Source organism: Mirounga leonina, unplaced genomic scaffold (genome assembly GCF_011800145.1).
Source record: "Mirounga leonina isolate KUSES-001 unplaced genomic scaffold, KU_Mleo_1.0 Mir_418, whole genome shotgun sequence".
Classification (NCBI taxonomy): domain Eukaryota; kingdom Metazoa; phylum Chordata; class Mammalia; order Carnivora; family Phocidae; genus Mirounga; species Mirounga leonina.
In genome coordinates, this window is record NW_023270739.1 from 2,826,648 (window position 1) to 2,884,552 (window position 57,905).

At 53.5% G+C, this 57,905-nt stretch overlaps 2 protein-coding genes across 6 annotated transcripts; one reads left to right on the forward strand and one right to left on the reverse strand.

Annotated features, from left to right (window-relative positions):
- Positions 1-4,282: 4,282 nt before the first annotated feature.
- MCAT (malonyl-CoA-acyl carrier protein transacylase) lies at positions 4,283-19,807 on the forward strand. 4 transcript variants are annotated; one of them, XM_034987348.1, is made up of 5 exons: positions 4,283-4,714; positions 6,091-6,178; positions 9,112-9,377; positions 16,004-16,059; positions 18,600-19,807. In XM_034987348.1, exons 1-5 carry the CDS (start codon positions 4,295-4,297, stop codon positions 18,640-18,642), a joined length of 873 nt encoding a protein of 290 aa, XP_034843239.1. In that variant the 5' UTR covers positions 4,283-4,294; the 3' UTR covers positions 18,643-19,807. The 4 variants fall into 4 exon arrangements, with proteins under 4 accessions (XP_034843239.1, XP_034843241.1, XP_034843240.1 ...); XM_034987350.1 differs by lacking the exon at positions 16,004-16,059 and adding an exon at positions 9,806-9,843 and having other exon boundaries at positions 9,112-9,329; positions 18,600-18,626; XM_034987349.1 differs by lacking the exon at positions 16,004-16,059 and having other exon boundaries at positions 9,112-9,329.
- BIK (BCL2 interacting killer) lies at positions 17,117-34,143 on the reverse strand. 2 transcript variants are annotated; one of them, XM_034987351.1, is made up of 5 exons: positions 34,107-34,143; positions 20,595-20,735; positions 19,042-19,149; positions 18,258-18,375; positions 17,117-17,609 (listed from the first exon to the last, which is right to left on the reverse strand). In XM_034987351.1, the coding sequence occupies exons 2-5, from the start codon at positions 20,726-20,728 to the stop codon at positions 17,523-17,525; spliced, it is 447 nt and encodes a 148-aa protein (XP_034843242.1). In that variant the 5' UTR covers positions 20,729-20,735; positions 34,107-34,143; the 3' UTR covers positions 17,117-17,522. The 2 variants fall into 2 exon arrangements, with proteins under 2 accessions (XP_034843242.1, XP_034843243.1); XM_034987352.1 differs by lacking the exon at positions 34,107-34,143 and adding an exon at positions 33,491-33,507.
- Between the last annotated feature and the right edge of the window lie 23,762 nt (positions 34,144-57,905).

The following is a 57,905-nucleotide window of genomic DNA, read 5'->3' on the forward strand; positions in this document are numbered from 1 at the left end:
TATTTGACAGAGAGAGAGAGAGAACACAAGCAGGGGGAGTGGGAGAGGGAGAAGCAGGCTTCCCACGGAGCAGGGAACCCGATGCGGGGCTCGATCCCAGGACCCTGGGATCATGACCTGAGCCGAAGGCAGATGCCCAATGACTGAGCCACCCAGCGCCCCTCGACAGCTTTGATATAAAGACAAGTGTAATCCAGGATGAATTGTTTCTTCTTCTTCTGATTTTAAAAGAAATTAAAATATTTCCCTGGGTCCCTCCAAGTATTGTGGCCCCAGGCACTGGGCCTGCCCGTCTTGATGAAATCGGTCTGGCCACACCTCCCAGCAAGCAGCCTGCCCTCACCTTCTTCCTGCAAGGAGGTGCCTGTGTCTTGGCCAAGTGGCACACTCACCTCCCCCGGAAGATCCGTGGGGAGGAGACAAGGCAGCTTCCCTCCAGTCTCACCCCTACTACACATGGCGCTCAAGTAAATTTCTGCCCCCAAATATCTGCTGCATGCCAGGGCCAAAGGGAGGGGCTGAGAACAAACACAGGAGGCCCCCTGCCCTCCTGAAGCTCACACAACCCTACAGTTGAGAGGGGATTCACACGGGAGGTCTGCATGCAGATGCAGACATGGAGCTGCTGTGCCTGCTGGGCCTGGAAGCCTCCTGTTACTTCTGCCTCCCTCCTGTCCAACACCACAGACCCCTCCAGAGCCTGGGCAACAATCACGGTCCCTCCTCTGAGCAGCAGCTGCAGCCCCTAGTTGGCCCCCAGCTCCTCTCTTGTTCTTTCCATTCCACTCCTCTGCTGAGGATCCTCCAAGGCTCCCACTGCTTAGGATCCAGTCCAAACCTTTTCCCTGGCACTGGAGGCCCTGCCAAACTGGGGTCAAGCTAACTACCCCACCCTTTCCCACCTCTGTGCCCCTGTCTAGGGCACCGCCCACCCCACCCCCACCCTGGGCATCTCCACATGTCCAAGTCTGACTGCTCTCCAGTGTCATGCCAGCAAGCTCTTCCAGAACCCCAAGTCTGTGCCACCCCCATTCTAAGTGGGCAGTGACTTCTGAACTCCACAGCACTGAGCACGGAGCTTCTCTTGAGCATTTGGCATGTATATTGAGCCCCTCAGGGTGGCCAGCTCTGGGCTGAACCCTAGAGGATTCAACACAAGCAAAGCCTATCTGTAGGCTCAGTTGATCCAGGAAGGAGGCATGGAAACACCCTCCCAAGCCCCAGAGGATTAACCCCACCTCACAAGCTCAGAGAGGTGAAGGAACATCCTGAGGTCACACAGCGGGTCAGCGATGGAGTCAGGATTCCCATCCAGGCACCCCCAGGATCTGCACTCTTAACCGGTGTGTCATTCAGCTTCCCAATTCCAGGTGTGATTCAAGTACAGTATATCCTTCTATTCTATTTATGTGTTTACTTTATTACACAAGTAATCCACATTTATTGCAAAGGAATTGGAAAACACAGAGGAAAAAAATAAAGCGACCTACTCTCCCATCGCCTAGAGCAAAGCACAGTCCGCATTTCGGTGAGTGTTTGTATGACTTTTTCTAAGCATATCACACCTTCCTTTACAAGAGTGCCTTCATGCTACAAATGGTTTTATAATTTTCCTCCCCTTACAATAAATCAGACGCCTCTTTCTACAGTAACAAACATTTGTCTACCTTGGTTTTCTTAATTGTGAAATGTTCCATACAAACAGAAATGTATATAAAACACTGTGTACACTTCAAAATAATAATGAAAAAACACCTGGGTGTCCACCCCCAGGTTAAGAAACAGGAGATTGCCAGGGCGCCTGGGTGGCTCAGTTGGTTAAGCGACTGCCTTCGGCTCAGGTCATGATCCTGGAGTCCCGGGATCGAGTCCCGCATCGGGCTCCCTGCTCGGCAGGGAGTCTGCTTCTCCCTCTGACCCTCCCCCCTCTCATGCTCTCTGTATCTCATTCTCTCTGTCTCAAATAAATAAATAAAATCTTAAAAAAAAAAAAAAAGAAACAGGAGATTGCCAATGGCCCAGGGGTCTCCTGTATTCTCTCTGAATCCTCCCTTCACCCAAGGTCACCTCTAACTTGACTTATGAGTTAAATATGACCTTGCTTTCCTTTAGAATTTTTTTAAAGATTTTTTTTATTTATTTGAGAGAGAGAGAGAGAGCACACAAGCAGGGGGAGGGGCAGAGGGAGAAGGAGAAGCAGACTCCCTGCTGAACAGGGAGCCAGATGTGGGGCTCAATTCCAAGACCTGGGAACGTGACCTGAGCCAAAGGCAGACGCTTAACCAACTGAGCCACCCAGGCGCCCCACTGCTTTAGTATTTTTAATTTCCAAGAGATTCTTATTTGCTTTCTAAATGTTCTTTTTAAATATAACTTTCTGTTCACTTTTCATGGATACAGCATCTTCTCTTACCTCTCAACTATCTGTGATAGTTTTCTTAAAACAATTATTTTCTGCTCTTCTAATAGTCTCTGAATCCTATGTGTTGTGGGTTTTTTGTTTTGTTTTTGTTTTTTTCTGTTTGTAAGAGGCTTTCCTCAGATGCTTGGGAATTTTGGCCTGGTTGCTCATGATTAGAAGGAGGGAGGAAAATAAGTCTATGGATGGTATTTGTTGGTTTAGCATCACTGTAAGTTGGAACTTGGGGGGCCATTTGTCTGGGAACTTCCTGGACTGTCAATGTCTTTCAGATTTCCTCTTGGACTGGTCAGATTCCCCAAGGTCCTTCAGTCCCTTGCATGGAGGCTAAGGGTCTAGTTCTGGGTTTCTGGGAGCTTAGTGGGGCAGAACACCAGAGGAGGTCTCCTCATTCAGCATTCAGCATCCACCTGTTTTGGCAAAGTACCCACATTCACCACTGTCCCTGGCATGTCCAGCCCTTTCCAGAGTTAAACCCCAGATGTTTGCCAGAATGAGGGAGGGGCACCACTCAGTGGCTAGAGAGAGGGGTCTAAAGATCTGTTCTTCAAAGATACCTTCAAATTGTCCTCTTTATTTTAACCTTCTTTCACCCTTAGATCTACAAGCAGCTAGTGCTGCCAGTCCCTAAGCTTTTGAGAAGGCTCTTGTATAAATGAGGGTTGGTCAGCTTTCCTCACTGTCCAGAGGAATTTGGCTGTCTGGAGTCAGCTAAGTCAAGTAATACTGGTCTTCCTGCTTTTCAGCTTCCAGGAGTTCTTTTCTTTCCTGTTCTCCCCGTCCTTGTGGATTTAGGTCTTTATAAGATTCCCTTCCTGTGGATTTATGGGCTTCTGGAGGCAGTGTGTGCTCTGTTCATGTCTTAACCTGAAAATCTCCGTATCTTTGATGACCTCAGCGTTGTATAGATTTGCCATAACCCATTTAACGAATCTCCTCTCGTCAAATACAGGGCTTTTCCCCACTTTTTCCTTGTCAAAAGCAAGGCTGCATCGGATGTTCTGAGAGTTAGGGCTTTGCTCATTTGAGTCTTAGGACAAACTCACTGAAGTAGATTTGCTGATGTAATTCCACGTAGATCTTTCTCATTATGAGGAGTGTGTGCGCGTGGGTGTGGGTGGGTGTCTGTCTGTGTGTCTGTCTGTCTGTCTGTCTCCCGGGCGCCGTAGAAGAGGCTGGCAGGAAATGAGAGAGGAGCAAGCGGGGGTGAGGTCAGAGTTAGACTCTCCCTGACCCTGCCTCACAGCGCTGCTCAGAAGCCTGTAACCCCCATTTCCGATCCCCCTTCTGTCTCTAACCACCTGTCACTCAAGTCTGAGCCTTAGACCGAGGATGGGGGATAATAGCCCCCACCCATCATAGCGTTGCTGTGCGGAATTAAAGAAGCTAATGTCTGGCAAATATCCAGGGCTTTGTTCAGTGGAGCAGGTATGAATCGGATGCTCCTGTGTGCCTGGTCGGTTTACAGGAAAGATTGTGAAAGAGGGCTGTTCTCTAACTGCACAGCGCTGCTGAGAAACCGAACAGGAGAAACGTGGACGCGTCTCAACCCCCCTTCACAGGCGAGGGACAGTGAGCATGACACTGCGCTCGCCGCTCATTCAGGAGCTCTTCCCGCGGGGGGACGGCTGTGCGGCGCGGGGCGGCGCTTTGCTCGCTCCCGCGCGGGTGGCCCTAAGCGCCTGGGTCGCTCCAGGCCCCCGGCGCGCAGCGCAGCCGCGCGGGCTCCAGGGCGGAACTCGTACGCGCGGAACCTTTCTTCCCTGCCCCCGGGTGCCGCGGCCCGGCCGGCGGGAAATGCGTCAGGGACCGCGCCGCGCCGCAGCCGCTCGGCCTCGGTCGCCCCGGTAACGCGCGGCGGGCGGCAGCCTCACCATGAGCGTGCGGGTGGCGCGGGCCGCGTGGGCCCGGGGTTGGGGCGCGGGCTGCCGCCGCGGCGCCGCGGACTTCCCGCTGCCGCCGCCGCGCGCCGTGGACGTGGCGGAGCTGCTGCGAGACGACACAGCCGCGGAGGAAGGCCCGCGGGAGGCGGCGGCGCGGCGGCCGCCGGGCCAGTGCTCGGTGCTGCTCTTCCCGGGCCAGGGCAGCCAGGTGGTGGGCATGGGCGGGGGGCTGCTCCGCTACCCGCGCGTGCGCGAGCTCTACGCCGCCGCCCGCAGCGTGCTGGGCTACGACCTGCTGGAGCTGAGCCTGCACGGGCCGCAGGAGGCCCTGGACCGCACCGCGCACTGCCAGCCCGCCGTCTTCGTGGCTTCGCTGGCCGCCGTGGAGAAGCTGCATCACCTGCAGCCCGCGGTGAGGCCCGCCGGGGAGGATGCGCTGTGCCGGGCCCCCCCCGCCAGGCCCGAGGCTCCCACGTTGACGCATTGGGCAGAGTCTTCCCGAGTTCCCACTGTTGTGGGCGCTGGGGCCGTGGCCCTAGGCAAGCCTGCATGTAGGGGAGAGGGATGATGAAGAAGAAATACGCTGTGTAAATGACACAGTATGATAAATACGGCGTTACAGAAAGGAGAACAGAGCAGGGAAGGGGCTGAGGAGTCGGCTGGACTGCGATTTTATTTTACTTATTTTTAAAAGGTTATTATTATTTTTACTATTCTTTACACCCAACATGGGGCTCAAACTCACGACCCCCAGATCAAGAGTCGCATGTTCCACCTACTGAGCCTGGGCTGCGATTTTTAAATTTTTATTTATTTTCTTGTGTGTGTGTGTGTGTTTCTTTTACTTTTTTTTAACTTAAATTCAATTAATTAACATAGTGTATTATTAGTTTCTGAGAGTTCAGTGATTCAACAGTTATATAGAACACCCTGTGCTCATCCCATCGCATGCTCTCCTTAATGCCCCTCAAGGATTTTAAATGATACTCAGTCATTTGTTAGTTACTGAATGATTTTAAAAGGATTGAACTTCGACCTTAAATGAGGGATCATTAAGAAGATGTGTGAGAATGTCACTTCACTTGAAGGTGTGAATTGATTCTTGTTAACATTTGATAATATCAAAAGAGTAAGTGTGAAGCTACTGTTTTGAACCCTGTACTCCATTCTCACAACAACCTCGTGAGGTAAATACAGTTACTTTGTGGATGAGGCAAGGAGACTCGGACACATAACGGAATTAGTGAAGTGGTAGTTGTAACACTCATGGAGCCCTTACCCTCGGCCAGGTCTGTGCTTAACCACTTCAGAGACATTATCTTGGTGTCGTCTCAGTAACCCTGTGAGGTAGGTCCTGCCCTTACCCCATCCCACAGATGGGACAACCAAGGCTCGGGAGAAGTTAGGGAACTCTCCTAGGCTAAGAATCCAATCCAGCCCTCTGTGACTGAGTCACTCTCTTCTCTGCGTAGCTCCCTCCGTCTCCCTCGGCCTAAGGCATCTCCAGGGCAGAGAAGCAGGAGGATCCAGAGCCCTGGGTTGGAGTCACGGCTTCACCAGAGTCAGCCAGCAGGCTTTAACTTGTCCTGCCAGGGAAGTTCCTCATCAGTAAAAGGGCTGGTTCAGGGCTTGTCAAGGCCACGTCTGTGTGTACTCTTCTAGCCAGAGCATCAGGCCAGTGGCTCCTGATTCCTTGAGCCTCTGAACACCCTGCCGGCTCTCAGTGCAGAGCCCTGGGCTGAACCCCTCCTGAGACCTCGGCCTCATGTCCCGCATCTGTCACCACAGGTTATTGAAAACTGTGTTGCTGCTGCCGGATTCAGTGTGGGAGAATTTGCAGCCCTAGTGTTTGCTGGAGCCATGGAATTTTCTGAAGGTACACAGGAAGGGGTTTGGTTTTGTGCCGGGGTGTTCTCTTGCTGGGCTCACTGGGGATCGAGGACACTGCCAAAAATAATTCTGGAGCGACTCGGGTGATAAGGAAGCACATGGATGAGAATGACATTGGGACCCAAGGACCAGATTTCACCTTGATTCCCTTTTAATCCTGAAGATTTTCTTTCTTTTTTGTAATCTCCTGAGCTCTGTTTGCTTGACTGTCCCCCGCGCTGTCCTGGGTGCTCTCAGTCCACTCCCACACCGCCAGTGCCTGTCACGTGATAGATGGCCAATAGGTAGTCGTGGAATGAAAAGGAGTAAGTGTTCGATCTTGAGCATATCAGTTTCACTTAAGATTTTTGCTCATAGTGAAGCCCATTAAACTGTTTTGTTTATAGTTAAATATGGGCAAAGGATGTGAACAGACCTTTCTCTAAAGAAGATAAATAGAAACGGCCAACAGGCAGGTGAAAAGATGTTCAACATCACTGATGATTAAGGACGTGCAAATCAAAACCACACTGAGATACCACCTTATACCTACTAGGATGATTTCAATTTAAAAATATATAATAAAATAATAAAATTTTGAAAATTAAAAATAATAAGTGTTGGCAAGAATGTGAACGAATAGGACCCTCAGACATGGCTGGTGAGAAATGTAAAATGGTGCAGCTGTGGAAAACAGTTTGACAGTTCCTCAAGACATTATGCATAGAATTACCGTATGGCCCAGTGGTTCTGCCTGTAGGTATATACCTAAGAAATGACAACCTATGTCCACGCAGAAAAACCTGTACACAAATGTTCATAATAGCATTATTCAGAATAGCCCAAAGATGGAAACAATCTAGATGTCTCTCATCAGATGAGTGGATAAACAAATTGCACTCTGTCCATGCAATGGAATATTCTTCAGCCATAACAAGGGAGAAAGTGCTGATACATGCTACAACATGGATGAGCCTCAAAAGCATGCTCATTGAAAGAAGCGATCCCTTTTATGTGAAATGTCCAGAATATGCAAATCTACAGAGACAACAGATTAGAGATTATGGGGGCAGAGGCCAGAGGAAAGGAGAAATGGGGAGTGATTACTTGGCAGATACGGGGTATTTTATGGAGGGATAGAAAGTTTTGAAACTAGAGCGAGCTGGTGGTTGCACAACATACCACTGAACTAAACACTTGAAACTCGTTATATTTTATGTGACTTTTACTTCAGTGTTTTAAGAAACAGCATTATAGCACAGTTAAGGAAACGATAAAAAATGTTGCATATTCACACCTTCTAATAAGACTTTTATTTTTTATTTTTATTTTTATTTTTTTTTAAGATTTTATTTATATGAGAGAGAAAGAACACATGAGAGGGGATAGGGTCAGAGGGCGAAGCAGACTCCCTGCCAAGCAGGGAGCCCGATGCGGGACTCGATCCAGGGACTCCAGGATCATGACCTGAGCCGAAGGCAGTCGCTTAACCAACTGAGCCACCCAGGCGCCCCAAGACTTTTATTTTTTTTTTTAAGATTTTATTTATTTATTTGTCAGAGAGAGACATGGTGAGAGAGGGAACACAAGCAGGGGGAGTGGGAGAGGGAAAAGCAGGCCTCCCACGGAGCAGGGAGCCCAATGCGGGGCTCTATCCCAGGACCCTGGGATCATGACCTGAACCAAAGGCAGACACCTAACAACTGAGCCACCCAGGCACCCCTAATAAAACTATTTTATACACGCATAGGTTTTCTGTGCACATAATTTGCAGAGTTATGGCCTATGTATATCCTGTGTTTTTTCACTTGACATTTTGCATAGTTCTTTAATACCTGCGTGGGAGGACTTCCACATGCCCTCTCCACTTTCCTGTGGGTTCTTTGCTACTTGCTACCTCAGGCTCTCATTGTATTTGCTCCACAGTCTGCTCCCTACCTGTGTAAGGGGCCAACAGTCCAGTACAGACGTATGTAGGTGCTGAGGGAAGGAAGATGTGCTAGGAAGGGTGCAGGGTGTGCTCCTCAGACCCTCTCTGTGGTCCCAGGAAACCCTGGACTAGTCCCTTAACCTCTCCTTGGTCCGGTCATCCCCTCCCCCAGGGAGCAGACCCAGGACCAGGGTGACGGATGTCCAGTCGTCACAGGCCGTTCTTACATCATGATCACGGGCTGCCTGCCTGTCCTCTCACCTTGAACTTGAGCCGCCCTCAACCAGGAGCTTCATTTGTCTTGGCAGTGTCAGCTTCTCCAGCTCCAAGTGAGGGCACTAAACTTGATTTATGAGAATCCTGTTATTGAAATTCTGATGCGCAGTTGTCGCAACAATCCAGGCAGATGAGATAGTATTATCCTCATTTTACTAACTGAAAATTTGAACCTGAAAGGTCATGACTTGCCCCAAACAGTGTATGTAGCTCCAAGTCTGCTCCTTTGCACTTGCTCCCTGCACCAGGGTTTCTCACCAGCAGCACTGTGGACGTTTTGGACCAGATAACAACTTGATTTGGGTGGGGCCGTGCATTGTAGGATGTGGAGCAGGATCCCTGACTTCTGCCCACCAGATGCCAGTAACATGCGCGCGTACGCCCCCCACATGCACACTCCACTGTTGTGACAATCACAAGTGTCCCCAGACCCTGCCCCAAGGCAAAACCACCCCTGGTTAAGAACTGCATCCTACAGCAAGCCAGCTTTAAGGCTGGGAGCTCCGTGGTTTCGTTTGTATGGTGCCAAGGACAGCACCCAGCTCTCTCATGATGGTGGTGCCATCTCTGTGTAGTAGATAGAGATACGAAGAACTGTGGCCTTGGGGACTGCTGCTAACTACCAGTATCAGCGTCTCCAACATGCTGGGTGAACTCGTGCTTTGTCTCACAGGTCTGGGCTTCCCCCTTCATCACGTGCCCTGATCGTTCCAAATGCGCTTCTCTTTGGATAGGTTTGTATGCGGTGAAAGTCCGAGCAGAGGCCATGCAGGAAGCCTCGGAAGCTGTCCCCAGCGGGATGTTGTCTGTCCTCGGCCAGCCTCAGTCCAAGTTCACCTTCGCCTGTTTAGAAGCCCGGGAACACTGCAAGACTTTGGGCATAGAGAACCCCGTGTGTGAGGTGGCCAACTACCTCTTTCCTGATTGCAGGGTGATCTCAGGACACCTGGAGGTTGGTACTGATGGGAACAGCCTTCCTAGACTCCAGCCCATACAGAAGGTTAGAATTGTCCCACCCACACTAGGGAGGCCCACGATGGTGTGATGGGTGCTCTGCCAAGCCATGGTCTCTGGGAAGTATTTGAGGGCAAGCGGGGGGGCAGGGTGACAGGGCAGCGGGCGGGAGGTGGCGTGAGCACTGCAGAGGGAGGCAAGAGGCTGGGATGCTGTCCCCACTCCACCATGCATAACGAGGACCTTGAGCAAATCACCTAGCCCACCTAGGTAAAGGGGTTGGACCAGATGATCCCCAGAGCCTTCCTGTAGTAAATTCTGGGGTTCTCACCTCTGATCTGGTTGCTTCCTTAGCGAGAGGAGAAGCCATTCCTGCTAGGTTACTCCGCCCCACTGTGCCTTTTAGGTATCTGTTTTTACCCCAAGTTCATTTTCTTTTCCTTCTGTCCTTCCTTCCATTCACTGCTTCCCTAGACATTTCTCAAGCAGCTCCTCTGTAACAAGGACTGAGGGTAGGTACCTGGACTGATAAGCCGGGAACGGGTGACTGCGGGTTCGGGGCACAGTAAGGGTCAGGCTGGCTCTCAGGAGGCCTGAGGAGGTGACACCAGGAGCGGTGCGTGGGGGGTACATTTGCCGGGAAGAGGGTGTCCCCAGCAGGGAGGCAGCGAGCAGCCGATGGCAAAGTGCAGCTGGGCACCGAGGGCCTGGCCCCGGGTTGCTGAGTCCACGCCGGATCCCACACAGGGGCTGCAGCTGCAGGGCCCGTGTCTACACAACTCGTGTCGTGTAGGCCTTGCAGCCAGCCTGTGTTCCCCAGAAGGGAGTCCTCCGCGTGCTTAACACACGAGGAAGCTGAGGCAGAGGGAGAGGCCAGTGCTTAGGGATGGTGGAGGCAGAACGGAGCGCCAGTCTGTCTCATTCTGGAACCTTCTTCCTCCACTCGACTGCGCTCAGTCAGCCGTCCCCCAAGAGGCCTTGACGGTATGCCAGGAGTCTGTGAATCTCCTCGGAACCAGCGAGAGTCTCTCCTGTGACAGTTCTAAGGGCATAGGATGGGTGACAGTGGCCCCACGTGGATCGTGGAACTGGTTGCTCGTTCCCATTAACAGCCTTGGAACGGCCCCGAAGTGGGTGGGGAGGGGCCCCAAACCAGGGCTGGCGTCTCCTTGCGCAGCTCCCAGACAGTTGGGTACGCGGGCTGACGACTCCTCAGATTCCCGGCGTTAGCCTTTTGGTGCCAAAGGAAAGAGCTTAGGTGAGGGCAGGGCTTTCCTGAGCAGGCGAGTCCGTTTGCAACCACTGATGGACAAAAACCCCTTGGCCTCTGCCTCCTGGGCCCTGAGGCTGTGGCCTTGACTCCTGTGGCCCCAGCCTGGGACGCGAGCTGGATGAGTCCAGAGGCCTTACGTGGAAAGCACTGTGAGATGCTGAAATGAGTAGCCATCCGTGCAGACGCCACTGACCAGACAGCCCAGGCTCGGCGGGAAGGGTCCAGAAGGCCGGTGTGCAGGGGGGCTCCTGGGTGCCCCTCAGTGAGATGGGGCTGGAGGACAGTGGCTCCAGGACAGACTGGACCCTGCTGCAGTGACAGGCAGCCGGGCCCCTCAGTGCTTCCCACAGCTGGGGTCCCACTTCCGTCACAGTTTGCTTCGCTGTGCTGAGCTCGGCTGCACTTGGCTCTCGCCAGCGCTCAGGCTGCTGCAGCAGCCTATGTGGGACGCCAGCAGACTCCCAGCCCAGGACAGATGGTGGCAGGATGGTGGCAGGCCAGAGATGGGGCCGGAGAGACTGGTGACAGTTTAGCACACAGGAAGCCCTTCGGCAGAGCCCAGGGGAGGACCATCAGGGTGGCAGGCCCCGGGCTGTGTCCTGAGGCCTAGGGTCTCTTAAGAATATCTACTGTTTTTATTTTTTATTTTATTTTTTAAAGATTTTATTTATTTATTTGACAGAGAGAGACACAGCGAGAGAGGGAACACAAGCAGGGGGAGTGGGAGAGGGAGAAGCAGGCCTCCCGCGGAGCAGGGAGCCCGACGCGGGGCTCGATCCCAGGACCCTGTGATCATGACCTGAGCGGAAGGCAGACGCTGAATGACTGAGCCACCCAGGCGCCCCTGTTTATTTATTTTTAAGATTTATTTATTTATTTGACAGACACAACAAGAGAGGGAACACAAGCAGGGGGAGTGGGAGAGGGAGAAGCAGGCTTCCCGCTGAGCAGGGAGCCCGATGCGGGACTCGATCCCAGGACCCTGGGACCATGACCTAAGCCGAAGGCAGACGCCCAACGACTGAGCCGCCCAGGCGCCCCCGGAATTTTTATCTTGAGGGTTATGGAGTAATAGGAAGACGGGCTTATTAAAAACTGTGAAGGGTAGCCGGCTTATACTTGCAAACTCGCACTAGGTAGTGCGTTCTCGTGTTGTCAGGCCCTTTCACACCTCCTGTCTGGTCGCCTCCCGGCAACCTTCTGAAGCAGCTGAAATTGTGCTCAGTTTGTGGATGACAGAAGTTGAGAGGTTGAGTGATCTGCCCGGCGCCCCCAGGCCAGTGAATGAGGCGCTGGGGTGGACCACGCTCCCCAGCCTCGATCTCTTTCAGCCCCACCGTGGCTGCCTGCCCAGCAGGGCTGTGTGAGTGGTCACAGCCCCAGAGGAGGACTTCGGGGTCACCGCGTGCACGACTGATCTGTACTGGCATGAAGAGGTGAAGTAAGCCTGTCCTCACAACTGTCTGCAGGATGAGGCATTCCTATGTACCAGTGCTGGCCGCCTCACTGTTTCTTCCCCTAAGATGTCCTTGGCTTAAATTCCTCCCTTTTTCGTCCAGGCGCTGCAGTTCCTCCAGAAGAATTCCTCCAAGTATCACTTCAGACGCACCAAGATGCTGCCCGTTAGCGGGGGGTTCCATACCCGCCTCATGGAGCCGGCCTTAGAGCCCCTGGCACAAGTTCTGAAGTCGATTGGCGTCAAGAAGCCTCTGGTTTCCGTCCACTCGAACGTCGATGGGAATAGATACATGCATCCCAAACACATCCAGAAACTGCTGGTGCGGCAGGTGGTCTCCCCGGTGAAGTGGGAGCAGACGATGCATGCCATATATGAGAGGAAGAAAGGCACGGAGTTCCCCCAGACTTTTGAAGTGGGCCCTGGGAATCAGCTCGGAACCATCCTGAAGAGCTGTAACCTGCAGGCTTGGAAGTCCTACAGGCACGTGGAGGTGCTGGAGGACGACGGGACTTAGACCAGGCCCCCCGGCGGATCTCCTGGTGCCCGGGGCGGCGGGGGCGCAGCTTGGGAGGCAGAAGGGGACCCAGGAGGGGCTGCAGCGGGCCTGGACCTGCCCTGCCTGTCCCTAGGCCTCCTCCTCCAAGTGATTGGGAGGCAGTGTTTGCAAAGTGGTTTGAAGGCCACATAAAAAGCACTAGACGTGAGTATTTCTTGACCTGCCAAGGTCCGTTTCTCCCCCAGGTCTATTCCAAGGCCGGGGGGAAAGCTGCAGCTAGGCCAGAAGAGTCTGCCCGGAGGCAGACCTCACACCCCTGGGCTCTGGTGGCTCCTCTGCGGCCTGTGGCCTGTCACTCCACCCACGGCCAGAATCTCAGCCCTTTCATCACGGAAAGCAAAGGGCTTTCAGACACAACCGGCCTGGGCAGCCATCCTGTGCACCCCACTCTCCATAGTTGGGAGACTCAGTCCCACATTTGTTTATCTACCCAACAGATGGTATTGAGCACCTGCTGTCTACCTGTAAGCAAGCGGCCTCTGCCCTGGTGGGGAAGAGAGTCCGTAGCCAGGCGGGAAGGGTCTGGGGAGGCCGGCTGAGGGCCCTGTTTCCTCCCCCGCCCCCAGGCAGCCCTGCAGACAGTGATCGCTAAGTGTCTGCTCTGTGTCCGTGACCTCCCTTGGCACAGGCCACCCCCCTAGCGCTTCTCTGCCCCCTCCACACCGTAGCAGAGCGCAGGCTCTCGGTGGACGCCGCTCCTGCGCTGATACTAAATAGGAGTCATTCTAAGCTCCTCGGTGGCTTTTTCCTTCATCGGTGATAGTGGGAAACCCATCCAGATACGGGATCTCTGCATTTGTCTGTAAATGTCTGTGTAGACACCTGTCAAATCCCGGGTAGGTTTCTCGTTTTTAATTCCGCAGGGTTTCTCGGCAGGGGCCCCGTCAGCCTCTGGGCAGAACTGGCTCATGATGTGGGCTGCTGTCCTGGCTCCCGGCCGCTCTGTACCAGTGACCCTTCTAGACCTGGTGACCCGCACGTACCCACGTGTGTCCGCAGCACTGGCCGAGAGCCCCTGCGAAGAGGACCACGGAACCCCATCTTCCCCACCGCTGGAGTTTGAGTGTTCTCTGGAGTTCAGTGAGGATCTCTTAAAACTCCCATCTTAGAAATTTTCAAACATTCACAAAGAACCTTGCTGTTACTATTTTTGGTGGGCAGCAAAGTTCATGGAGCAATAGTACAAAGCTCCCAAAGAGGGCGGGGACCCGAGAGGGTTGCCCGAAACTTGCTGTTACTTTTAAAGAGTGCGGAGTCTGTCCGAACCCTCCCCCGAGCGCTGTGGTGGCGGCCGCCCTGGGAGACCGGCCAGGCCAGGCCTGCGTTCTCTGGGGGTGCTGCAGGCAGGGAGGGGGGGCGGTTACACTCCGCTCTGAGGAGCACAGTCCCACGTAAGGGAGCTGGAGAAGCGGCGGAGGGGGAGTGTTCCCGCATGGCAGGCCTTCCTGCTTCTCTGGGCACGGCCCTTTTCCTCAGGATCCAGCCAGACTCCAAGCCACAGGAGGGAGAAGGAACAGCATTCAAAGGGCATATGGTGCTGCCTTAAGAAGGTTCCAGAGGGGCGCCTGGGTGGCTCAGTTGGTTAAGCGACTGCCTTCGGCTCAGGTCATGATCCTGGAGTCCCGGGATCGAGTCCCGCATTGGGCTCCCTGCTCGGCAGGGAGTCTGCTTCTCCCTCTGACCCTCCTCCCTCTCGTGCTCTCTGTCTCTCATTCTCTCTCTCTCAAATAAATAAAATCTTAAAAAAAAAAAAAAAAGAAGGTTCCAGAAAACTGGCAAAGTCTCTGGCTACACTGCAGGGGCTGCCCAGTAGGGGGAACCCAAAGGTGCGGGCAGGCAGTGCTCACCTCCACGACGGGAGCCCTGGGCTGGGTGGATGGGCCCTTGCCCCGCCCCACCCCTGCAGACTTTGAGTCTGGATGAGTGACAGAAGCATAGGGTGGGGAGGGGAGTTCTGGGGGGGAGCTCAGGGTCTGGGGTGAGGGCCTGAGGGGCTGTGGTGGATCCTACATCCTGCTCCTTGGCAGGATCTGGGCCAGTGTGCGCCCCCTTGAGAACACCGCGTGCCATCGTTGGCCCCATGGTGCTGGCCCCGAGGTGGGCACACCTGCCACCACGTTTGTGTCCCGTGCCCATGGAGACACTGGGCCTGTTCCTCGTTTCTCTTTCCAGCAGCTTGCCTCCCTCGGTCCTCCTGGAATTGGGAGCTGCTTCCCTGCCTGGCAGGAACAGGTTTCCCTGGGCACGTTCTAAGAGAATCAGATCTTGCCTCATCCCCAGAAATCTTGACTGGACCAAGGGCCTTGACCAAAAGCCTCAGAAACAGCAAAGATGACGGGGCCCCTCACACCCCTGCAGCCTTGTCACCTCCTCTGGGAAGGTGCTTCACTGTTTCCAGGGGCCTCCACCCCAGGCCCCCCATGGAATAGCAGTCTGTGTCCACCCTGTGGCAGTGGCCCTGGGACCCGCTGCAGAGGGGCCCCAGGAGATGGGAGCATTGTGGGGCAATTCTCTAGGGATCGTGAGGCCGAAGGGTAACCATGTCACCCCTGCCCCCCTTCCTAGTAGGGCGAGGCCTCCAGTCCTTCCTTTTTGGGGTTGGCCAAGTGATTTCTGGTATCACTGTTGCTAAGCATCTGTTTGCAACTTGTGGAAGTTGCCACATGGATCAGCCAGACTGGGTTTGACCATCACCCCTTCCTCATCTGGGCCTCAGCGTCTCAGCACCCCCTGCAGGCTGGACTAGACGGCATCAATGGGCAAAGACCCCAATCTGGTTGGGATCAGAGGATCCCAGTGCCACTCTGGTCAAGCCCCTTCCTTCTCTGGGCCTCAGTTTCCCACTTGTAGGCTGGGCTGTCTTGAGCAGACGAGTGAAATGCCGGCTCCAGATGCAGCCGCATCCACTTCGTGTGGGGGTGCAGAAGCTGTGGCAAGCTCCTCTCGGCCCCAGGGTTGGCATGAACTGACGAGACAGCAAGTCAGACACCGGCCCAAGCCACCCCAGGGCCTTTGTATGTGCTGCTCCTCCTTGCTGGGTGACGCCTTCGTTTTCTCCACAGCCAGTATCTTCTGGGTCTCATCCACCCCAGCCCCATTTTCAGTCCTTTATTGCCCTCAAACACAGCCCCAATCCTTAGCGTCTTTGTGTGCTTTTTAAAGAGAATGTGTGATTTGAGGGACCATGTCTTCACCACAACCCCAGAACCCGTGCCCAAGCCTAGCGCAGTAGGGGCTCCGCTGACATCCATGGGTGGGAAGAATGTTGCAAACGCTAGAACACCTGGGGAAGGGGTCCCCAAATCCCTGCAGGGAAGAGCCACTGCGTTGGCTGCACCTGGGGGCTCCACAAACAGCCATTTGCACTCCCTCCTCTCTCTGAAGAAGCCCAAGCTCCTCGGGAAGCTACAAGGCAGCCCTGGCCACATGGAACCTCTCAGGTGGGTACACGGCTGGGGGGGCAGTTTTGTCCCAAGAGCTTAGGAGCAAGCTGGTGCTAGGTGGTTAGGCACCACTTCCTAGAAGAGGTGCCTCTGGGTTTGGCCTCGCCACATCCCTAGTTAACTGATTCTCCAGTGGATCCGCAGGGCCCCGGGGTCAATGCAGCTACACAGGGAAAGCCCTGGGTCACTTCCAGGTCTATGAACTTGGTGTGTATCTGTCCAGGGGTGGAGTGTCCTTTGGGTGGAGCAGGATGTCAGGATGGAACATTCCCAGCAAGGACCTGGGAATTGGCAGACTCTGGGCTTGCCTGTGAGGTTTTGGGAGGGCCTGACATAGCCCCAGGGGACCATTTACAGGAAAGGAGGTGGGAAGTCAGGCTGTGAAGGGCCAGACCCTGGAGAGCTGTGACACAGAAAGCCCGGTGGTGGCTGGGAGGGTCCCTTCAGTCATGAGGGTGCAAGGAAGGCTCTCCAAATCCAGGACCTGAAGGGGACAGGAAGAGGAGGCTGCAGAAGATGGGGGGCTCACCCCAGCCCAGGTTTGGCATTTGAGATAGCGGGGACTGTGGAGCGGGGGGTGGTGGGGGGTGGAGTCAGAGCTCAAGTTCTGGAGAGCGCGCCTAACACGGTCTGGAAACAGAACTAGGCCCAGGACTGCGGCAGGCTGAGCCCACATGGTGGGTGCCCCTTGTCCAGCCCCTTCTCCCCAGCACACCTATATGGGTAGCCCCACAGGCTGCACTGCTCCAGCAGGGAGCGCTGGATGAGCCCATGTGGGGAGGGCAGGCAGCCCAATTATAAGAGACTGACAGGCCAAAGGAAATAATCCCTAATGGTAGATTACAGGCACCAGGCATGACAAGAGCAGGAGTAAACCTGATTGTGTTGGGCCAAACTTCATGACAGCAGGTGCAGGAAAGGGCTTGCAGGTGTGTGGTCACGCACAGGTGGCTAGGCCCACGCCCCGCCCTTACTCTCCGCTCCCCCTTGATTCTGCCGCCAGGGGCAAGATGGAGCCCACGCGGCAAACCCCCAGAGAGGACCAGAGACCAGCTGGAAACCAACATTTTATTGAGCTCTCCTCACCCCTCAGAATCTCTTCCAGCAGATTCTCTCTTTGTCCCGGCCATCACAGACACGGGGGTGTGGCCAGCACTCCCCCCCCCCCCCAAGACCCCCTCCTTCCTGGGACAGGCCACCACAATGGTGGGTTGGGGCCAGGCGAGCAGGCCCACGGGCAGTTAACCAGTAACGACCCCAGAGGTATAATGAATTCATTTCTCTTACAAAAAGGGAAAGAAAAAAACTAGTATGAAACCTCAGTAGTGTCCCAGCACTCAGAGTTTAAATATAAAAAAGGGATCATCAGAAAACAGTTAAAAAGACAACAAAACCAACAAGGCCACCTCCAGGGTGGAGGTCGGGGGGCCAGCCCCGCCCCCACCCCCGCAGCGGCTGGGTCACTGGAGCTGGGGCCCCCAGCCTAGCAGCAGCACCAGCAGCAGCAGCAGGGACAGCACCAGCCCGCGCCCTGGGTTGGGGGGCACCTGTGGGACGAAGGGGGGGACAGGTGAGGCCCTCCAGCCGGGCGCGCTCCGTCTGCAGAGCCTCCTATGCCTGTGGACACAGGGGAGAGCCTGCGCGGCCGAGCGGGGGTGAAGAACGCGGCAGGGAAGGTGGGGGACACGGGAGCATCTGCACACGGGCCCGGTCTGGGACAAAAACCAGGAAGACGGGCACACGCGCGGTGGGGAAACAGCTGAGGACACGACCGAGAGAGGAGGAGAAGCTGCCAGTCGGCTGGGGACAGGTGGGAGGATGAGCCAGCGTGAGGGACCCTCCCCAGGGCCGATGGAGGGAGGAAGGAGGAGCGGTCAGGAGAAGAGTCACCTGCTGGGCAGAGGAGGGCAGAGCGGGCACGTCCGCCAGAGGAAGGCACTCCTGGCGGACGGAAGAGCATGAGCACAGGCGTGCAGGCAGGCAAACACATGCAAGACTTCAAGCTTGGAGTCCATAAACCAGGGGTCTCAAAGCCAAAGACCAGGAGAAGCGGGGAAGCAGGCAAGGCAAGACAACAGGGAGTGGTGGGGTCTGCGGCATCCACAGGCTACGCCCTATGGGGGGGCTGCTCCGTAGCTGCAGTTACCATGTGCAGGGGGGTAAGGCAAGGTCACGACATCTCAAGGTTTATTTACCCTGTTCCGGAAGGTCAGGAAGCTCCAGATGCGTATGCTCTCCCTGAGGTTACTGAGACCATCCATGAAACTTCTAAGAACACCTCTCAGGCCTGTCTGGTTGTAGGTAAAAGCCAAGCTGTAAGACAGAGGGGAGGGGCAGCAGGGCCATTACTGCAGGAACAGGGGCAGGGGTGGCCTTTACTTTAGGGGACCCCCGTGGGGAGAGGAGGGCCGTGTCCCCTCCTACCCAGTGCCACTCTAGCCCCCTTCTCTGGTGGCTCCGTCAATGAGGGTCTCTCTCCATGGGCCATTTCTGGTCCCAAATTCATCTGATTTCCTGTTTCCTTCCACCGCCCACAGGCCCACGGAGGCAGGTCGTCCCTCCAGAGGATCTTTGGTCTGACAGAGGCCTGGGCACCCCAACAGAAGGCTGTCGCTCTGGGGACCAAGAGACCACAATCGCTGTGGTCTCTAGGGTAAAGGTTTTACATCCCCCACCTTGAGAAATTCTGGGAGCATCTGAGAACCCACAGAAATGCCGGCAAACCATGAAAAGTATAGCATGCTCAGGACAGAGGCCTCCAAGCAGGACACACAGCTCCGCCGAGCTCACCATTTCCTGTCAGCATTTTAAGTCAAGACCCTCTTGGGAAAGTTCGCTCTTGGCTTGATGAAGCAGCAGACAAAGGCACTTGGGTTCTGCCTTGTTGCCCAGGTGCAGGGGCTGGGGACTCCTAGCGGGGGGATGCACAGCTGCCTGGGAGGCGAGCTGTCTCCTCCCAGGGCCTGGGGGGCCGCCCACCTGTACATGGCCATCCCGGGCAGCTCGCCAATGCGGGGGAGCATCCATCTCACTTCCATCTCGTCCCCGATGAAGGCCAGCCGCATGGCCACATCGTCAGGGTTGGTGCTGTGGGGAGGGCACGGGCAATTAGGGGTGTGGCTGTGCGGTGACCCCCACATACCCAGGCCAACCTGGCCAATTGGGCCCCAGGTTTCTGGGAGGCAAGTGGTGACACAGAGCGAGGTGGGAACCTTCGCACACCCCTCCTCTGGCTCCCACTTTGGTTCAGAAAAGACCAGCGAGGTCCCATCCCCGGGTGGGTTCCCTGCAGTGCAGGCCCCTCCTGTGGGAGGGCAAAGACATTTAGGGCTCATGTGAACAGCAGGCTGGCCTCCCTGTTACAGCCTTCCCCTCCCCTCCAAGGAAAACTGAAGGCTGGAGGATTCCGGGAGAGGCCACCCACCGGGGGGTTCACCGGGAAAGGTGGGCAGTGGGGTTGGGCAGGTTGGGGCTCCTGAACCCCCCGGATCTGGGACTGGCTTCCCACAGAGTCTAGATTTACCCTCCTCCTTGGGTTAGATTCTAGGACCTGTTCCCTGCTCCCCAATCCTGAACCCACCTGCTGTCATCACCCCTTTCAGAAAGGAGGGCCTGGCCAGCGCCCGCCACTCACTGACCCGAGTCCTGGATGGAAGGAGGCCGAGGCACTCGCTCCTGAGCTCCAGGTCCAACACCCGCCCCTCCCTCCGGGCTGGCTTCAGCCCTGCTCTCAGGGGTTTGCCCACATTCCATCCGGGAATTTCCAAGCAGACAGGCCTCCCGGTGGCCTCCAGCTCAGCCAGCCACCTGCCCAGTCTCCCTGGGGTCCATGCTCTCTATTTGAGGGGTGCCGGAAGCCCAGATGGGAGGCTGGGGAGGTCTGGCTGGCAGTCCAGGTGGGGGGTTGAGGTCCCACCTCTATCCCAATACCCCCTGGGACCTCAGGAAAACACTGCCCCAGGCTGACCGTCCCCTATTGTCCTCTCCAAGTGGAGCAGGGACAGGGCAAGAGGCAGATTTTCAGGTCCCTCCAGCTCTAAAATCCCAGCCAGCCCCAACGCCCAGGGCTAATGACCTAATGACTAAGAATCCTGAGGCCTGAAGCAGAAGGGAAGCACCTGGAACCCTGGGGCCGGTCCCGGGAAGATCCCCTCTTCACTGCCCCGGCAGCCCCGGCCAGGCGTTCTGTGCGAAGGGGCTTCCTCGGGCTACTTCTGATTTCCTAAATCAGAACCATCTCATCAAGAGGCCTTGATGAGGTGATCATGGTCAGTGAGGGCCAGGAGACACCCGGTCTTAAAGCCACAGGTTTAAGTCCATCCTGGGAATGTGCTGGACGCCCAGGGCCTCTGTGGGATGACATCAGAGCGAAGCAGCCGCGCCCGGGGCACAAGCCTCCAGGACCACACCTGGGGACTTTCCGCCCTGGAGGCCTGCCTGCGGAGCCCAGAGGGCCTGCTCTTCTAACCGGACCCTGGAGGTCACGGGCCAGAAATGGAGTGGGTGGGGCCCGCGCTGTTCCTGGGACCTACCTGTCAGGGGAGGGCCCCGGATCATAGTACTCCACGAGGTCAGTCATGCCCGGAACCTCCGGCACTTCTGGGCCATGCTCCCGCAGGAAGGTGTTCCAAGAGAGGTTCCTGGAGAGGGGTCCTGGGTGGGACATTTCTTCTCTGGGGGCGAAAGACACAGACTGAGCCCTTGTGCATCAAAGCCGACCGTGGCTCTCCCGCTCCTCACTTTCCCAGCATGCCTTGCAGCTGGTGGTGGGCATGCAAGCCGGTTCTGGGCGATGAGGTCTCCGAGGTCCGACACGGGGGGGTTGAAAGGGAGCAGCCTCAGCCAGGGCAGCTCCTCTCCCCTGCCTTGCTGCCTTCGACAAAGGAGGGAGGGCTGGAGCTGCAGCAGCCACTTTATGACACCAAGGTGCTCAACACAGGGCTAACCAACACGCCATGAATGCAGAGGAGAGAGGCACGAGCCTGGCTCTCTGATGGCATTCTCGAACGCTTGCCAAATACAAGCCATAGCCACCTCAACTGTGTAAGAAAAATAAAACCCAACTCGTTCAAATCACAATTCACCGAGTTCCCAGTTCCTTGCAGCCAAAAGCCCTCCTATGACAACAGTGGATTCCAACATTGGAAGTGTTTACATCCTCCCGAGATAGCTGGGTAGGATTCCGTGACCCCGTTCACCACAATTTACCCCACACCATTCTAAACAGCCTTAGGGCCGGAATAATGGTGAAGAACATGGAACCAACAGACCTGAGCTCAAATCCCAGCTCTGTCACTTTGTAGCTGTGTGATGCTGAGGGACCTCGGCACTTCAACCCACTGTCTGACAAGAATGTCCCGGGTTCTTAAAAATTCTGTAATTCTTGGGGAGGGGGGTGGGAGGATGGGTTAGCCTGGTGATGGGTATTAAAGAGGGCACGTTCTGCGTGGAGCACTGGGTGTTATGCACAAACAATGAATCATGGAACACTTCATCTAAAACTAATGATGTAATGTATGGGGATTAACATTAACAATAAAAATTTTTTTTTTAATTCTGTAATTCTTCACATTAGCCTGTTCTGAGTGGATAGAACCCTCTCGTTACCTTGGACCCCCAACCTTCAAGGTAGATATTCATTAAGAGAGACACTTGGAAAAGTTCACGATTAAGCCAAGAAGGGACAGAGCTGAGTCTCCCTGCTCCCCCCGGCCAGGGTGGACAGCGTTCGTCCCTGAGGTGGATCAACAGTCGGCAGGACATGCACGGGCGCCCACCGGGGACACAGAGTCTAGGCAAGAGTGCGCACGACTTACTCTCAGCATTAAAGGGTGGTGACTGGAGACACAAAGCCAGGGCACAGAGTAAGTGTGCACCCTCCAGGTGTCTCGGGACGAGTCTAGACAAGATATTCTCAACAGTGCATCCAAAACACGGTTGAGGAGATGGACACGCTGAGACGTCCAAGGGCACAGACAGGTATTTGAGGGTCTGGGGCCTTTGAGAAAGGACACCACAGAAGAACAGCATTGTTCTAGAGAGAGTATGTGCCCAGAATTTGTCTCAAGAGGGCTGTTTCAGTTTCCTAAGGGAAAGCCAGTAGAGGCTCGGGTCTGTTCCAGATGAAAGCCCAGCTTGAAAGCCAGCTCTAGCAGGGGTGAGGGCTGGAGAGATCCGACATGTAAACAGAGCGACAACAGCCACAAAGGGCCCATGGCCTGACATATGCTGCCTGCACCTGTCAGGACAGCACCTTCCCCTGCGGGGTCCTGGTGGTGGAGGGAGGGTGCTACCACCTGCTGAGGGCACTTGCAGGCCTGAGACCCAGTGACAACCGCCCCCCCCAAAAAAAACCATCCGCCAGCGTGAACCTGAACCCGACAGGGGGGATCACGTGGCATTTCTAAAAACCCTAAAATGCTGCTAGCAACTTAATAGCACCACGGGCACAGTTCTGAGCGCATAATCCTTCTACATCCGTCCAGGGAACGCTAGGCAGCAGTTAAAAGCTATGAGGCGTGGGGGCGCCTGGCTGGCTCAGTCGGTAGAACATGCGGCTCTTGATCACGGAGTCATTGAGTTCAACCCCCGTTTTGGGCCTAGAGCTTACATAAAAAAAAGAAAAGCTATGCGGTGAATCTCGATCCCTCTACAATGTAAAGTTCTTCGACAATCCTTTTGAAAAAAGCTAGATCACAAAACCAGTATGGTTGGAAGCCCCTTCTGTAGTCGGGGGTGGGGGGAGGAGGGAGCTTGCAGACCCCAGTCCCAGGGGACCCACCTCCAGCCACACCCTGGCACTGACACCCTATTCAATCAGGAAGGAAGGAAAAGAAAGAAAAGAAAGAAAGGAAAGAAAGAAGAAAGAAAAAAAGAAAAGAAAGGAAGGAAAGAGAAGAAAGGAAAGAAAAAGAAGAGAAAGAAAGAAAAGAAAGACAAGAAAGAAAAAGAAAAAGGAAAGAAGGAAGAAAGAAAAGAAAAGAAAGGAAAGGAAAAAAAAGAAAAGGAAAGGAAAGGAAAGGGAAGGGAAAGGGGAAGGGAAAGGGAAAGGGAAAGGGAAAGGGAAAGGGAAAGGGAAAGAAAAGAAAGGAAAAGAAAAGAAAAGAAAGGAAGAGAAGGAGAACACTGGGAGGCGGGGGACAGCAGCACCAGCACAAAAGGCGACTAAGCTGACTATTTAGACACAGCCTCAGCCAAGTTAGAGGAAGCTGCTGGAAGAATAAAAGACATTCAAGCTGCCAAAGAAAACGTGATCATTTCAGTAAGACAGGAGAGATTTCTAGCAGACACGAAGTAAGGCCTTATGTAGAAAACAAAGAATCACCTTTTGTTTTGTACTGTTTTTTTCAAAGATTTTATCTATTTGACAGAGAGAGCACAAGCAGGAGGGGGGGCAGCGGGAGAGGGAGACCAGGCTCCCCGCTGAGCAGGGAGCCCAATGCGGGGCTCGATCCCTGGACCCTGGGATCACGACCTGAGCCGAAGGCAGACGCTTAACGACTGAGCCACCCAGGTGTCCCGAGAATCACCTTTTAGAACCACCAAGAGTTTCGAGGTTGCCAGATACCAGATCAACATTTAAAAATCAATACCCACAAGGCAACTAGAAAATACAGCAGCAGATAGACACGTATTTACAGACACGGAAGGCTTTTAGTCAGGAACGAAATCTGATTTTTAAAAATGCTTTCAAACTTACGGAGAAAAACGTAAAAACTCCACTGAAAGGCACGAAGGACCTAGATAGATGGACCCAACTTTCATGGAGGAGGTATTTTACCACTGCATAGGTTGTGAGCACTGTGGGTCCGTGTGCCCTTGAGCTCGCAGGAGGGTAGCATTTAAGGAATTGTGACTGGAGCCTCCTCCTCCGGCTGCCCCCAGGCCCCAGGGGTCTTGGTGTCTATGCAAATGGCAATTTCCCAGGAAAAGCAGTCCCAGCCCTCCTTTGCATGGGCCCCCGGGCCCCTCTTCCCCTCCACACTGCACCCCAGCAAGGGGCTGTTCTCGTCCCAGGGGCTGCTGTGTGATCCCACGGAAACCCCTGCCTCACCAAACCCGAGGGGCCACAATGGGACTTCCTTGGGCACATGGTCTCTGAGCCTCCCCTTGACCCCCTGTCCCAACATCCCTCGGCCTCCAGCAGACATTCTCAGAATCCCTGGGCACCAAGTGGAAATGGGGCCCCCGAGGCCTGTGTCCGATGAGCTCTGGGGTTGGGTGAGCAGACAGGTGGGGGGATCCTGGGTTAACCTCCTAACCCAACTACTCACTTGAGCTGCGGTGCGATCTTGGGCAAGGCCTCCAGTTTCCTTATCTGTTAAATGGGGATAATAATCCCAAACTAATGGGGTTCATTTTCCGGGCAAGCACCAGCATCAACTGCCTGTTCTAACCCCGGCTGGTGGTTGAGCACCCACTCTCAAGAGGGCCTGATCCAAGCCCTGGGTAAGGATGCTCATGAAAGGCTCACCCAACGGGCCTGGGCTGGCCTTGGGGCTCCAGATCTGAGTGGGAGAAATCAGACTGTGGCCAGTGCCGGTCACTTCCGGTCCAGCTCTACCGTAGCTGCGAGGCTGGCCTCCAGTCCCCACTGGACGGTCTCCGGATCTGACCCGGTCATCGCTCCCCTCGGGGCCCATGCCATGCCGCTACCAGGGCCCTCCTGTCCCCCTGGCCACCTCCCCAGCCCCAACCCTGCCAGCCCCCATCTCAGCACCTGCTCCCTGCACACTGGACACCGTGCCTCTGTGAGCACTGCTATTGGTTCCCAAGGAGCTCAGCCCTGGCCCTGCCTTCCTAGCTCGTCGGGGCCAGGCCGGGGGGTCCGGGAGCTCAGGCAGCCTCCCTCCATCTCCAACCAACCACACGGTGCGTGGCTCTTTCTTCCTCTGCGGCGGCTTGGAGCGTGCACTCTGTGCCTCCAGCTTCTTCCCTTCTAAATGACGGAATCTGTGTTAATGCCTGGACACCCCATAAGGCAACAGACCAGGAGCTGCCACTGTTACCAGTCTCTGGTTCCCAGCACACAACACAGAGCACGTTCATCAAATGACCCAACACGGCCCAGTACCGAGGAAGCTGCCAGCCCAGGAGCTTGGACTGCTTTTGAGCATGTTTTTTTTTTTCCAGCAGATTTGCAAACAAGCAGTTTCAAACCGTTCTTGGGCGAAAGGAAGGCACACCTAGCCATGTGTCCCCCACCCAGGCTGCAGCCTACGCTCTCACCCGCCTACACACTCTGGAAAAAAGCCGTGGGGGGTGCCCCCGTGGCTCAGGCGGTTAAGCATCTGCCTTTGACTCAGGTCACAATCTCAGGGGCCTGGGATCGAGCCCCGTGTCGGGCTCCCTGCTCAGTGGGGAGTCTGCTTCTCCCTCTCCCTCTGCCCCTCCCCTGCTCACGCTCCTTCTCCCTCTCAAATAAGTAAATTAAAATCTTTAAAAAAAAAAAGCTGTCAGGAACGCTTTTTTTTTTAAGATTTTATTTATTTATTGGACAGAGAGAGAGACAGTGAGAACAGGAACACAAGCAGGGGGAGTGGGAGAGGGAGAAGCAGGCTTCCCGCGGAGCAGGGAGCCCGATGTGGGGCTCGATCCCAGGACCCCTGATCACAACCTGAGCCGAAGGCAGACAGACGCCCAACGCCTGAGCCACCCAGGCGCCCCTAGGAACATGGTCTTACCCGCAGAGCTCAGGATGCCCGTATCTCCTGCATGCCTTGCTGCCAAGCAGGAACAGCTCGCGACACCTCTGGGGCCCTATGAATACCACCTGGTCACTGGAGTCCTGGGTGCGGGCCAGTGGCTGCTGGGTGGACCCAGCTGAGCTGAGACCTACTTGAGTCTCAAACCCCACTGGGGTTTTCCAGCCACACCTGAGCCCATCACCAGCCCGGCTGCTGCCCAGGATTGGGGGGGGGCGGGATGCACAGGCCGGTTATGGAGCACCCAGTGAGCACAGCATCAGGTGCACTCAAGCAGAAAAGCCCAGACCTCAGCAAGACAGACCCCGGTTCCAGTCCCAGCCCCGCCACTGCTGTGTGCCCAGGACCAGTCACCTGACTGAGCCTCGATCAGAGACGGCTCTCCTGCGTGGACATGGCACAGCCTCCCAGAGCTAAAGAGGATTAAGAGATACAGCTGTTGCCCACTTCCTGCCACGGAGCAGGGACTCCAGGGCTGGCTAAGGAGCCAACAAACCCAGAGGGGGAGATTAGGGTCCACCAAAGTCACAGGTTCACCTAACCCTTGAATTCTGGGACGCATCCTGCATATACACCCCGTACATACCTTGTAGCCCTGAAAACCGTTAGGCAGGGGGTCTGCAGGGGCTGCTGTGCTGGGACCTAGAAGGCAAGGGGCTACACACGCAGAACCGGAATGTAACCGTGCAGTCTGCGTGCGTATAAAACAAGCTGAAACAGATGAATACTTCCATCTGCATAGACCGTCCCCTCAAGAGGCCAGGAGATTAGTGGAGAGAGGAAGGGACCTCTGGGACAGACGTGGGAAGGGTACTGAATTTTTAACTCTGAGTTTGTGTTCTTTAACTTTTACTACCATGCGTGTGCTGGGATCGAGGATTCAAAAACTAAAGCAAAAATCATTGTTTTGAGGCAACAGCTCGAATTTTCCTGAGATGGAAAGGTCTTTTTCTTCTTTTTAAAGATTTAATTTATTTTAGAGAGACAGTGTGTGAGAACAGGGGGAGGGGCAGGGGGAGAAGAAAAGAATCTCAAGGAGACTCTGTGCTGAGCACGGGCCCGATGCAGGACCCTGCGATCATGACCTGAGCTGAAACCGAGAGTCAGACGCTTAACCGACTGACCACCCCGGCACCCCCGGAAAAGGTCTGTCTTAAAGGTCTATTTCAGGAATCAAGCCCCCGCCCTAGCCTCCCCACCTGGTGGGGAAGTCCCACCTCCGGCCTCTGGCCTCCACCATTAGGAACCTGCAGATGCCCAAAACCACTCCTTTGAGGTGGGCAGGGCTCCCTTCCCTGGTGATGGAGAAGCAACTGGGGAAAAGAAAGACAGGGAGCGAGAAAAAGGAGGGAGAGGAGAGAGAAAGGTGTTTCAGGTAAAAAGTTGGAAATTCACCCATGGTATGGTGTGCGAGTGGTTCAGTAATTTGCAAAGTGGTAACTTGGAATGGGCCCCTGGTGCCACAGCCCCTCAGTCCTGCCACCCCGCCTTCACTGGGTCCTCCCCCCTGAACCCCAGCGCAGGTGCTGGCCTGACCCACCCTGGACCCAGGGGGTGCAGGCGGAGCCACCCACGGGAGGGGTGGGGTGGGGAACAAGCCCAATCTTGGCTTGGCCTCTGCAGCCTGGGGCGGGCAAGGGCTGTGCTCTCCGGGCCTGCAGCTGTCTGCTCTTGGTGACCCACGTCCTTATTTGCATCTACTTGAGTCCAGCCTCCCCCAGAAGGAGGAGGTGTCAGACCCACTTCACAGACAGGGACCCAGGAGGGTGAACGGAAATTCAGAGCCTCTTGACCATGCGATTGCGCTACCCACCCCCAGGCTCCAAAAATACACCGACCCAGCAGCGCAGACTGACAGAATAAAAAGGAAGGCCACCCCCCCAAAAAAGGGGAGGGGGCACCTGGGTGGCTCAGCCCGTTAAGTGTCTCCCTTTGGCTCAGGTCGTGGTCCCAGGGTCCTGGGATGAAGCCCCATGTCGGGGTCCCCATTTGGGGGGAGTCTGCTCTCTCTCCCTCTGTGTGCTCTCTCAAATAAAAGAATCAAATCAAATAAAAAAAAAAAGGAAGCCTGCTTTGACAATCACAAAAAAAAGTCTTGCTCTAAGGCCTGAAATGCCAAATAGTTAGTTTCCATTGATTTCGACAGTGATGGAACGAACATACTGGGCCCGTATGTAGGGCTCGGCCAGTGCCAGACAATGAGTCATGATTTGGGTCAGATCATGCCATTTGAGCTCCTGAACGGAGAGGCCGGCTCGAAAGCGAACTTACGTTAAAGCACATTATGCTTGCATACAGCATGGGGCGCTTTGCAGGTTGGAGCCCTATGGGAGGGAGGAGCACCATCCACTCTCTGCAGAGGAGGTTGAGACCAGCAAAGGGCTGCTCACACACCGAGGGGAGGAGCCCCATGAAACCTGGCCTCCAGCCCCAGGGAGGCGCTCTCTGGGCCTGGCAGCCAGTTCTGGTCAAAGTTTGGCGGGAGCCGCTCAGGACTGATTCAGGCAGGTCCCCAGGGCCCCACGCTGGGCCTGGCTCAGTGCGCTCAGGTTCTTAGTGGAAATGATGCAAAACCAGCGCCCCCCCACCTCCTCCCCGAATCCGCACTTGGCACACTGCAAAAAATGGAAAGAGGTGGGTCTGCAGCAACAGGTTAAGAAGTCATGGTGAGGGGCCCCTGGGTGGCTCAGTCATTAAGCGTCTGCCTTCGGCTCAGGTCATGGTCCCAGGGTCCTGGGATCGAGCCCCGCTTCGGGTTCCCTGCTTGGTGGGGAGCCTGCTTCTCCCTCTCCCACTCCCCCTGCTTGTGTTCCCTCTCCCACTCCCCCTGCTTGTGTTCCCTCTCTCGCTGTGTCCCTCTCTGACAAATAAATAAATAAAATCTTAAAAAAAAAAAAAAGAAGTCATGGTTAGCTGCTGAGGGACACAAAGGAGATGAGGAACCACTGTGATGTCATTTATGCAAATGTCCACGTCTCACTGCTTCTGTTCACTCCCTACAGAGACCCTGCACCAAGGGGCACTGGGGCTACTGGGACACCTGCGTCCTAGTCCGGGCTTGGCCGTTTGGCTTTGGACAAGTTCCTTAGCCCCTCTGGACCCCTAATTCCTTGTCTGTAAAACAAGCATTGGGGAGATTTTCTTTTTAGGTCCTTTCCTGCTCAAGTATCTATAAAGATCCCCCAAACTGGAGAAAGTAGAAGAGATTAATAATTCTCTGGATGACTGATTTTGAAATTGGCTTTACACCAGTTTGCTGTGGCCTAAAGGTTTGTGTCCTCCACTCCCAAATTCATAAAGCCCAGGGTGATGGTATCAGGAGGTGGGGCCTAAGAGGCAATCAGATCACGCAGGCTCTGCTAATGGGATTAGCGCTCTTCTGAGAGAGGCCCAGGAGAGCTCCCTTCCGGTCCCCAGGCCCCCACTCAAGGATACAGGAAGTCAGGGCACCCTGACCTTGGATTTCCAGCATCCAGAGCTGTGAGAAATAAATTTGTGGTTTACAAGCCACCCAGTCAGTGGTGTTTTGTTACAATACACAGTTCAACGGAGTGAACAGAAAACAGGTTGGGGGGGGGGGCAAGGCAAGGCAAACCCAGGGGTTCTCAGTCAAACTCCTCGTTGCCATCCAAAAAGGGGACCTAAGTGGACCCCTCTACTTTTCCATCACCATTAGAAAGGATAGGGGGCCAAGATACTACCTGGGCCTGCAGTTTTTAAGTTTTAAGAAGCATGTATTTAAAAAGTTCTTGAGGCATCTGGATGGCTTAGTCAGTAGAGCATGTGACTCTATCTCGGGGTTGTGAGTTCGAGCTCCAAGTTGGGTATAGAAATTACCTAAAGGGGCGCCTGGGTGGCTCAGATCATTGGGCGTCTGCCTTCGGCTCGGGTCATGATCCCAGGGTCTTGGGATCGAGCCCCACATCAGGCTCCTGGCTCGGCGGGGAGCCTGCTTCTCCCTCTCCCTCTCTCCCTGCTCATGCTTTCTCTCTCTCTGTTATCTGTGTCTCAAATGAATAAAATCTTTTTAAAAATTACTTTAAAAATTCATTAAAAAATAAAAATAAGTTCTTAAGTGTTTAAAGTTAAGTAAAAGATTGTGCCCTGCTGGGCCCAATCTCTGAGGGGCCCAGAGAGACAGATGCAGCCCTCGGGGGTCCTTTATTCCAGAGTTTTGGGTCTCCCCCTCCTTTTTAAAGATTTTATTTATTTATTTGACAGAGAGCACAAGCAGGGGGAACGGGAAAGGGAGAAGCAGGCTCCCTGCTCATCAGGGAGCCTGATGCAGGGCTCGATCCCAAGACCCCGGGATCATGACCTGAGCCGAAGGCAGATGCTTTGGGGGCTCCCGTTTCCTCCCTGGGACAAAGTCCTCAGCTCCCCACTGGACTCATCCTGGCCCTTCAGAACCCTCAACCTGACTTTTATAGGCTCCCTCTGCTTCCCCCAGGCTGGTACGGGGGCCTGCTTCTCCAGCAGGTACAGGGGGCTGGTACAGGCCTGGCCCAGAACCCACCTCCTCCCCACCCTCCCCAAGACAGAATTAATTGTTCCTCATCTGCGTTGTCCCAGCACCTTCGGTAAACAGACCTGGATTGGGCACTTGGCCCACTCTAGTCTCATTAAATGTTTACCTGTCTGTCTGCCCCAGCTCAGAGCGGCGACCTAGTGAACGGGGACAGTCAGGGGGCAGGAGGGGCACACAATATACTGCAAAACCGAACAAGGGAGCTGGGCTCACAGCGACAGCCAATTCCTGGCTCGGAGACCCAAGCCTCGTCACACCCTCACCAGCAGGAAGTGTTGCTGTGAGAAGGCAGAGGCTGCGTGGATGGTACACAGTAAGCGCCCACTAATGGGCAGCTATGATTATGAGCCTGGAGCTCAGGAGACGCGCATACCATGCTGACCACCTCAGTCAGACCTGGGGTTTTCCTGATGCATCATCCTCCGTACACGGGAAACTCGGCAGCTTCTTCTGAGCTCCAAGCTGTAGACACAAATGCCAACATCTCTGGGAGGAGGGGGGACGACAAGAGCTCTCAATTCTAAATCCCCGTATCCCAGTGATGGTCCTCCCGTAGGTAGCCCGGTGGGCTGCTCTTGGCTCTAGAGCGTATACTTCCTCTCTTTCTGGTGACAGGCTGTCTTCTCCCACCTCCAGAAAAACAGGTTTACCACGCAGTGCCCGGCAAGGCCCAGCGGGTGTTTTGTATTGTCACACCCTAATATTGACACTAGGAAAATCAGCTGTCCTCCCTGAGCCCGCCTCAGTGCGCTGACCCCGAGGCCGCCCTCAGTGCCAACGAGGAACTGGGGCCCGCGGCCTTCTTTGCTTACATTCTGTATTTCTCCCAGGGCCTGGCCCCAGCCAACCAGCGCAGGACAAAGAGGCGAGGGAGCGGCTACACGTGTCCCCTCTGGACCCACGGCAGGCTTCCTGGTGGCTGCCAACAACAAAACCCGAGCGTGCCAGGGACTTCCTTGAAACCTCTTGGAATTGTTCTGAGCAGAGAGAAAAAAAACAGCCGGACTCTCGTGGGATCCACTATGTTCGGAGGCAGGGGAAGCAAGAAGCCATTAATTGTCTACAAACTTAATAGGTTCACTAAAAACAGGATGCTTTCCAGGGAGAGGGGAAAATACCTCCGAGGTCAGCTTCAAGACTCAACCAGCGGATGGAGCCATTCCCCAAGCACCTCCTTCCACGTATCAGCTGACCAGCAGAGAAAAAATGGGCTAATGCTGCTCTCTGGTTTCTCTGCAGCTCAGCGAATCCAGCTTTCATGCCTGCCAGCCACCTATTAAAAACTTCGGGTACTTGGGCGCCTGGGTGGCTCAGTTGGTTAAGCAACTGCCTTCAGCTCAGGTCATGGTCCCAGGGTCCTGGGATCGAGTCCCGCATCGGGCTCCCTGCTCTGCGGGGAGCCTGCTTCTCCCTCTCCCACTCCCCCTGCTTGTGTTCCCTCTCTCGCTGTGTCTCTCTCTGTCAAATAAATAAATAAAATCTTTAAAAAAAAAAAAAAAAACTCCGGGTACTTAACATGCATACAACCCTCCGGCCAGTCTCTTCCCAGTGTGCCCAGGCTGTGCCGCGGGTTAGGGATACTCCACTGGGTGTGACTTTTGGTCCTCCTGTTTTCATGGAGCTGCAGGCTAGTGTCATGCTAAGTGAGCACAAACGGGTAATTTCAATCTGTCTTCAGTGGCCTGAAACAGTCCCATAAGGTCCTTGCACAGAGGAACTAATAGGAATAGAAGAGAGGAAGGGCCTGCACCTTATTTTTTATTTTATTGTTTTAGGGCTGCACCTTTAGATGAGGTAGTCAGGGAAGACTTCTCACAGGGGGCAAGCAAGTGAATGGAGACAAAGAAAAAGGATGACACCCATGGGGACAGCGCTAACTCCATCACTCCATTTGTTTCAGGCCTCACTCCATCCCAGAGGGCCTCACAGGATCCTTGGTGCTTGGAAAAACATCCTTGCGGCCAGAATTCCCACCAAATAAATAAATAAACATTATAGATAGATAATCACCTGGGAACCATCTAAGAAGTTTGATTAAATAGGTCCCCCCACTGCAGGGCATTCTGAGGCGCTGACTGAAAGCCAATCTCCCCAGATGCTTTGGACACTTTACACCAAAAACAAGCACAAATAAACATGTACAACGTTAATGTAAAGCTCAAGGAGCCACAGCTAAAGCAATCAGTGACAGCCCTGTGACCTTGAGGTTAAAAGGGTGGGAAATCCCCAAATCCTGGAGCGGGAAGGGAAGGGAAGGGTGGAGGAGAGCTGAAGCTGTGGGCAAGAACTGCATCAACAGCCAGGTGCTAAGGCTGGACTCCCAGCCGGTTTAAGGCCTCAGATAGACCACTTAGGGAACTAAGTATAAAACCACACCAATAAACACCTAAAATGTGCCACTCCTAAGAATTTACCCCAAAGGCATGCCCAAGATAAGCAGAAAAAAGGTTTTAAAGCGTTCATTCTAAGGGAAGCCACTCACAGCCACCAACACTTGGGTGGGTGTTCACACCTGCTGGGGAAGCCTCATGGACCCATTCCGCAGAATGGGCTAACTGAGGCTCAGAGGTGGCGTAGCCCGTCTAAGGCAATCCAGCTGGAAGGCGGCTGGATGGAGAGTTTTGGCGGAGCTCCCACAAAACGGCTCTGGGCTTTTAGTTTGACAGCCTTTATGTTGCCTCCTGGGCCGTAGTCTCAGTTTCTCCACCTGTGAAATGAGGCCTCAGGCTCTGGAGGCCGGCCAGCACAGAGCTCAACTGCCTGCCCCGCTCCCCACGCGGGAAGGATAACGCTGATAACCCTCCCTTCCTGGGGAGCCCGAGCGAAGCTTCACGGAGAACACCAGATCAAGGCCCGGGCCGCACTAGGTGCTGGGGGGGGGGGGGGGGGGGATGTTACAACGGCAGCAGCAACAACAACCTCCTGCCCCCCGGGGTGGCTCATTCCAGCGAAAATTACAGTAACGATTAGCGGTTTACAAAGCGGGTTCCGCCCAGGAGACCGGGGCTCGGAGCGAAAGCGTGCGGAGCCCGGAGCCCCCCACCCCCACCCCCCCGGGCTTGCTTTGGCCGCGCGCGGGGCTGGCGGCGGGACCCTTGCCGGTCACCGGACGCAACGCGCCCGCGGCCACGGCAGCGCCGAGCGCGCGGGCCGCTCCGGTTTGCAAAGCGAGGCCGGGCGCTCCCGCGGGGCGCACCTGTGCAGGGCGAGGGCAGGTGCGGGGCGGCGGCCGCGCCCCGCTCGGCGCGCAGTTCCTGTTCCGGACTTGCCCCCGCGGCCCGCGACAAAGCCTCTCTCCGGCCCCCGCAGGTGCGCGGCGACTCGGGGCGCCCCGGGTCCCGGCGGGGGCCAGCGCCCGACGCCATCTTCCCGGCTGCGGTGGACACCCGGCTGCGCGGCCGCGGCCCGCCCCGCACGGCCCCCCGAGGGCGTGGGAGCCGGCACCCCGCGAGGCCGCGCCGGAGGGCGGTGCGGGGCGACGGGGCATCCGGCCCCCGGGCGGGGCGCAGCAGGGGCCGCCCCACTGCACAGTCGCGGAGACTGAGGCCCGCGGGGGCCGCGGCTGGAACCATCGCCGGCGGGGACCCATCGGAGCCGGGGTCGCGAAACGTCGCCCGCACGTGACACACCCAACCGCTGCCCGGGACGGAAAAACCTGGGCACAGGTCCCCACGCTTCCAGCCGCTCGGCACCCAGGGCAGCACCCTGAGCGCCCACCTGCCGGCCTCGGGCTGCGCGCAGGGGCGGAGGGCAGCGGGGCGAGTGAGGGCCGTGCGGCCGGGGCGGCCGGGGCGGCCGGGGCTCGGACTCACCTCGCGGCGGCGGCGGCGGCGGCCGGGGGGGGCTGGAGCCGGGGGGCTGGGGCCGGGAGGCGTATTGTGTGCGGCGGCGGCCGGCGCGCGAGCTTATAAACCGCCGGGCCCCGCCCCGGCCCGCCCCCGGGGCCGCGGCTCCCGCCCCGCCGCTCTGAATCCCGGACCCGGGTTTTCGGTTGCTCGCGTAGCGTGTTAGCGGCCTGCACCCCGCTGTCAGCGTCTGCAGTTTACCCAGCCCCGCGGTGCATCAGTAGGCGCCGCGGAGTACCGGTGAACGGATCCACCCGCCGAATTTGGGTAGACGATCCAGGATCTTTACACCGGCTGCCCCATTCGCCCTCCACGGAGCCCTGAGGGCTCGGTGCTTTTTTCCATGCCCATTTCACCGATGAGAAAACTGAGCGACGGAGGGGACCAGACGACAGCGGGCATTCCCCCCTCAAATAGTCATGCTCTCTGTGCTGGCCCTTTCGGGACTGAAGTTTTGTTTTGTTTTTCTCAGTTTACCATTATTGTGGTAAAACACACACAGCACAGTTTACCATAGTAACCTTTTTTTAAGTGTACTGTTCAGTGGTATTAAATACACAATGTGCAACGATCACCACCACCCATCTCTACAATTCCATCTTGTGAAAGACTCTATACCCATGGAAAACTCTCCATTCGGGGCGCCTGGGTGGCTCAGTCGGTTAAGCGTCTGCCTTCAGCTGGGGTCCTGATCCCAGGGTCGTGGGATTGAGCCCCACACTGGGCTCCCCGCTCAGCGAGGAGCCTGCTTCTCCGTCTCCCCCTCTCTGCCTGCCGCTCCCCCTGCTTCTGTCAAATAAATAAAATCTTTAAAAAAAGAAATCAAAATCTTTAAAAAACAAAACCCTCCCCATTCCTAGGGCTCCTGGCTGGCTCAGTCGGTGGAGCCTGTGTCTCTTGATGTTCCCTTCATGGTTTCCAGCCCCACTTTGGGAGTAGAGATTACTTAAAAAAAACAAAAACAAAAAAACCCCTCCCCATTTCCTTCTGTCCTGGCACCCACCTGGAATTAGGTATTTTTTTTCCTTAAGATTTTATTTATTTACTTGACAGAGAGAGCCCAAGCGGGGGGGGGGGGGGGGGGGGGGGGGGGGGGGGGGGCGGTGTGCAGAGCCCGAGAGAGAAGAAGACTCCCCGCTGAGCAGGGGCCCGTTGTGGGGCTGGATCCCAGGACCCCGGGATCATGATCTGAGCCCAAGGCAGATGCTTAACCATTGAGCCACCCAGACGCCCCAGGAATCAGGTATTTTTGAGCCTTTTTCGCAAATGTGAACACTGAGAGTGATGCTTTGGTAGAAACAGCATCAGCAGCATCCCACTCCTCTACCCCACCTCCTCCTTCCACCTGTACCACCCACCACACCCCCACTCCCCCGCTTTCCACATGGGAGCTGCCTGCGCTGCCCTGAGCCTCCTGGGCCTAAGGAGAAATGGGGGGCAAAGCCCCTAGGGAGGAAGGAGAATCAGACAGGTTCTCGGTAGGGTGGGATCCAGCCCTGGGGTGGGTTAGGGAGGGGGAGGATCCATGCTGAGGTGGAGCACAGGAGCGTGGCAGAAGCAGAGGAAGGCAGAGACCTCGCTGGGATTACAAAGTAACCACCGTCGCAGGAACACAACAACAAGGCTTGTTTACCTTAGTCCTGCTGTCTCTGAGGGCGGAGAAACAGCAGGTCCAGGGGAGTTCCCCTCCCCCTAGTTCTGCCATTTGCTACCTGTTGGGGCCCCTGACCCCTTCTTCGCATTTCTGGGGTGACTGGCAGTGATGCCCAGTTTTCCTTCAGTGTTATCGCTGCAACGAGCTGACCCCACCCCCCACCCGCAGGGCTATAGGGAGGATCAGAGGGGATCAGGATCTGTGACCACCAGCAGATAATCCTTAGTAAACACCAGCAGAGTTTAAGCTTCAAGGCCCCTCCCTAGGGGCTCTTCTGGCAACTTCTGATTTTGAAATCCTTTGAGGACCCCCAAATCACACCACCTGTAAGCTCAACAAAGCCTGCACCATCCCGACCGTCTCTGAGAGCCACGGGCTGCCTTGCAGGCAGGAGTGAGGAGCCCTGTAAGATCGGGACACCTCTCCAAATGCATCCTCTGAGCCTCGTAGAAGGGAAGCAATGACACTGGGTCCCGTGGGCCAAAAAGGCCTGACCTCTCTGCGGGAGAATGCCTCCAGAGGGGTCTCGAGGCTGAAGGCACAGGGCCAGGCACACAGTAGGTGTTCAACAAACATTAGTGGGGCGGATAAGGAAGGACAGTTCGGGGACAGATGGGGATAGAAGTCCCCAAGGGAGGGGTGGGTGAAAATATTTTGTTTTGCAAGGTCCTAAGATAATATGCTGATCCAATAGATGAGAAGGAGGCAAAAACTTTTGAATAAGAATGGGGCCTGTATCTGGCCTTGGCTTGCTCTTAGTCCAAGAAAAAGCCCCGGGCTAGACGTCGAAGGAAAACAACACCACCACCACTTACGGGAAGGGTGGCAGGCACCACCAGTCCCAGGGCTGACCACTTTGCATTATCTCCTGTAATTCTCACGACCTCCTCTTGTAGCAGGAATGGCCGTCCTAGTGTCACAGACACCAGAGCACCCACCAAGGGTCCCAGAACAGGCCAGAGAGAACGTACGGTCCCATTTTAGAGATCCAGAAACTGAGGCTCTAAAAAAGGAGGCCAGGGTGCCTGGCTGGCTCAGTCGGAGGAGCCTGCGACTCTTGATCTCCGGGTGGTGGGTTCGAGACCCACATGGGGTATAGAGATTACTTTAAATATACTTTAAAAAAAAATAGGGGCACCTGGGTGACTCAGTCGTTTAGGCGTCTGACTTTGGCTTAGGTCCTGATCTCGGGGTCCTAGGATGGAGCCCTGTGTCGGGGTCCCCGCTCAACACGGCATCTGCTTTCCCTGTCCCTGTCCCTCTGCCCCTGCCCCCACTCTCATCCTCTCTGTCTCCTCTCTCTCTCAAATGAATAAATAAAATCTTTCAAAAAAAAAAAAAGGATGCCAACTGCTGGAGACCACCCAGCCAGCCCGTGGGCAGCAGAGAGAGTTTCAAGCCCAGGTCCTGAAGTGCCCTTTTCACCCCTTTACAGCTGGGCTCAAACCTCCTGGGCCTCAGTTTCCCCTTCTCCATAGGGATTTGCTGGCTTGTCCCAGGCTTATTGGGCTGTGGATCCTGCTCTCTAAGAGAACACCATGAAACAGTGGGACAGCCCCTTCCTTGCCTGGGGGGGGGGGGGGAGGCTCATCCCAAGGAGCTGCCTCCAGGAGCCTTGGGATCCTCCAGCACCAGCCGAACCCCTCCTGCTGAGGCTGTGACTCCTTCTCTCAGTGGTTTAGGGATCCACCGTCCGGTTGATCCTCCGGCACCAACTTAGGGTTGAGTTTTGTCCTTGATATGACTTTGTTTTGGATCATTCATTTAACAACTATTGATTGACACCATATGCCAGGCTGGGTGGTAGCTGATGGGGATCTAGAGATGACACATGCGAGCAGGGAGCCCCCATCCAAATCAGGGAGCTGGTGGAGGGGAAAGCAGCCGCCAGGAAGATAGGGTGTCGGGCAGCTTGGCACACACAGGTGCTCGAGGAGGGACAGTGAGGCCAGGCAGTGTGTGGGGAGTGGGGGAGGAGCAGATCTTCTAGCCAGGATGGCCAGGGGAGACTTCCTGCAAAGACTGAGAACTGAGGGCAGGGCCTTCCGTAGGTGCGAGCATTCCCCTGCCCAAGGCGAGAGAGTGGAGGAGGAGGAGTTAGGAGCAGCCCAGGGCTGGCCAAGTGTGTCTGCCAAGTGCCAGCCTTGGAGGCCGAGGGCGAGGCCGGGGCCCACCTGGGGGAACCAGGCGCCAGTGAGGCTTTCAATGGTCCTGTCTTTTCCACCCGCCATCCCAGACTCTTATCCTAGCCTTGGGACACCTTATCTGGAAAATCCGCCCGCTTTGAGAGGCTTTGTAGTATCAGGAGGGACCCATTAAAGGGCTTTGCTGTTCTCTCCTGGGTTGTGCATGAGCTCCTGGCCAGGGGCTTCAGGAGCCTGTCACCCACGCCAACCCAGCGGACGTTTTGTGGGGGTACCTTTGCGGGGTGAGAGGCTGTCGAGTGCTCTGTGGGCAGGGTGTGTTGCCTGGGTGATTTCATATAACCCTCCTGCACCCCTGCAGGGTAGGTGTCCCCATTGCACAGATGAGGAAACTGAGCCTCAGAGAGGGGTCCTAACGGGTCCAAGGCCACATAGCCAAGAGATCAGAAGGTTGGGGCTTGAACCCAAATCCCTCTGTCCTGCCTGACTTGGGGTCTATAGCTAGGCTTCAGGAAGTCTGTGAACCCCTTCAGATGAAGCAGAATTTCATTTGGGGTATAAAATAAGCCTTTTCTGGAGAGGGAGCCTATAGCCTGGTGAGTGAGAACCAGGACTCTGGGGTCACTCGGCACTGAGTTTGGATCCTGCCTCTATAACTTGTGGGGCCGCAAACAAATGCCTCTGTGAAGTTTTCCACCTCCCAGGGCTGGGGAGGGACTAGAACTCAGGAAGCCCTTAGTGTGGCGCCTGGCACACAGCCGGTGGTCAGTAAACCCAGAAGCTTTTATTGAAGGAGTCGACTTGACATGTTTGCGGAAGAAACTGTATCTTGGAGGGCGCCTGGGTGGCTCAGTTGGTTAAGTGACTGCCTTCGGCTCAGGTCATGATCCTGGAGTCCCGGGATCAAGTCCCGCATCGGGCTCCCTGATCGGCAGGGAGTCTGCTTCTCCCTCTGACCCTCCTCCCTCTCATGAGCTCTCTCTCTCAAATAAATAAATAAAATCTTAAAAAAAAAGAAAGAAACTGTATCTCGGAGGTGCATCTTCTATTAAATAAAATAACACACTTTTAGAAATCAGTGTGTCCAGTACAATCCCACATTTTGAAAAAACCCACATAGAAAAGTCTGGAAAGGGCGCCTGGGTGGCTCAGTTGGTTAAGCGACTGCCTTCGGCTCAGGTCATGATCCTGGAGTCCTGGGATCAAGTCCCGCATCAGGCTCCCTGCTCAGCGGGGAGTCTGTTTCTCCCTCTGACCCTCCCCCTCTCGTGCTCTCTCTTTCTCATTCTCTCTCTCAAATAAATAAATAAAATCTTAAAAAAAAAAAAAGAAAAGTCTGGAAAGAAATATAGGACTGCTGGGGCGCCTGGGTGGCTCAGTTGTTAAGCGTCTGCCTTCGGCTCAGGTCATGATCCCAGGGTCCTGGGATCAAGCCCCGCCTCAGGCTCCCTGCTTCTCCCTGCTTCTCCCTGCTTCGTGGGAAGCCTGCTTTTCCCTCTCCGACTCCCCCCGCTTCTGTTCCCTCTCTTGCTGTGTCTCTCTCTGTCAAATAAATAGAATCTTAAGAAAGAAAGAAAGAAATATAGGACTGCAAAATGGGAATAGTGGTCATCTCTGGGCATAAGAGAACCCCATTATGTTCCCATTTTGCAGGCCAGGAGACTGAGGCTCAGAGAGAGCCGCTGAGCTGTAGGATAGAGAGGCGTGGATGCACTGGGATGCGGGGAGGCAGGGGGAGGGGGCTTCCCTTCCCAGCTCTCTGAGCAGGAACACAGCCTAAGGCCTGGAAGCCTCAGTTTATCTCACTTTCCAGGAAGCCGGGACAGCAACACCTAGCTCATAGGGTTGTTGTGAGGAAGGCAGCCGGTGCCTGAAGAGACTGTCATGACTGTCCCAGGTCACTCAGTAGTTGGTGGGGCGACTTGCGTCCCTTGTTACCTGGCTTGCTTTACCTTCCTTCATAGCACCTTCTGCTCTCTCAAACACTCATTTACAAATATATCTGTCTGTTGTCTGACTCCCCGCTCCCCAGTGAGGCTAAGCCAGACTTGGTGTGTTTGGGGCTCAGAGACGGGGTGCTCAATCGTACTCGCTGAGCAAACGCATGCACGGGGATGAGCACCTGGGGGCTTCTCTATTTTCCGTCTACTTCCTCCCTCTGTCCTTCTATCATTTCTTCCCCTCGGACCACATTTTTAAAATAGTTTCTATGGTAGCTTGAAGCTTCCTTTTCTTCTTTAAGGAAGGGTAGGGGGAGGTCCTGCTGCTTTACAACCTGGGGTGAGGGGGAGGTATGTGTGCATATTCACGCTGTTGTCTTTGGAGCTGGGGCAGGGGTAGGTGGGGGCATTCTCAAGAAACCGAAGGGGGTTGGTCCCCCTGGGAGTCCAGTGACATGGTGGTCCCAGGTGGGGGAGTTGAACCTTTGTGCGGTGGGGAGATTCCCCTGGGCACTGGGCTGAGAGACACCACCCTCCCCCCCACATACACACATCAGGCCGGCCCTGCCTCGAATTGCTGCTGGGCAGGTGTAGGCAGAGTCTACACAGGTCAGGGTGGGGCTGCTTCACCATGCAGCCATGGGAGCCCCAGGGCACAGGAATCTGGAGTCCAGGCTGTGTGACAGCAGACGGCACTTGGCTTCTTTGGAAATTCCCAGGGAGTTTCAGGGATGGCTGAGCTCAAGTTCAACGGCCAGAGCCAAGCATCTGTGGGTCCTCGGCTGGGGAGCTGCTGGAGACTGAGGGGAAGTTGGAGGTGGGGAAGGGTCCCTGGGTGCCCAGGGTCTGGAGCCAGATAGATCCTTCTCTGGGCCGTAGGGAGGCTTTTGGGGGCAAGAGTCAATGGTAGTAAGATTATTTTTTTTTTAAGGTTTTATTTATTTTCCTTGAGAGAGAGAGGGAGAGAGCACAAGCAGGGGGAGCAGCAGAGGGAGGGGGAGAAGCAGACTCTCCACTGAGCAGGGATCCCCAACGTGGGGCTCAATCCCAGGACCCTGGGATGATGACCTGAGCTGAAGGCAGACGCTTAACCAATTGATCCGCCCAGGCGCCCCTGTAGGATTATTTTTGAAAGACAAGGCTGGTTCTTAGCTGCTTATGTCTTGGATTCCCAGAGAGCTTACTCACCCCAGCTGCCATTTCCCTCAGATCCATCCCAAGATTCTGGCAGGAGCCTCCTCACCCCAGCCTCCTAGGGTCCTCTATTTGTTGCAAACCCCTGGAAATGGGCAGGACCCAAGGCCTCCTGGCAGCGGAACTCCTGAGCCCCTCCCAGACTCACACTGGCTCCGCTCAACCAGGACCCCTGAGAGTGAGAAGCTGGCGGGGGCATCCAGTACCAGCCCCGGAGCCACGGAGGGGGGCCACAGCGCTAGGCAGGACCATAGTGCCACCAAGAGCTGGGACAAAGGTATCCGAAAACAGAGGGCCAAGGCCCCAAGAAACTCGAGGGAAGAACAGAAGTGGACAACCCATAGACTTCAAGGAGGCTGCTCCATAACCCCATCCAGTAAGAGGCATCACAAGCCAGGGCCGCCAAACTAGCTCATCCCCTCCCACACTCGCATCTGTCACAGTCTTGGATGATGGCAGCCCTGTCCTTCCAGATGTTCAGGCCGAAGACCTTGGAGTTGTCCTCCACTGTTCTTTCTCTCACACCTCCTCCTTGAATGTGGGCCAGGTTCAAGGACTCCTTCCTTTCTTCCTTCCTTCCTTTTTTTTTTTTTTTAAGTAAACTCTACCTGCAACACGGGGCTCGAGCTCACGATCCCAAGATCAAGAGCCTCTACCGACTGAGCCAGGCAGGCGCCCCTCTTCAGGGACTTATTTCTAATGAATATAACGTAGCAGAAGGGAGGCTATGGGACGTCCAAAGCCAGATGCTGACAGGATAGCTCTCTCCTGGCTCTTGCCCCCCAGGATCACTGCCTCTGGGGGAAGCCAGGGGCCAAGAGCAGGCATGCCGTGAGTGCCCCGTGAGTGTCCCGCCCTACCCATCGGTAGGAGGTGGATCCTCAGACTGCGTTCTCCATGGCTTACATTTTCCCAGGGCTCTCTTACACAGATTCAAAGCCAAAGTCCTGAAGGCCACACTTAACCCAACCCAATGTTACCTTTCCGGCCTCATTTTCAACTACTCACGTCATTCATTGCTCATTCTGTTCCAGCCACCCTGGCTTCCTCGCTGTTCCTCAGGCACAGGTTCGCGGCTGCCTCCGTGACTTCACACCTGCTGTCTCCTCGGCCTGGATGGCGCTCCCGTTAGAAATCTGCAAGTTTGTCCTCTCGCCTCCTTAAGTCTTGGCTCAAACGTCACCTTCGGGGGCTCCCGGGTGGCTCAGATGGTTAAGCGTCTGCCTTCGGCTCAGGTCATGATCCCAGGGTCCTGGGATCGAGCCCCGCATCGGGCTCCTGGCTCAGCGAGGAGCCTGCTTCTCCCTCTCCCTCTGCCTCTCTCCCTGCTCATGCTTTCTCTCTCTCTCTCTGTATCTCTGTGTCTCAAATGAATAAATAAAATCTTAAAAAAAATTAAAAAAAACAAAAACAAAAAAACGTCACCTTCGTCAGGGAGGCGTCCCCTGACGCTCCCACTGAACACGGTGATCCCTTGCCTCCCTGGAGTTCGTTCTCACCCTGTCTTGCATTTATTGCCTCTTACACGTCACTATAGTTCTTAGTTTTGTTTATTGTATGTCTCCCCCAACTGGCCTATAAGCTCCACAAGGACAGGGAAATTTGTCTATCCTCTTTCCTTTTTTCACTGCTGTATCCTCAGAGCCTAGAACAAGGCTTAACAGATAGTAGGCATTCAAAAAATATGTGTTGAAGAAAGTAATAAAAGACAGATGGCTGGAAAATGAATAAAATGATCTTTACATTTAGGGGTAATCATGGAAATGTAATTAAAAACATTGATGAGGGGGCGCCTGGGTGGCTCAGTCGGTTAAGCATTGACTCTTGGTTTTGGCTCAGGTCATGATCTCAGGGTCGTGAGATCGAGCTCTGCATCTGGCTCTGCGCTGGGCATGGAGCCTGCTTGAGATGATCTCTCTCTCCCTCTTCCTGTGCCCCTCCCCGCCCCTGGCGCATGCACTCTCTCAAAACAAATAAAACCCCATTGATGAGCTGTCCCTTCTCACCCAACGGGAATGTTTCAGAAGCACATGGGAACTGAGTGAGGGTGGGCAGTGGGAACGTGGCCTTGAGCCTTCCCAGTACGTGGGGGTGCACGTGGGCTCCATGACCACACAGACTGCTTGCCACTGTACCCCCAGCACCTAGGACGGTGTCTGGCACAGAGTAGGTGTTCGCTAAAAATGAGCAGAGTGAACACATGATTAAACAGATCTTTCTAGGGCGCCTGGGTGGCTCAGTCGGTTGAGCGACTGCCTTCGGCTCAGGTCATGATCCTGGAGTCCTGGGATCGAGCCCCGCATCGGGCTCCCTGCCCGGCGGGAAGCCTGCTTCTCCCTCTCCCACTCCCCCTGCTTGTGTTCCCTCTCTAGCTGTCTCTCTCTCTGTCAAATAAATAAATAAAATCTTTTAAAAAAAAAGTTAAAAAAAAAAAAGAATCAAGTCATATGCATCACATGAGTTAAGTTGAAGAATATTTTTCATTTGCCTTGAAAGGTCTATAAGGAACAGACCAGAAGGTCAAGAGTGGTTAATAGGTGTGGATATTATCAAGCAGTTTTTTTCCTACCTCTTGTACATTATTTGCAAGCTTTCCAATGAACATCTATTATGTTTCTGGCCATGAAACAATAACTTTTTAATAGACGTTATGATGAGTGAAAGGAGCCAGACGTAAGAGAGAACGTACTGTGCGATTCCATTTCTATGAAGTTCAACAAGAGGCGAAACTAATCTATGGTGACAGAGGTGAGACTAGTAGCTAGGTCTCGAGGTGGGGGCAGGTACTGGCTGGGCAGGGGCACGAGGGAATGTTCTGGGGTGGTGCAGATGGTGATCGCGGGACACATACATATGAAACACACATCCAGCTGAATGCTTAAGATTCATACCCTTTCTGGTATGCAAATTAAAACTTGATAGTACAAAATGGGATTAAACAAAACAAAGCCCACTGTATCAGACTCAAAACAGCCGAGAGCGAGGATTCTAATTAAGCCCCAGATTTTCAGCTGCCAGGAGTACTTGGCAGGCCCAGCTCGTGGTGGAACTGGAGGGGCCAGCTTTGCTGTGGACAGGGATAGCATCACAATTGAAAACAGGACCGGTGCATTTCAGAGCAGATTACGGAGGCTTAACCAGCCAGGCCACTCAACTCAGTGCCACAAGAATTTAATAGACGCATGTTCGGGCCAAAACACCAAGCGGCTCGGCTGACCAAAATAACCTAATCTCATGCAACCTGTCAGAGGGACGGAGAACAGGCCTCCACTCCATCAGACAATTCCAGGAATCCAGGGTCAGGGAGGAGGTGATATGTGCTCCTGAGGCATTGTGGGGGCCTCAGGCAGCAGGCCGTGGGCATCCTGCAGCGCTGGCCACCGCTGTTCCCTGCCAGGGGCAGGTTCAAGGCCCCAGGTTATCACTCAAGTCAGGTCTGGCGGGAGGGCCCAGGCCCACGTGGCTGTGGGCAGGAAGGAGGCCTGGTCCTGCAGAATCTCCTTTCGCCCAGAAATAACATCCCTTCTGACAGCTGAGTTTATCAGCGTGATAGCAGATTTTTTCAAAACAATAACAGTAGGTTCTAGCAGCTCACACCCCCATGCGTGCTCCGCAAGGATGGGCTGGCCCTGGTGTCCGGGCAGCTGCTGTCCACACCTCTGCTCTGGGGGATGGGGCACCCTGAGAAGGACCTCTCCCGGTCCGGCTTCCTGTGGTCTATGCACTCTGAGAGGGTGGGGCCCGGGTACACTTTCGCTCCCTTGCACCCCACCTGGGGGACCCTCAATAGCTATCTGGTTCACAGGTGGGGCTCAAGAAGATGGGGCTCCCCATTCCCCATACCTTTGCATCACTGTGTGTCACCAAAAGCTTGACTGCTGGGCGGTGGTATCTTTGTCCCCCTCCCCAGGTCTTCCCAGCCTATGGGACAAGTACTGCTGTTCCCATTTTAAAGAGGAGAAAAATGAGATCAGGCAGGTGATGGCCCCCTTCCCCGCCCCCCCCCCCGGAATCTCGTGTCTCCTTCCAGGCCTGCAGGGCTCCCTATCTCAGGACCGCTAGTCACAGCTGTCTCAAACATCCCTGCTCCAGGGCGCCTGGGTGGCTCAGTCGTTAAGCGTCTGCCTTCGGCTCAGGTCATGGTCCCAGGGTCCTGGGATCGAGCCCCGCATCGGGCTCCCTGCTCAGCGGGAAGCCTGCTTCTCCCTCTCCCACTCCCCCTGCTTGTGTTCCTGCTCTCACTATGTCTCTCTCTGTCAAATAAATAAATAAAATCTTTAAAAAAAAAAAAAAAAAATCCCTGCTCCAGCCTCGAAAAATGAGGAGGACCCCGGGGGGACCACAGCGTTTTTGGACTCTTTCTTCCATAGAAAGAGAATTTCTTTTTCCTTAAGTTCTGTCATCTTTTTTTTTTTTTTTTTAAGATTTTATTTATTTATTTGACAGAGAGAGACACAGCGAGAGAGGGAACACAGGCAGGGGGAGTGGGAGAGGGAGAAGCAGGCTTCCGGCCGAGCAGGGAGCCTGACGTGGGGCTCAACCCCAGGACCCTGAGATCATGACCTGAGCCGAAGGCAGACGCTTAACGACTGAGCCACCCAGGCGCCCAAGTTCTGTCATCTTGTCTTCTCTTCTGAGGAAGTGTATGTGTTACGATTTCCCCACTAATAATGAAAGAAGTGCAAATAAAAGTGACAAAGATACCACCTCTCAGCAATCAAGCTTTTGATGACACACAGAGTTGCAAAGGTATGGGGACCGGGGAGCCCCGTCTTCTTGAGCTCCCGTGCTGGGAATACACATAGAGGCAGCTCGGAGGGCAGCCTGGTAAATATCTCAAAACGTGCCAAATGTGTATGTTCTAGCACCCAGATACTTCGCTGAAGGATGGTCTGGGTAGGAGGAATGGTGTGAGCAGAGGTATGGAGGCTGGACAGTCAAAGCTGGTCTGGCTCTTTGCCTCAGAAGGAGGGAGCTGCTAGCCAAGCCAGGCGGTAGGACGGATCATCCCCTCAAGGACTGGGCTGAGCACTCTGTGAGCACTCAGTGAGCCAGGAGGAGGCCTGGGCTTGGCACCTGCTGGGGGTTGGAAGCTGACGGCTCAGCCTGCATTTGGCCTGTGAGGGTTTATTTTATTTCTCTTGTGTAATCTGGTGAAATTTGTATTGTGAGCCCATTTCACAGGTGAGAAAGCTGACTTCAGAGAGGTTCAGCAACAGATCTAAAATTATACTGCAAAACAAACAACAAACAAAACCCCAAAAAAACAAAAACCCCAAACCAAAAAACCCCACACAAAAAATTTGGACTCAGGTATGTCCAATTCCCAATTTCAAGGTCATTCATTTATTCCCAAACCTCCCTCCCCCGTCCAGTGGCATCTCCACTGAGCGGCGTGATTCTGGGAACAACACAGGGTGTAGAAAGCCCCTGCCTTCAGAGGGGAGGTTGAAACTGGGAAAAAGTATCCAGCAAATGGCCTAGGGGCCTGAATCCTTCTCTGATACATGGGTCTTTTGGGGGGTGGAATTGAAAGTTCAGGGCAGGGAAGAAAAATAAAACCCAGCACAGCCATTCAGGAGTCTGCCTATCTCAGAGCATCTGCCCAGGAGAATTTTCTCCAGGGCCCAGCCAGGTCTGTGCTGGCCCCAGACGCACTGCGGGGCCAGGGCCAGCCTCCCTACCTCCACCAGCCTCAGTTTCCTTCGGTGCTGAACAGGTGTCAACCTTAGAGGGCCACCGCAGGACGTTGAGGGTACCGCGGTGTGGACCTGGCCTCCCATTTTCCTGCCTGAGGTCCTGTAGCTTAATTCATCGGCAGCAACTTTAACTCTGGTCTCCTTACCAACACCCCGTCCCTGCCTGCCCCCCGCAGATGCTTTCCTCCTCACTCACTTGTCTAGTATAACTGTCTCTGGTACAGTTTGGGGGGTGAGGGGTAAAGTGGGGGTGGGGGACTGGAAGGAGGAACGAGGGCTCATTCCATTAGCGTCCATCCCCTCACACAGGTTTGTTAAATTCCATCTTGTCTTTTTTTTTTTTTAAAAGATTTTATTTATTTACTTGACAGAGAGAGAGACAGAGAGAGCAGGAACACAAGCAGGGGGAGTGGGAGAGGAAGAAGCAGGCCTCCCGCCGAGCAGGGAGCCCGACGCGGGACTCGATCCCAGGACCCTGGGATCATGACCTGAGCTGAAGGCAGACGCTTAACGACTGAGCCACCCAGGCGCCCTAAATTCCATCTTGTCAAAAGCCCTGCAAGGTGAGGTGTGCAGACCCTTCTTGATGGAGAAACCAAGGCCATGGAGCCCAGGTCCTGAGGAGATGACCAGGTATCCAGACCTTTTCTTCTGAGAGAGAGGAGCCCCAGGGCTGGGAGAAGACTGGGTGTTTTAGCGGCTCATTCATACAGGGAGCTGTTCTTTTCTCTGTCCTTCCCAGTCGTGAGGGGCACAGACCCATCAGTGGCAGGCAGGGGGCAGGGCCGACAGGTGACTGGCCAGCCCGCTACGTGGGCTCCCTGACTCCCTGAGCTGCATCCGCACTTCTCAGCCTTCTCCACGTCCACAGCGCTGCCCCGCGTGCTCTGCCTTCCCCCACTGGTTGTGCGCAGCCTGCTCGCCTCCAGCTGCTACGAAAGAGAGAGCGGCAGGCGAACTCGGAGTTCCCCAGACCTGGGCTCAGAGCCCCTCCGGCACCTGGCGTCCCCTCCCTCCATCCCACGGAGGACTGGATCCCCGGGGACGCAAGGGCTCCATTCCTGAGCCTCACTGGCACTGGGGGGGGATGGGGGCAGAACCCCAGCTCTTGGGAAGAGCAGCCCCCCATCTCTCTCACTGGCTTTGTGTTAGGGCTGGGGGCCCTTAACGCAGGGGGGTGAGGTGGGGTGGGCGATTTCCCATGAATCTGAGATTTTCTGGAGAGAAGGTTTGGACTCTATTGGACTCTAGACCCTCCCTCCAACCCCTCAGCTCCCATCCCAACCCAACCCATCAAACCTTGGTCCTGCCTTGGGGTGAACACACACACACTCACACACTCATATGTGGTCCTCATCTGAGTGCTTGTCTTTCATTAATAATGAATAATAACATGGGGCGCCTGGGTGGCTCAGTCGTTAAGTGTCTGCCTTCGGCTCAGGTCATGATCCCAGGGTTCTGGGATCGAGCCCCGCATCGGGCTCCCTGCTCAGCGGGAAGCCTGCTTCTCCCTCTCCCACTCCCCCCACTTGTGTTCCTGCTCTTGCTATCTCTGTCTCTGTCAAATAAATAAATAAAATCTTTAAAAAATAATAATAATAAGAGTAACACGAATGCTGCTAGAAGCCGCCCCTGCGCCTGGCTCCTGGCTGAACTGGGTTCCACGTGGCCTGCAACCCCCAGCTGGTTCTATTTTAAAGAGGAACTGAGCACGTGGAGAGGCTAAGTATTCAAAACCACAGCTTGTGGGCGGCTTTCAGGGATATAAATCGATTCTTTTGTCATTGTTTTTCCTCCACCGCTGACTAAACACCTACTCAGCCTTATCTGGTGGAGGGTCTGAACACCTGGGACCCCCCAGGGCGAGGGGACCATTGGGGGAGCCCAGCATGAGGGCAATGGGGCAGGATCCCTGCAGGCTCGGGAATGGAATGGAAGGGAAGGGAAAGAGGGGGCCGGGATTGAGAGCTGAGCCCCCCACAGAAATGGCCCACCCGGCTGGCCCTTCATTGACGAGCAGCAGGTGAGGAGTGGTCCTTGTCTCCCCCCAGCTCCAGGCACTGAGGAGTCTCTCCAGAGGGTAGCGAGGAGTTGGAAGACTGTCAACTCCGAAAGGTCCTTTCAGGCCCACAGCGCTGGCGAATGGTCTCCACCCTCTGCTGTGTCCATGAGCCGCTGTCCAGGTCACCAAGCTAGATGAGGCTGAAGAGGCAATGTGACCCAGGTGTCCCCAAACCTCTTCCTCATTCAGCTACCCCGAGCCAGCCCTGACCCGGGGACGGGAGGAGGCTGGGCCCAGCTCCCAACAGCCCAGGCTCCTGGACAGGGCCATGCGGCATTCTAGGCCCTTCCCCGACTACCCCTGGGCTATGTTGCCTGTTGTATGCCAAGCCTGGGAAAAGGCTCATGTGATAGGAAACCAAGGGGCTCAGGGACTGCGTTTTCTTTTTTCTTTTTTTTAAGATTTTATTTATTTGACAGAGAGAGACACAGCAAGAGAGGGAACACAAGCAGAGGGAGTGGGAGAGGGAGAAGCAGGCTTCCCACGGAGCAGGGAGCCCAATGTTGGGGCTCGATCCCAGGACCCTGGGATCATGACCTGAGCTGAAGGCAGACGCTTAATGACTGAGCTACCCAGGCTCCCCAGGGACTGCGTTTTCTGCCCAGGATTCCACAGCCAGAGAGCTGGCACAACTGAGATTTGAAGGCAAGCCGGTGGGACTCCTAATCCAGCGCTTTTTGCGGCTCAACCACATGGAAGGTGAGGGGGCCTTGGTGTGTGGGAGAGGAGGTAGAGACGCTCTGGGGGAGAGCATGGCGGAAGCTGGCAGGAAAGGACAGGTGTGCAAGGGGCCTGGGCCTGAGAAGACACACCACTGATTTTGAAGAAAAGAGAGGAAGAAAAGAGGACGTGGCAGAAGAAACTTGTAGACAAGGGGGTGGAATGAGGGCCGCCAGTGGCAGGCCTGGGGAGGTCAGAAGTCGCTGGCCCCTTGGAGCCTGTATTTTCTTTATGCACCACCTGGTCCATTTGCATTTATTCATTGACTCCCTTACCCCGTCCTCTGCCGCAGGAATGTGCGCTGTTCCCACCGGAGCCAAGCCTGGAATAGGCGTTCAGTAATTATTTGTTGAATGAATGAATGTTTATTTTTTAATGTTGGTCATGACCCACTAAACAGAGCTCACAACCCACCGGGGGCTTGTGTCCCACTCCTGGACAAGTACCTAGAAAGGGGCTATTCCTGAGAGGGCTCTTTCCAGAGGGGGATCCCGCTTTCCACCCCCTCCCCGTCTCTGTTTTCCCTATTTCGGAGCCCCCAGGGACTCTACTCCTTTGGCCCCCAGGCCAGGCAGCCGGCCCTCCTTCAACCCTTCCCCCTCCCCCCTCCCCCTCTCCCTCACGCTGCCCCACCTGCCAGAAATGGGCATAACAAAGCCAGAGCTGGGCCCCAGTGGGCAGCCCCTCCCCATCCTTGGTAGATGCTCAGTCTGGATCTGGGTTCTCTCACCACCAAGCTCGGCCTTCTGGCCTCCATTCTGCAAGGTGCTGAGGTGGGGGTGCTAGAAACATAGACAAGCCAGAGCCTGGGGGTGGCCCTGGGGCTTCTGGAGGCTCTGAAGGTGGGGCAGCGCCTGGGTACCTGGGTCTGTGTCTGCTGCGGGGCAGGGCCTGCTGGTCGGTCAGAGCCTGGGCCTAGGGTGGGTGGGAGGGGGCCTGGCTTCCACAGTGGCCCTGGGGGTTCACGATGGCCTCAGGGAGCAAGGGGCTGGGGCTCCATCAAAGTTCTTGACTGTGCTCTTTTATCCCATCCATTAGGATGGCTGCTATTTAAAACAAAACCGAAAACAAACCCAGAAAATACTTATCGGCAAGGATATGGAAAAAACTGAAATCCTTGTGCCCTGTTGGTGAGAATATAAAATGGGGTAGCCACCATGGAAAACAGTACGGCAGTTCCTCAAAGAATTAAAACTAACTTATCATGTGACCCAGCAAACTCCCTTCTGGGTATATATCCAAAAGGATTAGAAGCAGGGTCTTGAGGGCGCCTGGGTGGCTCAGATGGTTAAGCGTCTGCCTTTGGCTCAGGTCATGATCCCAGGGTCCTGGGATCGAGTCCCGCATCGGGCTCTCTGCTCTTTGGGAGCCTGCTTCTCCCTCTGCCTCTCTCTGTCTCTCATGAATAAATAAATAAATAATCTTAAATAAATAAAAAAAAAGCAGGGTCTTGAACAGATTATTTGCACACCCATGTTCATAGCAGCATTATTCATGATAATCAAAAGGTGGAAACAGCCAAAATGTCCATGGACTGATTAATAAATAAGCAAAATGTGGTTTATACATACAATGGAATATTATTCGCCCTTAAAAAAGCAGATCCTGACACCTGCCACCAACACGGATGAACCTTGAGGACGTTATGCTAAGCGAAATAAATAAGCCAGTCATAAAAAGACAAATACTGTATGATTTCACTTACATAAGGTCACCAGAGTAGTCAAATTCGAACAAGTACAATGGCAGTTGCCTGGGGTGGGGGGCGGGGAAAGGAACTGCGAGTCGTTGTTTGACGGTAGAGTTTGTTTTGCAAGGTGATAAGGTTCTGGGGATTAGTTATACAACAGTGTGAATATACTTAACACTACTGAACTATACACTTAAAAATGGTTAAGATGGTAAATTTTATATTTATTTTGCCATAATTTTTTTAAAAAGTGGGAGAATACAGGGGTGCCTGGGTGGCTCAATCAGCTAAGCGTCTGCCTTCGGCTCAGCGGGGGAGCCTGCTTTTCCCTCTCCCTCTGCAGCTCCCCCTGCTTGTGCTCTCTCCCTCTCTCTCTCTCCCAAATCTTTTATGTATTTATTTGGGAGAGAGAGAGAGAGAGCATGAGCGGGAGGAGGGGCAGAAAGAGAGGGAAAAGGACAAGCCGACTGCCCGCTGATTGGGGAGCCCGACACAGGGCTTGATCCCAGGACCGTGAGATCAAGACCTGAGCTGAAGTCGGTCGCTTAACCGACTGAGCCACCCAGGCGCCCCTCTCAATACATTTTGAACAAGAATACCTGCATTTTCATTTTGCACTGTGCCCCTCCAATTATGTAGTTGGTTCTGGCTCTCAGCCAATGTGAAGCTGGGGGTTCTTAGTCAAAAGGACACCTGGACAGACTTTGTCCCCAACTTTGTGCAGGAAGAGCTCAGCGTAGGGCCCTTGCGTGGTGGGGGCAGAAAAGGGCACTGGGGCCACATGATGGCGGCTAGGAGCAGTGGGGTCACCTCCGGAGAGGGGAGAGGGCCACAGACAGCGGAGGTTGGGAAGGGGCTGGGGCCAGATGGTCCCAAGAAGGGGCCCTGACCAAGTCAATATTTCAAGTCTCTCTTGGCAGAACCTACCCCAAGGAATGGAAACCAGCTATTGCTGGTAACATCCTGGAGATGCTGTTTACTGAGCAGCTATAAGCCAGCGGTGCGAGGCCCGAAAGCGCATCACCTGCGTGATCTTCCTGTTCTCATTCACCTCCTTGGTTTAAGCTGAGAACACTGAGGCCTGGAGCCCTGGAGAGAGCAGGCGCGGAGTGACAGGGGCAGTAGTGGGAGGGAACTCAGCCAGTCAGGCTCCGCGTCGCGCTGGTTCCACTAGATGGCGCTGGATGGAAGTGATGCTGGCCCCTGGAGAAGCTTGTGGGGAGGTTTCAGGAGTCCTCGGATGCAAAGCTCAGACCTCACCTAGAAGCACCTGTCTCTAGAAGGCGGCCCTTTATTTTCCAGAGAGGCAGTAGTGTGAATGGTCAGGTGTCTGGGCTTCACATCCAGGCTCTGCCACTTAGAAATTATACAAATTTTCACAAGTTTTTAATTGATGAAATTAAAAACATAATTGAATATAATTTTTTTTTTGGTAATACAGGTCTACTAATGAGAGGGCTGGGATTCTTTTTTGGGGGAGGAGGAGGGGAGATAGATTTCACTTAATTGGGATTCAAAGTGTGTTTTCTGTTGTCCAATCAATTGCAGATGGTCATAGGTATGAACCATTCTTAGTTTTCTTGAATTGTAAAAAACGTGGCAGGTTGGATTTGGCCAATGGTGTGCGGTCTCCTGACCTAGAATATTAACTGTATTAACTCTGTTTCCTTGATATGCAGCTCTCCTTTTGCTGAGTTTTGTGCCTTTGTTGTTGTTCTTTAATAATTTTGTCTGAACTCCCTCTTTCATAAACTATTTATTCTCATGGAGCAATGGACTGAATGCTTACATCCGCCCCGAAATTCATGTGCTGCAATTCTAATCCCCAATGTGATGCTGATCAGAGGCGGGGCCTTTGGGAGGTGACTGGGTCACGAGAGTAGAGCCCTCGTGAATGGGATTAGTGTCCATATAAAAAAAGAGACCTCAGAGAACTCCCTCGCCTCCACCACTGGGGGACATGGCAAGAAGATGACCGTCTATGAACCAGGAAGAGGGTTCTCAGCAGACACCAAACCTGCTAGTGCCCTGATCTTGGATTCCCCAGCCTGCAGAACTTTGAGATATAAATTGGTGGTGTGTGGAAGGCAACCAGTCTCTGGCGATTTGTTATGGTGGCCTGAGCAGTCATGGCTTTAGCCGAAATGTGAGACTGCTCGCTAGGGAGACCGACCAACCACCCATGAATTCCATTAGTTAACTTTCTGGCCAACTGTCCACACGTGTATTTTCTCACTCTCTCTTGCTTCTAATCTCAGGGGCATTCCAGGGTTTTGTTCAGAAAACGCACTTTTTTTGGAGTGTCTCTCTTTTGCTTGGTGGGGAGTATTTGTCCTCATTTTATGGGGGGTTGCCCCATTCATCTGTTCTTATCTCATCTGGCAAGAATTCCTCACTGTTTTGTCTGTCGGGAGTGTCTCTTCTAGTTATCCAACTATGTCACAGATTTGTAGCAGATGGTCATTTAGGCGGAAACCAAGTCTGGAAACTGATCTGTTCTGAGTAAAGACTATTTCTGTAATTTAAATATCTTAGCACTTAAAGAGAATAATGTCCTTGGAAAGAACTTAACAACCAATGTGTTCACATTTGCACAATTTCAACTTAGTAGATTATGCAATTATTATCCTTCAAAACATACAGACTGGGACTTGCCATAACCTGGGCTATGACATCACCATGTAATATCTCTTGTATCTACCCCCGGGGACTACCTGATGTGGGCAATGCATCTTGCCGTGTCTGCTGGATCTACCAGCACCAGTGACAATGCGATATAGAGAGTCGATCCTCAGCAACTATGGAGGGCATGATTTAGAGACAGATGATCTTTTTTTTTTTTAAGATTTTATTTATTTAAGAGAGAGAGAGAGAGAAAAAGAGAATGAGCAGGGGGGAGAGGGAGAGACAGACTCCCCTCGGAGCAGGGAGCCTGACATAGGGCTGTAGGGGCCAGGGACCAACACAGAGATCAATCCCAGGACCCTGAGATCATAACCTGAGCCGAAGGCAGATGCTTAACAGACTGAGCCACCCAGGCACCCTTTAGAGACAGATGATCTTAAGACAAAACCTTTAACCTTTTAGAGCAATTTTTCTTTTGGATGCCTTTGGTATTTAGACTCTTGAATGGTTCATCTGTATTTTTCTATTTCTTCTGTCTTTTCAGTAAGATTTTGGGGTGTGAAGAGAAGTACGTATGTTCAGACTGCCATTTCAAAATTGAAAAAAGTTTGTTTCTTTATTTTATTGAAGCTTTAAAAAAATTACAAAATAATACTTTTGTGCTACTAAAATTCAGACAAGGGCGCCTGGGTGGCTCAGTTGGTTAAGCGACTGCCTTGGGCTCAGGTCATGATCCTGGAGTCCCTGGATCGAGTCCCGCATCGGGCTCCCTGCTCAGCGGGAAGTCTGCTTCTCCCTCTGACCCTCCCCCCTCTCATGCTCTCTCTATCTCATTCTCTCTCTCAAATAAATAAATAAAATCTTTTAAAAAAAAAGAAAACACCAGCCTTTCAGGTTTAAAAAAATAAATAAATAAATAAAATAAAATAAAATTCAGACAAAAAATATAGACTGTAAAAAGAAAAAGTATCTTCTATCCCAACTTCCAAAGAGAAGGACTCCTAACAGTATTGTGCATAATTTTTCAGACTTTTTTAATGCTTCTTAAATTATATGTGATGCTTATACATACAAATTTTAATTAAGAAATTTTTTTTTTAAAGGAATCTCTACCCCCAACGTGGGGCTCAAACTCACAACCCTGAGATCAAGAGTCATATGATCTACCAACCAAGCCAGCCAGGCACCCTATACATAGAAATTTTAAAAGCCATACTATACAAATAGTTGTGTAATTTGCCCTTTTCATGTAATATATCATGTATATATTTCCAGGTTAGCATATATAGATCCACCTTATCCCTTTGAATATGTAAAATATTATTTCACTGGGGCTCCTGGGTGGCTCAGTTGGTTAAGCGACTGGCTTCGGCTGAGATCATGATCCCAGGGTCGTGGGATTGAGCCCCACATCGGGCTCCCTGCTCCGCGGAAAGCCTGCTTTTCCCTCTCCCACTCCCCCTGCTTGTGTTCCCTTTCTTGCTGTCTCTCTCTCTCTGTCAATTAAATAAATAAATAAAATCTTAAAAAAAATAAAAAAATACTACTTCATTAAATTGATGAACCTTAATTTAGCCAACCAAACTTATGCTATTAAACATTTATATTCTTTCCAACTTTTTTTTTTACAATTTTTCATATTTCTATGTATTTCATGAGAATTTCATATTAATTAACTGCTCAAATCAAGCCAAGGGTCCCCAATCATGACAAGCTTTAAATGCTTATACAAAAAATTACTGCACCCCAAAATCCCAAAAGGATTATCTGAGACATAATCATGTACCAAATCAAAGGGCATGGTTCATCTTCCAAAAGACACGATCTAGTTACTATCAGCCCTAGAAGGTACACATTATTTCTATACTAACATATAACAATGCTCTAGGGAAGTGACAAACAATCATGTTTTGAGGACAAATATTTTTTGCATTTCTTTTCTTTCCATCATCTTTATCAGTGCAGATATTTGCATGAAAACAGGATCACTGGTCCTTGGGGATTCATCAGTTCCTATTGCTTATTTTTCATCCATGTCATCCTCTCAATTAATGCAGGAAAGAGGATTGAGACATCGAAACACCAGATTAGGGTGTCAAGTAAATGTCAACCCCTAGAGTAGATGATTAATACTCATCCAGCCCCAGCTGATAGGCCAAGTTCTGTAGGCCTTGTACCTTCTCCATCAAATTAGCTGTGGTGAGGCTCCCCAGTTCTTTCAACATGTCAATGTCATCACGTTCTATTTCAGCCATCCATTTGGGTGAGAACTAGTAATAGGACTTTTATTTTTTATTTTTATTTTTTTAAAGATTTTATTTATTTATTTGAGAGAGAGAGAATGAGAGAGAGCACATGAGAGGGGGGAGGGTCAGCGGGAGAAGCAGACTCCCTGCCGAGCAGGGAGCCCGATGCGGGACTCGATCCAGGACTCCAGGATCATGACCTGAGCCAAAGGCAGTCGCTTAACCAACTGAGCCACCCAGGCGCCCAGTAATAGGACTTTTAAAGGAAGCTGCAAATTCAGCGACACTGGTAATTGCTCTGGCCAAAGGTCTGGTGAGGCACGGTCAAGTTTTTCAAAACTTAGCAAAGATGCTTCCAGATCTGTCCCGTCTATGGGAGATGCCATTTTCCAACCCATGTCCTCCAACTTTTTATTAGAAAAAATACTGCATTAAATGCTCTTGTACACATATCTTTGTGAGAGAGTTTCTATAGAATAAATTCCTAAAATTTGAATTTTTAGGTCAAAGAGTATATAATTAAATATATTACATGTTAAAATTTTAATGAATACTGCCAAATTGCCAGCCTTCCAAAAGCTGTATTTCTAACAATAGTGGATGCAAGTGCTTTTTCTCCATATCCTTTCTAACATTAGTTGTAACCATATTTTAAATGTTTGCCAATTTAGTCAGCAAAAACCACATCATTGAGCGGCGCCTGGGTGGCTCAGTCAGTTAAGTGTCTGCCTTTGGCTCAGGTCATGATCCCAGGGTCCTGGGATCAAGCCCCACATTGGCTCCCTGCTCAGTGGGGAGCCTGCTTCTCCCTCTCCCACTGTCCCTCTACCTGCTCATTCTATCTCTCAAATAAATAAATAAAATCTTTTAAAAAAACCCCACCTCATTGAAAATTTCAGTATCATTAATTTTTAGTGATGTGGGCATCTTTCCACAATTTCATTTACCATTTTCGTTTACTTTTTGTTATACGATTTGTGGTTCCATCTCTTCCTCCAAATTAAAAGTTTTTTCTTATTGATTTGTGCAAACTCTTTGTATATTGTGGATACTAACTAATGCTTTGTCATATATGATGCACATGTTTTCAATTTATCACTTAACTTGGTTGATTTTCTCTTTGGCCTCTTATAAGTTATGTTTTTACAGCTTGCGAGGATGGGTCTTTCTAAGCACAACTGAGGTGCCAAACTGGAAAAAGGTTAATAGATTTTAACTACTTTAAAAGTAAAAACGCTAAGGAGTCTGGTTTTTATCTTGATGGCAATAGAAAGCCCTTGAAGATGTTTTAAACTAGATTTACAAGATTAGATTAGCACCGAGGATCTCTGTTTCCTGTCTTTTCCTTCTGGAGCTACCTGGCTCCCAGTTAATTCTTCACATTGGTCACAACTCTTTTTTTTTTTTTTTGCTCTTCCCTGCGGGTTGGTCTCTTGGCACTGGCTGTCACCAAGCCTTCTGGTATTTGGGCTGCTGGCGATGCTTTTTGGAAAGGCATGTATGCTGCACAAGCTAAGGATGTGGTAAAACGTACACCTTCCTAGGTGCTAGCCACCAGGAATTTAAAATCTTTTCCGCCCCTGAGAGATGGAGATAATTACTCCCATTTCTCTGGGGAGAAACTGTAATTGAGAGGCTGGGATGTGCGGATGCCCCAACAGCTAGAATGGATCAGAGCAGGGATGCAAAATTCTGTTTCTCCTCTTACATGCTGCTTCTAAGCGCACTTTTGTGGCTGACAAACATCCGGAATACATGCTCTTTATTTTGAATTATTTCAACAATTTGAGCA

Excerpts from the sequence above, each read along its gene's own strand:
- MCAT (XM_034987347.1), top strand. The coding sequence starts at position 4,295 with ATGAGCGTGCGGGTGGCGCGGGCCGCGTGGGCCCGGGGTTGGGGCGCG. Across the intron at positions 4,715-6,090 it reads TGCATCACCTGCAGCCCGCG|GTTATTGAAAACTGTGTTGC; the intron begins GTGAGGCCCGCC and ends CTGTCACCACAG. Across the intron at positions 9,330-12,163 it reads TGATCTCAGGACACCTGGAG|GCGCTGCAGTTCCTCCAGAA; the intron begins GTTGGTACTGAT and ends TTTTTCGTCCAG.
- BIK (XM_034987351.1), bottom strand. The coding sequence starts at position 20,728 with ATGTCCCACCCAGGACCCCTCTCCAGGAACCTCTCTTGGAACACCTTC. Across the intron at positions 19,150-20,594 it reads CCGGGGCCCTCCCCTGACAG|CACCAACCCTGACGATGTGG; the intron begins GTAGGTCCCAGG and ends CCCTCCCCACAG. Across the intron at positions 18,376-19,041 it reads CCCGGGATGGCCATGTACAG|CTTGGCTTTTACCTACAACC; the intron begins GTGGGCGGCCCC and ends TCTGTCTTACAG.